The sequence below is a fragment of the Neltuma alba genome, unplaced genomic scaffold (assembly GCF_004799145.2).
Source record: "Neltuma alba isolate B1F8T4 unplaced genomic scaffold, ASM479914v2 tig00010369_pilon, whole genome shotgun sequence".
NCBI lineage: Eukaryota > Viridiplantae > Streptophyta > Magnoliopsida > Fabales > Fabaceae > Neltuma > Neltuma alba.
The window spans coordinates 439999-492065 of record NW_021635274.1 but is presented as its reverse complement, the minus strand read 5'-3'; the positions used below and the strand labels follow the sequence as shown (position 1 = coordinate 492065).

Genomic DNA, 52067 nt, shown 5'->3' with positions numbered 1-52067 from the left:
GTTATCTCGTGCCAAAACAATAGAAAGGATTACCACAATGTCAATCCTTTGATCAACCAATAATTAATCTACACAATTGATATAACCACATATTAATATAAGCTAATTAATTAATTAATTAAGCTTCTATATATTCAAAATTTTAATTTAATTTAATTTTTATTCTAAATTTCCGCAACTCTTATAACCCAAAATTAAGTATTTCAAAATCAACTTATAATTTTCTAACAAGCCAAAATATTTATTTACATCCTCCAAATTATTTACTCTAACAAAAAGAATTTTCCAAAATTTCAAAATATAGAATTATTATATTTTAAATTCTAAAAAAAAACTCATTTTAAGTTTAAACCTCAAAACCAACCTATCAAAAATTTAATAATACTTCAAATATTTATAAATAAATAATCTAATCAAAACTTTAATGGTATAACTACCATATATATATATATATATCCATAAATAATAAATCTTTTAGCTAAAATAATTATTTCAAAACCTCTAGTCAACCAATAAATAAAATTAAATTGATTAAAATCTTAATAGTATGTTAAACAACCTAAATAAATTATTTAACTTAAATTTAATTGGTAAAACTATGATATATGTCATATATAACAGATTTTTCAACTAAACAAATTAATTTAAATACTAAAAACTAACAAATGAGCAAATCTAAACCAATTAAAAAGTAACTACTCATTTATCTCTGAATTTCTATAGTCATCTATTATCAAAACTCAAAACTTATCTTATATATAAGTATCAAGATTTACTCTAATTACTATAGTAATACTACTATTAAGAAGCATAAAATATATAGGACATATTCATGAAAAAGTTTGGTAAAAAAAATAATTTTATATACTTAAAATATCTTCAAAACTTGCCATTTCCTTCACAATAACTGTTGATATGCTCTCTACTCTCTTTCTTGCACTATATCTCTCCTCCTCACTTTCCCTCTTGCGCCTAATGGGAAGAATTGGATTGTGGACAATATATTTAACACCCCCACACATTTATTAAGGGGAGCTCCCCCCTAATAAATCCTCCCCCAACTCCCAACTTTCCAATGAATTTTCAGTGGGAAGTTGACTCGTGCCTTTTTTTTTTGTTGGTTAATTAAAATATTATTATTTTATTATAATAATAAAATATTTTTCTCTATATTTTTTTTATTTTTTTCTAGCATTTTTTTCCATAAATCCTATAATAAAATTTAGGATATTACAACTTTTCCTCCCTAATTAGAATTTTGTCCTCAAAATTCAAACAACCACATACAAAAATTAAAAACAAAAGCAACTCAAGGTGCTTACTAAGAAAACAAGTAAGGGTACCCACAACACATTTGTTCCTTAGTCTCCCGAGTAGCATCACCAAGACTCATGCCCTTCCAAAAGACCTTCACAGGGTGGAGAGTCTTGTTCCTTAATTGTTTGTCCTAAACATCCAAAATTCACTCTGGTTCAACCAGATAGGTCAAATTTTCTCACAATTCAATCTCTTCGAGCTCAATAACATGAGACGGATCCGGATAATATTTCTTCAACTGTGATATGTGGAACACATCGTGTAAACTGGAGAGATGTGGTGGCAATGCAATCTTGTATGCAACATGTCCAATCTACTCTATAATCTTATAAGGGCCTATAAATCAGGGTGTAAGCTTCTTAGCCTTAATGGATTTGCCAACACCTGTGATAGGTGAAACCTTCAGGAATACATGATCACCCGCTTCAAATTCTAAAGGTCTCCTCCGACGATCAGCATAACTTTTCTGTCAACTTTGGGCCATCAATAACTTCTGCTTGATCAGCTCAATCTTTTTGGTTGTGATGTCCACTAAATCTGGGCCAATAATTGTTCTTTTACTTCATTTTGTCCAACAAAGTGGAGATCTGCACTTCCTTCATATAAAGGCTCATATGGTGTCATCTGAATACTAGAGTGATAGCTATTGTTATAGGCAAACTTAGCTAATGACAAGTGAGTGTCCCAACTGCCTTTTAGCTCTATAGCACAAGCCCTCAATATGTCCTTGAGAGTCTAAATAGTCCTTTTGGTCTATCTATCAGTCTGAGGATGATAAGCAGTACTAAACTTGAGTTTAGTGCCCATGGCTTCATGTAATAACCGCCAGAAGTTTGATGTAAACCTCGGGTCCCCATCTGAAATGATAGACTCCGGCACTCCATGAAGTTGAACAATCTCATCTATATAAAGCTTTGTCAATTGTTCCAAGAAGTAAGTACTCTTGATAGGTAGGAAGTATGCTGAATTAGTCAATCTGTCCACAATTACCATATCGCATCATAGCCAGCCGGGGTTCTTGGCATACCAATAATGAAGTCCATGAAAATACTATTCTATTTCCATTAGGGAATATCGAGATTCTTTAATAGTCCTGAAGGTCTCTAATGTTTTATCTTGACCTTTTGACATGTCAGACACTTTAATACAAAATCCATGACATTCCTTTTCATTTTTAGCTACCGGTAGTTCTTTTTCAAGTCTTGGTACATCTTGGTTATCCCTAGGTGTATTGTGTAATTACTTCAATGCGCCTCTTCAAGAATAGTCTTTTTGATTTCTTATTATCAGGGATGCAAATCCTTTTCTTGTATCTCAGGATTCCTTCTTCACTAATTTCATAACTAGACACATCACGGGTCTCTACTTCCTCTCGAATGCTCAATAACTAGTCATCTTCCATCTATGCGGCCTTCAAGTCTTGAAAGAACTTATAATCACCCAAAATTGATTGTAGAATGGCTGGAGCCTTATGCACCACTATGAGGTCTCTTATTCTCTCGAAGGCGTTCCTCCAAACTAATGTGAAACACATGCACTGTTTTCCTACTCAAAGCGTCTGCAACCACGTTGGCTTTACCTGGATGATACTTAAGCTCAAAATCATAATCCTTGACACCAGTGTTGTCTATTATTTAGCTCCTTCTAATCTACTAAATACTTCAGGCTCTTGTGATCGCTGAAAATTTCAAACTGTGATCCATATAAGTAGTGCCTCCAGATCTTCAATGCAAAAACTACCGCAGCTAATTTCAAGTCATGTGTAGGATAAATCTCCTCATATGGTCTTAATTACCTAGATGCATAGGCAACCACCTTATCTTCCTATATCAAGACATACACTAAACCTTTAAGTGAAGCATCTATTGTATATGTCATATATAACATATTTTTCAACTAAACAAATTAATTTAAATACTAAAAACTAACAAATGAGCAAATATAAATCGATTAAAATTAACTACTCATTTATTTCTAAATTTCTATAGTCATCTATTAGCAAGACTCAAAACTTATCCTATATATAAGTCTTAAAATTTTCTCTAATTACTATAGTAATACTACTATTAAAAAGCGTAAAACATATAGAAAATATTCATGAAAAAGTTTGATGAAAAGAAGTAATTTTTATGTACTTAAAATATTTTCAAAGCTTACCCTCTCCTTCACAATAACAGTAGATATGCTCTCCGCTCTCTTTCTCGCACTCTATCTCTCTTTCTCTCTTCCCCTCTTATGCTTGACGGGAAGAATTGAACTATAGGGGGTGTATTTAATACCCCCACACATTTATTAGGGGGAGCTTCCCTCTAATAAATCCTACCACAACTCCCAACTTTCCACCAAATTGAGAGTTGACTCTTTTCCTTTTTTTGGTTAATTTTCAGTGGAAAGTTGACTCTTTTCCTTTTCTTTTTTGGTTAATTAAAATATTATTATTTTATTATAATAATAAATATTATTTTTTTCATTTTTTTCATTTTCATTTTTTTGCTAACATCTTTTTTAATAAATCCTATGGTAAAATTTAGGATATTACAATAAACAATAAACATCAAACACATAAGATAGGTAAGTTTACTACCTTGTATTATAAGCTTTCCTCTTGCTTTTCCTTTGATTCCTTTGGCTTCCCAACCATGAGGGCTTTCCGTCAACATTATTAAAACATCCTCATAGATGTTCCAAGGTCCTAAACATAGCCCCAAGGTTCACATAACTCACTAGGATCAAGAAATCACACAAAAGTCAAGACTTGCTTTCTTGAATTTCAACCCTTTTTTGTGATTTTAGGGTTTTCTTTCTAGCTTTTTGATATTATTTTTTTAGACCAATCCTAAATAATTTTTCATATAGAATCCAAATATGAGCTTGGATTTATGAAAGAAAAAATTCCTTCCTTTTAAAATTGTTTTGGCCGAGACGTAGGATTAAAAATCCTAACTTTCCAACTTCGATTCCAATGCCTTCAAACCTTGTCCCTTAGGTTTACTCTACACAATTTTTTTATTTTAAACCTAATGGAAGCATCAAAACTCACAAAATCATATCCTAGGGTGCTGTTCTAGATTTGGCCGAACAGTCCCCTCAAACTCCACATTATGCAATTTTTCCAATTTTAATGCAACACCACTTAAATGAAGCTATAACCAATGACTTTAATCTAGGTTTAACGTCAAAACCATCCTTCCTTATTCATGACTAAATTCAACCAGCACCTCCCCTTAGAGTAACCAACATTTTCCAACCATAAAACTCAAAAAGCATAGCACAAGAAAAGGTTGAACCTCAAACTAACCTTGTATCTAAGCTTGTGCTCCAAAGTAGCTAGCTTTTCCTTGGTTGAACTTCAAGAAAATATTTTGCAAGAATTTCCCCCTCCTTGACCAAAGACATGTGTGAGTGTGTGTGGGAGGAAGATGGCTATTTATAAGCCATGCCTTAAACGCTTGCCCTCAAAGTTCACACTAATTACCATGCTTAGGTGTCAAGTTCCTAGAACTTCTTCTACTAATTATCATGATTTATTCAATTCCAAACTAAATTGAATTACACAGTCAAAATCCTCTATCTTTGTATATTGACAAGTGGCACCAAAATCCTCTCCATTTCTAACTTGACAAGTGACACAATACTAGCTAAGTAAAAGAGAAGAGTGTACTTTGTGCTTCATCAGTATACTTTATATTGAAATAAATTCATATTCCACAATTATAGTATCCTGGGCACCTTAATTATTTTTAGTCAGATCTATAATACATTCTTATCATTTTTCTTTTCCCAAAAGTTCTCCTTTGTTACCATCATAAATTTTTCTTAATGGTAAAGAAGAAAATCAATTTAATTACCATAATAACTTTTTTACTCGAAAAGACATTTCTAGAGTTTCTGAACTCATAGAAGACTTTTGTCTGCTTCATAATCTTTCATTAATTCTAAAGAAACCTTATAAAATGTAATGACCCAGAAATTTGAAAATTCTTAAGATCTTCAGTACTCATTAATTGATCAAGTAAATTTTTTAAAAAAAGGTATGATTTAAATTTTATAACAATGGGCATAGTTGAAAGTAAGCCCATCTTCAAACAAAGAAAAAAAACTCAAAAAAAATAGAGATAAGAAAAAAAATAATTGTAATAATCTTGATAATGTAATCATAAGTTAATCAATTCTTTTATTATTTATTGTGGTCTAGTGATCAAGAAAAGTCGGGGGGCTAGGGGAATTTTATTATTGTTTTTCAAATTAAATTACAACATTTCCCTTTTAAAAAAAATCTGAAGATTTAAGTTTAAATGAGATTTTTTTTCCTGCTACTGGCTATTAGTGCATCGCGTGGGGTGAAAAAGAAAAAGGGAGAGAAAGCTCTTGGAGTGTCAACCTCAAATCCCTAACCCCATCTTGTGATTCCATCGCTCCTTCCACCGTCCTCCCCTATCCGTGCGTTCGTTGGCGGCGTGTGTGCTGTGGGTGTGCCGATAATGCTGAGCTCTGTGTTGCTTCCTTCAAAGCTTTGTCATTCTATTTTCTTCTTTGCTCTGATCGGTGCCTTGGTAGCTTAGAAAGGATTGAGCTTCATTCCCGTTTTCCCCTTCCATCTTAGTCGCTACTATTAGGGATTTAGGTAAGCTCAAATCCCTTTTTTTTGTTTTAATCTTGAGTAGCAGTGTATTTGAGAGAGGTTGTTCCCTATTCTTCTCTCCCCTGTTTTTGCTGCTACTGTTGTGGGGAGTGGATTGGAGATAATTTACTTCTGTTGTATTTAGTCTTTTACTCTGATGAATGGGAGTGTGTGGAATTGTATTGAGATTATATATATATTTTCAGTTTGGCGTTGATGTATGGTTTGGTTGGGGGGTATTACATTTAACTTTGATGAATTTTGGTTTAATGGATTTGACGAGTTTATTTGAATGTGGATGCTGAATCATGTGTGTGTGTTAATTAGCAATTAGCAATGCTTCACCATTGCCAACTTGTGGATTAAGAGGTTTGGTTGTTGAGTTATGTTGAATGCCTATAAGGTGTGTGACGAACTGTGTGAATGAAGAATGAGACTTGGAGATTTTGCTTGGTTTAGACCTGAGGGAAAGAAGTATTTGGATATGTTTATACTAATATTGTGATGATTGCAAAGGTAGAACTATGGAATCTAATTACTTGTGATGTTAATAACGTTGAGAAATTAACTTTTATAGTTTCGTGTTGTACTTAGGGTGTTTGTAGTTGCTTGGCTAGTAGTAGAACATGATAATGAAGATGTTGTAACTAGTTATTGGGTGCCCAAGAGCTATATGGTTGTTGATTTTTATAGCCTGACATTTATTATGTGAGTTGAGCTAAGATGTGCTTGGAATAGCTGTGCAATCTTGTAGAAGAATTTAATTAAACTAAGATTAATGGATATTTACAAATTGATTTATGGAATGGTGTAACAAAGGAGCTGGATTATTGTGCAGTATTATTGAGCTGAATTAGAAAATGTTTTTGGAAGGTTGGTATAATATCCATATATGAAACTCTACAAAAATTTAAATAAAATCCCTTGAATGTTGGCATTGAGTGAGATATTTATATACATAAGCTCATATTTTTATTTATTGAGACTTACTAAAGAAGAATAATTGACTAAAAATTTCATTGAATAAATTATGATGAAAAATTCTTTTGTTTCTGTGACACCAGGAGATTTAGGAGTAAGCACATTGCAGAATTGTATAAATGAAAGTAAGTAGTATGATTGAGATAAGTAGCTGTATAGTGAATAGTTCTTCATGATAATTTTTATAAATGATATGTTTTTCAATGTTATATTTGTTTATGTTATCAATGTTTTTGTTTTAAATATTATTTGATTGAAAACAGATTTGTTGGAACTATAACATTTGTTTATTGATATTTGAATGCCCAGACGATATAATGATTTTGAATAATGATTTGTATATTTTAAAAATGTCTCTGTATGAACTCATATTGTTTGAGAAGAATCCTTCTTCAATGACTAATGGAATTTGAAAGAAAGTTTTGGAAATGTTATTTGAAAACTTTCATGCTGGGACCATTTGTTATAAAATATTCTTTCTTTGTAAGATTTCATTATGGGATACAGATATCTTTCGTTCAATGGTATATTGATCTCATGCATGCTTGAAATATGTTTTTTTTTTTTTAAGGACTGAATACAGAATGCTGGTTGCTAACAGCAGTATTGTTAGCTCTTGGTGCACCATGGGTAATATCGAGCTCGCTTATTATTCGTGGCTTCAGCCACACTTATTATTTGTGGGCATTGTTCTCACGCTTGTAATTCGTGGCTCCAGCTGCACTTGTCATTCGTGGCTCTTGTTGCGCTTGTGATGGTGCGCCATGGTTAACATTGAGCTTGCTTGATATTCATGGGTGTCGTTCTCGCGCTTGAATTCGTGGCTTCAACCACGCTTGTTGGTTACTTACTTTCGTGAACTATGTGTCTATGCTTGTTACTCGTTCTGTTGAAGTCCTCAATTGAAAAGAATTTTGACACTTTCGTGATTTGAGTTTATAAGTAAAGTTTTTTTATATCAAAACCTCTTTATATATTTTCTTTTATGTTTTCATGGCTTATTAAGAATTTAAAAGCAATGGTAAAGTATTTATTTTACATGATAATATTGCATAATTTATTTTTGTAGCATTTCTTTTACCTTATTTTTATTAATGGGAACTATTTAGTCCTTGTATCTCCAATTGAACAGCAAAGACACTCATTGCTAATCAAAGCTTGCACATACGTTTCGGAATATCTTTTAATGACGTAAATCTAAGTTTACATTTAAAAACAAGAAAAAAAAACTTACTATTTTGGCAATAAGAAATAAATAAATATATATATATATATTTGAACAAGAAATAATGGATGAACCCTTAAGATTTTTGTAATTTTTATGGCAAGCATTTGTTTGTATGTCTTAAAGGTTTTAGGAATGTGAGTTCTCATATTCCGTGCTGGTCACCCTTTAATTTTTTCGGGGCGTGACATAAAATTTTTTGGGATTTTAATTATCCTCAAAAGCATTTATTTGGAATTTTTCAAATAAAAACCCCAATTAGCATAACTAATCTTTAAATTCCTTTATAATTTTATTGGGAGTAATTTGGGAATTAAACACACTTGTACAGTGTCATATGATTTCCAAAGCACATTATCCCTATTGTTTTGCAATTTTTTGAGGCTCTAAAATATTTCCAATAATTAATTTTGGACCAATTTTTCTCAATTAGTCAACCCTCCATAATTACTGAAAAGTCCATTAAAGCTACTGTAGGGATATTTTAATCATTTGTCTTCATCAAAAGGCCTCTATAAATCATTTTTTTGAAATTTTTCTTGAATTTTTTGTATACTTTTTATAATTACCCATATTGGTTTGTAACTTTCTGAAATTACGACTTTGTCTCTGCTTGGGTTCAACATCATGAATCATTATTTTGAGGCCTGCACCTCAACCTTAGGTCTACACCTAACCTTTTTTTTTTTTTCCTGAGCCCTTGAGACTCTTCTAGAGCCTCTAATTTTATTTACACTTTTGCCTCTAGAAATTTTCTCACTTTGCATTTTAATCCCTATTCCAGTTCTAGTTTCCTTTCGTGTCTTTAGGACTTCTGCTCAAAGGAGCTTAGTAGCCTACTTTCTTTAGGCTACTTTCTAGGTTTTTAGGCCTAAAATTTAGGATGTGATATGAAGCATTGCTAACTGCATGTCATATATTAAATAGAATTCCTAATAAAAGGAACAATATAACCTTATATGAGTTATGGAAGAAAAGAAAACCCAATCTCAAATATTTTAGAGTTTGGAGATGCAGGATAAAAGTTAAGGTTCTAAAACCCAAAAAGAAGAAATTAGGTAAAAGAGGAGTTGAATGTATCTTATTAGAATATGTTGAAAATTGTAACGCATATCGGTTATTGGTTATTAAACCAAATGTTTCATACCATGTTAGTAAATCATTGAATCAAGGGATGCAATGTTTCAAGAAGAAAGGTTTAACTAAATCCTTAAACCCAATGGTCTTTCTCATTCCAATGAGAAAACAAATTAAAAGGAGAAGATATCTAGTGGTGATGACTTGGAAGAAATAAAACTTAGAAGAAGTAAAAGGGTTAAAAAAACAAAAACTTACAGTTTAGATTTCTTTATGTTTCTTGTTAAGAAATTAAGGGAAGAAATTAAAATTATTCATATGTTTGTTTTAATTTAGAAAATGATCCTAAAGCATTTGAGGAGGCTATGAAGTCTCAAAATGTGGTTTTTTTTGGAAAGAGGCTATACAAAATGAAATGGATTCAATACTGGGAAATAAACTTGAAAATGAGTAAGCGTCTTGCCTGGTTTTAAACCTATTGGTTGTAAATGGATTTTCAAAAAGAAATTAAAAGTAGATAGATCTATAGATAAGTTTAAAGCTAGGTTGGTTGATGAGGGCTTCACACAAAAGGAAAGAATAGACTATTTTGATACATATGTACCGGTTGCAAGGATTTTCACAATCAGAGTGCAAATAGCACTTGCTTCCATATACAATCTTGTTATCCATCAAATTGATGTTAAGACAGCTTTTCTTAATGGAGAGTTCGAAGAAGAGGTGTATATGACACAACCGGAAGGATTTATGGCTCCTAGTCAAGAACACAAGGTGTGTAAGTTAATTAAGTTTCTTTATGGACTTAAGCAAGCCCCTAAGCAATGGCATAAAAAGTTTGATGAGGTAGTTCTAGAAAATAAATATAAAATCAATGAATCTGACAAATGTGTTTATAGTAAGTTTCATAATAGAAAAAGTGTTATGATTTGTTTATATGTAGATGACATGTTAATTTTTGGTACTGATTTGAATGAAGTAAATAAAATAAAGAAATTATTGTCTGAAAATTTTGACATGAAAGATATGGGAGAAACAGACGTCATACTAGGAATCAAGATTATTATAGATAATAATTGTCTTAGTCTTTCCCAATCTCATTACATTGAGAAATTATTAAAGAAGTTTAATTATCTTGATTGTTGTCTTGTTTCTACTCCATTTGATTCTAGTATAAAAATAGTACCAAGCAAAGGTTGTCGGTGAGATACCATGATTATTCAAAGGTAATTGGATGTTTGGTGTATGCTAAGACATATACAAGACCAGATATAGCATATACTGTAGGAAATTTAAGTATATATATGAGCAATCCAAGTTAGAATCATTGGTATGCCGTGGATAGAGTGTTAAGGTACCTGAAATGAACATTTGACTATAATTTGACCTGTAGTGGTAATGCTTTAATTTTGCAAGGATATACAAATCCAATTAGATAAGTTACTTAGAGGATCATGTTTCCACAAGTGGATGGGTCTTTACTTTAGATGGGGATGCTATTTTTTAAGGATTTAAGAAACAAACCTGCATTATAGACTCTATCATAGATTCAAAGTTTATAGCATTGGCTACAAGTAACAAGGAAGCAGAATGGCTCAGAAATTTATTACTTGGAATTCTTATATGGCCCAAGTTAATGGTACTAATATTTATCTATTGTAATAGTCAGTCTACTCTTTCAAAGGCTTATAACCAAGTTTATAATGAGAAATCATGACATATTGGATTGAGATATAATTCTGCGAAGGATCTGATTATGAGTAAAGTTATATCCATAAGTTATATGAGATCTAAATTAAACCTTGCAGATCCTTAGGATGTGTTTGGTATGAGGGATTTGGGAGGGAGGGGAGGGAAGGGGAGGGATTTTAATTATTTCCTCTTGTTTGGCAAAACACAAATTTTAGGAGGTGAGGGAAAATTTTTTAAAATTTTTCCTCTCCTCACCCCACCTCCTAAACCTCCCCTCCAAAATTGGGAGGATTTGGAGGGAAAGGACAATATTTTGCCATGTTGTGACTATTATGCCCATATTTTGCCATGTTGTGACTATTATGTCTATATTTTGTCATGTTGTGATCATTATACCCATATCTTAAATAAAATAAGAGTAAAATTGTCCATATTAAAATATTTTTCCCTTCCCTTCCTCTTTTTTTTTTTTTTATAAATCTAAACAAGATAATATTAAAATCCTTTTGCTCTCCTTCCCTCCATTAAAATCTCTCTCCTCCCCTTCCTCTCATTGAGCCAAACATACCCTTAATGAAAGGTCTAGCAAGGGAAATGCTGTTGAAAACATCAAAGAGGATGGGATTAAAACCCTATAAACACTGACTACTGATAATAAAAACCCAACTTATACTTGACCATTATATCAAATCTTGAGTTTAATGGTGAAAGTACACTATTAGAGTGATTGCAATTACTTGACATGTTTATACATCATAAAGTTAAAAAGTACTTGGTAACTATGAGATTTAAAAGGGAAAGGTTGAGCTTTAATTTGACTCTTAATGGACCTGTAAGCATATATTTGCTAGAGCATTAATCATAGTGGTACTCTTGACAAAGTCTAACTATATGAGAGTGAAGTGGTGCGACTTCTAGGAGCTTATGGGCTTGGCTTCGAAAACTCTACATGAAAAGGATATGGATACAAGCCATAAATGTGTTATTTTAAGTGGCGTACAGTGGTCTGAGATCCCACGTGTGAGTCATGCACTCCTGTTTATATGAGATAATTGGTTCAAAGTTTAATCTATCATATTGCTTAGATAAAGGTTCAAATCTTTGAGATACTTTTACTAAAAATATGATATTTACAAAATGATAAGAGTATAGGTTCGTTTTAAAAATGATGGTGGGTTGTAGGAATATTTTTAAAATGAAGAGATCTATTTTTGAAATGTTGTCTTTATGTAAATTTATTAAATTATTAAATTTATATGAGGGATTATGTCTTCATATAAATTAATAAATTTATTTGAAGAGTTGTGTTCTTGTATAAATTAATATATTTATATGAGGGGTTGTGTCTTCATATAAATTAATATATTTATATAAAGGGTTATGTAAGAAGTTATAATACTAAAAGACCCTACATATTAAATACATTTTATTTATTTAAATTATGTTGGTTCATGAACGAACATATGGTTGTGATTTTTTATTTAATAAGGTATTATTTCAAAAGGTATCTTTTCAAGACATCATTCTATGATCTATATAAACCCCTCACCATCACTTCATTTGGACATGACACAATATAAACACAAAGATCAAACTCATTGCCTTTATGTTTGGTATACATAGAGAGTCAAATCATCACTTTGTAAAGGTCATTATTGTCTTCGCTTGAATCTTGAAAGTGCAATCTATGTTTAAGAGTCTTCATTCTATCCTGAAAGAAATTTGCTAATCAACTCAACTTGCACCCTATAAGATAAGAATAGGTGAGGGCGAATTAAACCTAAAGAAAAGTACTGCCCGCGTTTTAAAGACATCGTGCATCACCTTCTTCTTCATCTCTTGTTGTATTTTTCAAAGAACTATTCCCACCAAGTGCTCCAACAATGTAAAAAAATTTATCGAGAACTTCTGGGCCTCCACTTAGGTAGACTCGCCTCATTCTCCGCTTTGGTTCAGATCCGCCTTGCCTCCGTTGGACCGCCAAAAGGTGCCGGAGAATGTCCCTCTAGTGAAGTCCCTTGCATCGATGATGATGGTTAGTAGGATCCATGAGGGAAGAGTCTCCGCCATCTGTGATGAAGGTCGGCCTCGCTAGCGGTAGGGCGTGCTGGAGATGGTGTCGTACAGTGATTGGAGAGTCCAATCAGAGTGGGTGAAGGTGAAATATGAAAGAATAAAGATCTAATTGCAGGGGCAACCTTGAAAGAGCAATGGCTTTTTTTGAGATTTTCTTTTTCCCCCATTCGGATGCTTAGTTGGATCCCCTTATATATGTGTCTGCCAACTCATTGCTATTCAACAAATTCTTTACACTGTTAACATTTATTAAATGGTTTTAAACATAAAGGACTAATCAAGTTAACTGCTTAAAGGATATGATAAAAAGAAAAAAAAAATATAGGGATCTAATTCAAAATCAAGAAAAACTAAAAAGACTAGGAAATTAGTTTTTCATTTGATGAATTAACTATCATTTTTTGATATTGAAGAATTGGTTAAAATGACTTATACATATTGTAGACCGGAGGGAATATATATATCAATTTTTGTTTGACACACACACTGGAAGCTCCACTACTAGGTCTTTTCGGTTTTACTCATTATTTTTATTACGTAGAGGCTTGTATTTATTAGATAAAGGAGACAATCTTAACTCCTATTAATGTTGAAAACGCTATCCTTCTTTTGTTAGTAATCAATTTTTTTTTTTCCTTGCATGAATTTTTGAATTTTTTTTTTGGTATTAGATTAAATTAATTAACCTCACCAAGTCCAAGTGTTCATTAACCAGGTCTAGCACCAAACCAAACCCAACCTATGAACTCTAACAGATACCTGCAATTGCAAGAAGCTTAGGGCAGAGGGTTCAAATTTGATGGTTAATAGTAATAACTATGCATTATTAATTTATTATTCATTTTCTCAATTCAACTGTAAATCTACACAAATTTCAATGCAATTACTGATGATTGAGAGGGGAGCAATTTATTACTAATTATTTAAAAATCATGTTTTTCTTTAATAATTGAAGTGGTTAGAAATTTTGAGGAAAAAAAGTTCAGAACGGGTTAAAAGTAAATGAGCAAACTAATACTAGGAGTTTTTGTTCTCATCCTTGTACTTTCAATGAATTTTGATTTTAGTAGCATTAAATAAAGTTAGCGTCATTAACCTCAAACTAAATTCTTATGAAACTATAGAGGATCAAAAACCACATTTTAAAACTGAAGAGAGCAAAATCGAAATTCGATATCAAACTATATGTAAGGATCCACAAAAGTATCAATTACACCTTTTAAAATTTATCCATCTAGTTCTCACCAGTTACATATATCATATTTCTCATCCATATATAGCTGTAATTTATCAGAAGCCATTGTTCTTCCTCTTCACACAAAGCTTGAGCCAGAACATTCCCCAAGTTGCAATATGCTAAAATGCAAATAGCTCGGAATCGAAATATAGTTCAAATTCCTTAAGAAAAAAAAAAGAAATTGCTTTTAGTGTTAGAACGAATAAAATCTGCTTTGCTTTGATTCATTATTTTTCTTGTGGTCCAGTCCAAAATAAGATATACTACCTTCGGTTCTAATTATAAGACTTTATTTGTAATCTACAAATGATATCTTATAAACAGGACCGGAGGCAGTATTTGACTAAATAAAATCGAGCCTTTCTTCCCCTTTATGGTGTGAGGTGATGTCAAACTCCCAATCGAGAAAAGAGAGTTCTACAAATCAGCAATGAAACGAAACGAAAGATAAAGATGGACATCTACAAATTATTCATCATTTAATGCACATCTAGAAATTATTTATTATTTAATGTATTATAAAAATAATTAAGAAAATTACAAGAGATTTTGATGAGAAAGATGGAGAGGATAAGAGAAGATGGAAGGAGAAATAGAGAGTAATTCTTATTTAGCTCATTCATTGTTTCAAATATGTGTACATCATCATCTATTTATGAGACCTCAACATTAAAGACTAATCTAAAACATTACAAGTACGTGAGTAAATACCAGTGACCCTTCAATATGATTTGGGAGTTATAAAATATAACGAAATTCAATATAAGATGGAAGCTTAAGAGCCCCATTCTTAAATGTTATGGACATCCATGGCTAAAAAAAATATTATGAACATCACATAGTTATAATATTAACAAGGAAAAATTAATGTGACGACCTTTGATCATCCTCGGCCTTCGCCTGCAACATTGCGATTGGTGATATTGCAAGAATGAACAGTATGATTAGCTCATCCAATTAAATGGGGGACAGTTTCCTGAAAGAGTACAAGAAAGATAGGTAAAGCACGCAAGCGGACTAGCATTGTCTTTGATTAAATAAATATTATCAATAGAGGGCGTTATATGAAAGTTCGAGAGTACAAGCGTACGTTAGCTATGGAACATGTGACTTATAAGGATATAATGTGTGTATATACTACCTCCATTACTTAATATAAAAACTTGTTTGATTTTTATTTTAGTCCTAAATATAAAATCCTAATTTACTTTGTCTTTCATATTTATCTCATTTTTTCCAAGACAACCATTGCAATAATAATAGTTTTAACCAATACACTTGATTAGTAAGAATATTTTAGGACAAGCACCACATTCTTATTACATATAAATAACTAATTTTGTCAATATACTTAAATTAATCAATTAACTTTTATATTAAGGACCAGAAAGAATATGTACATATGAAGATGGAGGCAGATCGTCCACGTAGGTATCATAAGCGCGGGTTTTATTATAAAAACAATCTTAGGCCTCAAGCACAAATTTGGCCAGAAGCTCATGTATCTCTTTACATTGCCTCTCCATTGATTCCTATGGATGGCCTTCTCCATCGAGATAGTCGTAAGAGCGCAGCCCCCATACGGTAAGTTTAAGAAACTCGTGCTTCTGCAAACCCAATTTTTCATCTTCTACGTGAGATGAGCACTTCTATTAATTAATAGAATACTCTATTTGGCTCTATTTCCAACACAAAAAATAAAACCTCCTTTAAAAACGAGCACTGAGTGCATAACTAACTCTGGCTCAGAACTTCAATGACAACCCTACAGTTCTCACTTAAAGGTGATTAGTATGTTTGTGTGTATAAATACAGACCGAGAGGGAGAAAGAGCATCATTGTCAATACTGGAGAGCATAGGTTGAAGAGGTTACACATGACTTTGCGACTAAGGGAAGGGAAGGCAGTATAGAGAGATGAGAAAGAACCGTGAGCCACTTACCCTACTTCAGGAGAATAGTGGGGATCATTAGCAATGGTTAAAGACAGGAGAGCTTCAAAGTAGTTAACGAAAATTTCTAACACTGTTAGTTTACATTTTACAAGAGGGATTAATAGATGTAAGGATGAAAAGTCCAAAAGACTCGATAAAAAAGGAAAAAAAATTTGAAGGACCTGATTCAAAATTAAAGAAAACTATAAGGACATTCAAATTAATTTTTCCTTTTAATTATATATTTCAATCTCATAGAAAGGAAGCTTTTCACCACCAGGGGTTGGGTTTCTTAGAATGGACTAATCTCTCACAACATGATAAATCAAAATTCTAATACCCACTAGAAGTGCTTACATTTACTGTCCAATAATATTTCAAATAAGATTGCCTACAATAAAAAAGACACCTATGGCAGCAAGAAAAAAAAAAAGAGAAAGCAATCCTTTCCTCGAGCATTTCATTACACCAACACAAAGCAAAAATGAAATTACAAGTCAACATTGCAACGAAACATTCAGGCAAAAAAAAAACCTTGTAATAAAACCCGGTGCCTAACCAAAAGAATGAAAACAAATATGAGATGTCGTACTGAGGGGGGCAAAAATAAACAAAGAAAAGGGAAGAAAAGGGCGAAATGAAAGGGCGAAAGTAAAAGATGAAAATATGCAGCAAAGTAATGTCCAAGATCAAGGGATGAATGCAATAAAATACATTTTATACACCCATTTCAGATCCATATAAATCAAGCCATTCCACAGTCCCTACAAAGCTACAGGCAAAAGGAACCGGGGGGGGGGGGGAATAGAAGATTAAAGGGGAATATGTAATTTAACCCAATAAAGAAAGGAGAAAAGGTAAAATGTATATTACACCAGACATATGACTCAAAAGAAACTTACAAAACCAAGGCTAAGTTCAGTGCAATCTTGTCAGTTCTTCTACTCTCTTGCACAGCTCTTCTACTGAAACCCCCATTGCCTTGGAAATCTCATCCATCTTATTTCGGTTGAGATCAAGAAAAGACTCAATCAGATCTCCATCAAGGAAGTTTCTGGCATCTACTTGTCTTTTCTCACTGTTGAATGATCTCCATTGCTCATGACTCAGTCCTCCAACACCTTTAATCACTTTTCGCAAGTTTGACTGAAGCTTCTCCAGGAAGACATACTGCTCATGAGGAAGTGAAGCAATAACACCAATCACGCCATTGATGGTGCCAAAAATAACAGTTGGGATTTGGCCCACCTCAGAATCTGGCAACCGCATAACAAGAGAACCATGCCGGAACCGGTTGACAAATTCCCCAAGGTGATACTCACCAACGACTTCAAGGCGACCTCGTTCTTCATCAGTGGCCCCTTCACTGTTTTTCCGAACAGTGAATAGATTGTAATTATTTTCCGCTCCAAGGTATATGTCATCATCAAGGATCTCAACAGCTGACATCCAATTCGCATTGTAGTCACGAGCTCTCTCCTCAATAGCGCCTTCTTCATGCTAACAATAGAAGGATAGCAATCAGAAAAATAAGTACTCATACAAACTGAGAAACACTACAGATAAATGAAATATTCATTCCTTAAAACTTGTCAAGGAAGAGTAAGACAGCCAAATCAGTTCTAAGTATCGAAAGGTTTTTGGCTTTATAAGCATTGATCCCATATGAGAAAGGAGATAAAGCTTCGAGTAGATACTCAATTGCAAAACCAAAAAAATTTATCCTACTCGTTAAAGAAACTGACAAATATTGATTAAACACATGCCAACCATGCTCATGCACACTCGTAAATATATTTTACATTCTAATTCGAAGAATTGCATGACAAATTTATTAGCTCATGCATAGAAGCTTACCTTGTAAATTAGTAAGGAAATTGACTTCATCAAATCACCAACTATAATGAAATCTCCCCTAGTTTGCACATAAAGTGCTAGGATGTGTCCATGATGTCCACATTCAGACTGCAACTCACGGGTACCATCATCCCGAAGCATCCACTTGTACAGCTGAATCTTTTGATTAATAGCAGCAAGCAATTTACCATTAAATGCATTCAAAGAGTATACAGCTCCTTTTGTTTCCTTCTCAGCAATAAGTTGTAGCTTTCCGTCTTCGACAATAAAAACCAGAATTCTTCCCTACAGTTATTTGTGATGATATGCAAAGAAATCATGCTAGTGTCATTATAGGAACAGTGGTGGAAGTAACAAATATTCTACAACTTAGTAACTTACCTTTGTTGGTTCACTTTCCTCTGGCAATACATATGCAGTTCCAACACAGTAATACACATTATTGTCATCTGAGAAGGAGCAGCTGATAATCGAGCAAGCATGCTCAAAGGCATCCAGTTGGCAAGTTGATACACATTCAAAAGTCTGATCATCCAGCAAGCGCACAAAGTGCACTTCAGATTCTTCAGTACTTGTTTGGTTGTATTTCAGACAAATAATACCAAAAGTCCTGGACTGCTCTTGATGGCAAATACGCCGTGCATGCTCTCCCAATGGGATAGAGCGAATATGGAGTTTCTGAATGTCATCAATGGTGCCAATTGTAAGTTCACCCTCTTTTGCAATTGCAAGACTGTTGATCAAAATATGAACACAAGTTCAGCACAATTGACTGTAAGGACTTTGCATTAAAATAGAAAATGCCAGAACCAGAATGGTTCAGCATTCTGATTTTGGACAAAACATGTTTCACGCACGTAGGATCCATATACCTGTCTGGAAATGCAGCAGAGTTGAAAGGGCACATGTGACTAACTTCTTTAAGATTTACGTTACTATATAGTAACTTTTTGTTACTGCTATAAATCACAGTTGGCCGATCAGATGCAGCAAAAACATGAGTAGCATTCTTGGATGAAAAAGTGCGCAAGGTGATGGGCTGCGTTCCAAGAGATACCTTTTTCCTATCTGCCAACTCACCAGTACTTGTATTCAACAGAAAATTTATAAGATGGCCATCACCAAGAGCACATAGCAAATAAGATATCTGAAAAATGAAATGAAGAAGCATTAAAAAAATGTTTTTAGAACTTGGAAAAGATTATTAAACAGGCTGAAACCAACACTAAAGGATTATTAAACAGGTTGAAACCAATACTAAAGATAGATAGATAGATCTAGGAAACTTCTATCAAACTGGGGGAAACCAACACTAGAGAGAGTCAGAGAGAGAGAGAGAGAGAGTCCAATCAAATGCAAAGGAATGGATCAGAATTCGGCAACAACAGGAGATCAGACAGAAGAAAGAGAAGCAGCTAACAAAAGGAAACTACTGGGAGGCTGGACAACTCCGCTCAAAACAAGCCAATTCAATCTATAGAAACGGTAGGCAACATAACCAATTGAAGATTGGGAGATGGCATAACAATTTCAATTTCTTTATCAATTTTGTCAGGCCCCTTATAGATTAGGTTCTATTCAGTTAATGACTGCTCAAAAAAACCATGCTTTCTTGCTTCGATGCAGTGCATAATTATGACTTCATTATCATAATCACCCACTCATTATCCCCTTTCAACAATAAAAAGAAACCAAAATAGCACGTTCCTTCTCCCACACAATGATTGTTCAGATGCTAAATGCTAGCTCTCTCCATGCTCGTGCACAAAACTGCCACCGGTAATGGAAGGGCAACCACCTCACCCCCCAAGACATATATATACATTTATAATTATAATTTAAACATTAATGTTGCTAATTTAGTATATCTCCTGCAGTAACTCACTTGCATAAAGATTATAATTTCCAAAAATCCCTTAATTATCAAATTTAAACGCAGAAGAAAAGCATTTTGAATTATAACATCTCAGGACTTGAAAAACTAAAACAGATGCAACAAAAAAACCAGTCTGGAAATTAGCTCAATGAGCCTAACCCTTAAAGCAACAAAAAAAAAAACCAGTCTGGAAATTAGCCCAATGAGCCTAACCCTTAAAGATGCAAAGAAGCATAGAGCCAAATATCTCAAAATTTACAAAATCAAAGCAGAAGCAGGACTAACAAGCATAGAAGCTAGCTTAAGGTATGTTAACCCCTTCAAATGTGGGAAATAAAATCAAACAATCTCAAAATGTCAATAACTAAAGCAGAAATACAAGCAGCAGAATTGAAGGGAAACCAACCCTTCAACGCTGGAAAAATGTAGTTAAATATCTCGAAGTGAATAAAAAAAGCGGAACAGGGCCAAAAATCTAAAAACGTGAATAAATAAAACAGAAGCAGGAAAAAATCAGCATAGAAGCAAGCTGAAGAAAGCCTACCCCTTCAAAGGTGCAAAGGAGTACGGATCGGGGTATTATCTCTCCTCCTAAATGCTCCTGTGTGATGAGGTTGAGGTCAGGGAGAGAAAAGATTCTGACACTTATGTCAGTCCACATTCCAACCACTGCTAGATGACTGTAATTGGGGTTCTCCCCAATAGGATTTATGTCAAGGCATGATATCTCATTATCCAGCTGGGCATGCTTTACTTCTGTCAATATGCCATCTCCAATTTCCAGATATACTAAATGCCCACCTCCTGTGGCCAACAAAACCTGCATGCAGGTAAAACTATTTAGTAACTATCAGCAGTACAACAGGCTTATCATGTGGACATCACCACAGTTATATCCAACAATGAAAGGATAGATGCAGGAAATGAAACACATAAATACAATGACACATAGACACATCCAGTTCATCATAATAGAATGAAATAAATCAAAATTGATTGCCAATTCATCATTAAGGTGCTATTGAGTTCACCTGCATATCAACTCATCATCAAATCACTCACATCTTGACCAAGTCTGTACCCATGAACCCAGTTTGACATTCATCAATCCATGCTGGAAATGATTTAACAAAGCTTGAAGTGTGAAACCTCAAAATTAACTCCTATTGAATCACCAACTATAATGTTTATTTCTTTTTTTTTTTTTTAAAGAAAAATCAGTAATTATGGAAATTATTATTTCCTTCTTTCAACTAGAAATTAATTAGATTTACAAAACCTCAGCCGATAATATTGGGTCCTTTATCTTCTTTTAATTAGCTTTAATCTTTTTCTCTTTGTATCCCAGATTCTGTGGGACTCAATAAATTGAAATAGCCATATCTTCTTTATTTGCATTTATTTTTTACTAGTTTGGTGGCCACATAAACACTACCAAATCCTCTATTTGTTGTAATCTTTTCCCATCTTGAAGATAAATGAAAAGCTCCAAGTTCCATCATGAACTCAAGGCACCAAAATCTATGACTTGGAGAGCAGTTAATTTTGGCATGTTCATGCCTATTGCAGTGGCTCAGAGAATGATGGCTCCAAGTTAGCTGAAGAGGCATCACAGGAACCAATTAACCAAAAACTTGGCCATGGAAAAATGATTGTTTCCAATTATTTGAAGAGCAATATACAAGAGATGGTAAACAGAAAAATAAGGACTAATAAATGCTATACAATCAGTGCTTAGTCCCTAATCCTATCCAAGAGAAATTTACAATATAGGGTAAGAAATCAAAGATATTTCCACCCTTCCTCTGGAGTTGCATCATAGATGTTAATCATGTCTATTCTGCCTATAAAATCTTCAAAACTAAGTCCTCTAAGCCCACTAGAGAATATATCATCCGTTTAATCTTTTGTTGGGAATACATAAGACGCATGATCCCTTCTTCTATCTTCTCTTTAGTGAAATGCCAAACCATATCAATCTGTTTTTTGTCCTGTTCAACTAGATTGTGAGATATATTTACAGCAGCTTTCGTACCAATATAGAGTTTTATAGGTGACTCCATCTCAACTTGCAGCTCTTGAAACAATCTCCTTTGGGGTTATTAGTCCTTCAAAATTTCCCTACACAACTGGTCCATATTCTGCCTCTGCACCACTCCTTACAACTACACTTTGCTTCTTACTCCTCCAAGTGACAAGATTACCTTACACAAAGGTGCAGTACCCAGAGGTTGATCTTCTATCATCTACAAATCCAGCCCAATCAGCATCAATATATACTTCAGTATTGGCTTGAGTTCCCTTTTAATCAAAAGGCCTCTTCCTGGAGAGCTCTTTAGATGCCTCGGAAACTTATAAACTTCTTTTTCAGTGTTTCTCTTTGGAGGATGCATACCTTGACTTTCAGTACTCACAACAAAAGCTGCGTGAGGTCTACGGTGAGAAAGATATGTCAACCTTCCCAACAGCCTTTGATGTCTCTCCTTGTCAACAAGTTTACCATCATCTTCACCTTTCCAACATCTTCCCTTTTTTAACTTTTACCTTTCCCCCAATTCTATAAGATCAGGCATATATTTTCTCTAAGATAAAAGTTTCTCAACTCCTTGGAAATACTTTATCTATCCTAGGTCATTACAAACTCTTGCTAATGGCTTTTTAAGTCACCCCATCTCATCTTCATAATATCCCGTAAGAACTATATCATAACACAAACAATCCGTATGGGTTTTTCTACTTCCCCTGTGTCTTAAGAGCATAGCATGGTCTAACTGTCATTGCTTCAAGCCTAAGGCCTTGAGCAAATCTTCAAGCCATATCCAAAGAGATTGTTTCAACCCATACAAGGATCTTTTCAACTTCAAAATTCAAGAGTTCCTTCCTTCTTAATCACAGCCCAGGGAAAATGTCATCTAAACTTTTAGCGTGGCGGTCTCATAAGTTTCAAGGATTTTATTTTGCCTTTAATATTATTCCCTTTCCTCTTATAGCAGATTTATTGTATCTTGTAATTATGATAAAATCTCCTTAATCCTAAGCTAGAATAATGGGATATTATAGCTGTTAGAATCCCACATATACTATTTATTTAATGGGCCTTACCCATGAAGAATACACATAAGTTTCCAGTCTTTCTCTGTTCATGGTATCAGAGCAAGAACAAAGCAAATAGGGATGATTTCCTTTGGTTTGGTGGGAGCATTCCATGTTGAGTCAAAACACAAAACTGACTCAGGTTCGAATAATGGAGGGCCAAAAATGCCAAACCCCTTAGATAATTTTGTTTCGCAGACCCTGGAGAATCCCTTCCCCATAGCCAACCACCGGCTAAACAGACACAGCTACTTGCAGTGGTCTCATGCCATGGTAGTGTTCCTTAAGAGGAAAGGGACGGGAACACTACTTGATGAATGCTGCTGTGAAGCCCGAGTCCACAGATCAGAAATTCCAGACCTAGGTCACTGAGACCAATCAAGTCATGGGCTGGCTAATCGACTCCATGACGTCCGAGATTAGTTAGCAATTCGTTCGGGCAGGGAGAATGCTCGAGTTACCTATACTACTATTGAGAACACAGCTGTCACATTTAAAAGATTCTCCGTGAGACAACTCAGGGAAGTAATTCTGTCACTCAATATCATACAATTGTTGTGATACTCTAGCAACAATTGGACTTATACGACCCTCAATAGTGGCACTGCAACGCTAATTTGGCTTGTTGTAGGAAACTCATAGAACACCAATGTGTCTATGAATTTTTGCCAGGTCTCAATCAAGCATATGAAGCTATTTGAGCCCAAATCTTGGCCACACATCCAGTGCCCTTTGTTGCAAAAAAAAGTCAACCTTGCCAAATGTGAGGAGTGCCCCGGTTGCTATTGCAGATTCATCAGTCTTGATGACCAAGGAGGTGTGGGACAAAAACTAGACATTAAAAAAGGGAAAGGGTGGTGTGACCATTGTCAAAGGAACGGCCTCACACGTGACACTTGTTGGAAGTTAGTTGTGTGGAAAGCCTCCAACTCTAAAGTCAAGGCAAAGAACTGAAGGTAGAGGCAATACTGCAACTAGTGCACCTAAAGAAGACAATTCTAAAGGTCGCTTGCTATCTTCCACTGAACTAGATTTGCTTAAGAAAATTCCCAGCCAACAACCAGATAAGAATATAAATGCTAGTGATCTAGCACGATCAGGTATTATACATACTTTTTTTACAACTACTAACCTCCCTAATGATACTGGGATAGTGGATTCAAGTGCCACTGATCATATGAGTGGAGATTATACTGTTTTCTCTACTCTACAAAAATATTTAGGGAATCAAGGGATTAAAGTAGCAAATGGAGATAGAACCAAAATTCAAGGAAGCAGTACGTTGATCTTACAGAGAAGATCAAACTTAGTGATGTTCTATTTCCACTGGATCTTGATTGTAATGTAATAGCTATTAGCAAGATTACAAAAATACTTCACTACATTGCTATTTTTGATGCTGATTGCCATATTTTCCAAGACATGAGGTCTGAGGAGATGATTGGACAAGCTAGGAAACTTGGCGGATTATACTACCTAGTCATGGATCACGAGAAGAAGTTTACTGTTGCTGTCTCCAAGAATAATAATATTGAATTGCTACATTATAGACTTGGACACCCTAGTCTTTCATATATAAAGTTCTTGTATCCAAGTTTATTTAATAAAGCTGATGTTTCACTAGGTGAGCATTGCCAATTCTCTAAGCACACTAAGAACACATGTCCTGCACGACATTATGAACCTACCAAACCCTTTTCCATTATTCACAACAATATTTGGGGACCTTCTAGCACTCACACTATCAGCCATCACCCTTGGTTTTGTTACTTTCATTGATGACCACGCAAGAAGTACTTGGGTTTACCTTTTGAAAGAAAAATCCCAAGTCTCTAACATTTTTAAAACTTTTCATCAACTGGTTCAAAATCAGTTCAAGGCTGAAATTCAAATTTCTAGAAGTGATAATGCAAAAGAGTACCCAAACCAATCCCTTAGTAAATATCTTGATTCTTATGGCATTATTCATCAAATTTCTCATGTCCACACACCCCAACAAAATGGGGTCATTGAAAGAAAAAGCAGACACCTCTTAGAAGTTACTAGAGCCATCATGTTCACTAGACATGTTCCAAATCATTTTTAGGGAGATGCTGCCCTTACTGCTGCTTTTCTCATCAACAGGATGCCTTCAAAAACCCTCAAATTTAAAATCCCATTGCAAATGTTGCTTGAAATCTATCCCTTCATGCCCTTAACAAAAAGGAGGGGTGAGTTTAGAGTTTGTTAACAAGTTATAATTGGGCTTGTGAATAGTAACAAGTGATCAAAGAGAATTTCCCTTCTTTCTCATCTCCCTCTGTCTCCCTGTTTTCCCCTCTTCTCTATTTTCCTCTCTCTCTCTCTCTCTCTCTCTCTCGTTTTCCCTCTCTCTCCCTTTTCCCTATCTCTCTTGTCCATATTATTCTTCCATACGATAAAGATTTGTGAATCTATGAGACAAGAATTCCGTCCTGGCAAATTTACTTGAACATTTGTGATTGGCACTAGAAAGCATACATCCAACTATCATGAACCCACAATTCTAAAGCTTTATAAAACCCACAACCGCTGCTCCTCATAGCGTTAGTTTCAAATAGAATAGTAGAACAAGGGACTACCCATATCATGAAAAATAAGGATAACGAAGTGCTCATGGATGGGAAGCTTAAAAATCCTAACAGTTCAACCATATCCAAACCCTCTGAAATGAAAGATGGATCAAAGGAAGCTGGAAGCAGGGACATTCTGCCCCATCTTAACAATGCAACATTAACTAGGAACTAGAATAACAGAACATCATACAAAATGTCACTGACAATTAAAAACAGTGGGCGTTCATAAACCAGCAGAATCATACCTGGGTGGCATTTGCAGTGGCCACATTAACTGAATAGCCTGATGGAGCATGCCATTCATGCCGAAGCTCTCTAGTTGTGGAACTGACAAGCCTCACGGTGCTTGAGGTAACCTGTTCGGCCAAAACAGGAGATCTCTATTATTAGAGAAGGAGAACGCAGTAAGATAAGATTCAGATGTGTCAATGAAAATTTCACCATTTCTCCGTGCTATCAAAGACATTGATATCAATATCTGATTAAATTTCCATTCTCTTTCATGATTAATATTCTCACCCTCCATATTCATTTCAAAATTATTAAAAAAATACTAAGAAACAACTAGCAATAAAAAATAAAAAAAAGGACATACCTGAACAAGTTGATTGTGAATAGCATCATGACAAAATAACGTTTGAACTTGAGAACAGAAGCCTTCTATTTCTGTTTCTTCAAGCTCATCTTCAAGATTCATAGCTAGAATTCTTGTCTCACTGATAAAACTTACAACCAGGAAGGTATCAAAAGGATCATCAGTTGAAGATCTTAATGACCACATTCCCTTGATACCTTGAAGTTCTACAGATGCCTGCATCACACAAATGAATGAGATATTAGTATTTTGATATGAGAGCTTTTTATTTCATTTAGTTAAAAATCCTTTTTTACTTTAGCTCTTTTAGAAAAGGGGAAAAGAAAGTCAAACTAGAACTCACCTGTTCATTTATGCCTATTCCATTCCGAACAATACGAAGAGAACCATCCTTGAAAGCTCCAGAGCAGGTTACAACCTGCCCTTGGCCTTGCCTTTCCAAGTCTACCACACAAAGATCAACAATTGGCCCTAAATTCACATACCTTTCTGAAACTTCCACATATGAACCTCTTGCATCTGGCTGTAGATTTAGCTTTATCAGCTGTATTCAACAGGTAACAACGTTAGCACACTATGTTTCCAAATGTGAAAGAAAGAAAACACAGACTTGCTCTAACACTCAATTATTAAAGCAGTGTGAACCAGTCGAAGAGAGAGATTGAATAAAATAATCCTATACAGCAAAATGTACTTGGTACAGGCCAGTTTTCTACATCTAATCCATATATAGAAATCAACATGTTCAACTTTTAACGATAATTCACACTCAATTTCACAAGTATAACTTTCATCTTCTTGCCTGGCATGAACCTAAGATCCCTTGCAACCTTTTTATGTCAAAGATGGTGGATTATTTCTTCCATCCATAAGGTGGGGATTTATATTCTTCTACCTAATACATGTCCCATTTTTGCTAATATTCATTACAAGATTTTTGGCTCAAAACGTCACTTGCATGTGATCAATTTGAGGAGCTTCTATATGAGCATATAATAGTTCTTCTCACAAATCAGAATCGAGGTTTTCTTCTCATTTTGGAATCATTCCAATAGGTGCTTTGTAGGATGGAATGCATTAGTTTTGACTTGGTCTCATTTTATGCTATGGTTTTGACAAAGGCACGTTGTTCCCTATCGTTGCCCTATATCAATTTGGTAACAGATTCTTGACTATCGATTAAGTGAGGGGCATATTGAAATGCTTCAATAATGATTAGCACGATATTAAAAACAAAGTTAGCAAAAAGAACAAAATCAAGAGTCAAGAAAATTCATATGGTAGCCACTCCAGAAACAAAGGCCACATGGATGTGAGAAAGTAATGTGATGTTAGACAATCTTTCTTTGAAGATTACAACCAAATGAATTTCTAGATCAGCGGCATATTGGTGAGCAAGCACTTGACTTTATATGAACTTCCTGATGACAAAAAGGCGCCGGAGCTATGGATCTTAAGTCCACAAATATGCATATAAGTTAATTCTTGGCGAACTCAGATTCTGTATATATCAATATATGAAGTCACAACATTCAAAGTTAATCTTTAGGATTCACATACCTGTGAATCTCCAACACTTGACCCAACATATACAAATGCATTATCAAGATATGATATAGTAGAGGGAATGGATGTTTCACCCAGTGTCTCAATTTTGAGACCAGTAACCCTGCACAAGTGTACATGAGAAAACATAAGATTAAGATGTGATGACATTAACAAATCATTACCGTAATTAACTTTGTAGGTAATGTCAGAATGATAAATTTGATAGCCCAAAATAGAAAGAGGAGAATGAACCATCACATACTTCTCTCTCTCATGTGTGATTACAAGTAGACTGAGCACACCAGTAATGTCACCAAGCAAGTATCGGGAACCATCAGGATCAATTCTCCCATAGGCTCTGGTATTTGACTGTAATGTACAGCATGTAAAGTGATCAACAAAAGTCCAAAAAAAATGCATCATTAAGAAATAATTTCCGATAGTTAAGAAATCCACTGTCAAAGATATTATGGTATTTGACTATAATGTACGTCATGTAAAGTGATAACAAATTCAACAGCGTACTTGTTTGATTGGGATAGCTTTGAAAGCATTTGCGCTACAGTATACTATGGTTTCTTCTCCAACAATAAGAACGCCACAAAGAGGTGGAGGGACTGGTATCAATATTTCAGCCCCATTATCAAGGTTGTTTTGGGACCACGGACCCTCAACAAAATCTTTATCCTTCAGTGCCACCTCATATGTTTTCACATGACGTGCATCTTTGTTATCCTGTAGTTTTGAAGACATTATATCAAAGCCATAAAAAATTACATGCTACTGGAAAACATACAAATTACAGCAGATTGACACAAAAATTATGTAAGCTTAAATATAGGATATATTAAAAAATAAGAATACAAATATATACATCCAACCATACAAACTTGAATACACAACATCACATCCCAGATAATGTGTGTGTGGGTGTACGTACATCCAACCATACAAACTTGAATACACAACATCACATTCCTGATAACATGTGGGTGGGTGTACGTACGTATGTATGTAACAGCACAAATATACAAACCACCAAGTGCCAACAATGATTTTAACAGTCCAAAAATCCATGTAATGAAGGCCGTTGTCTTGCACCATTGGAGGACAGGTTACATATGAAACTAAAACAAACTTTTTCCATGCACAAATGTATTTCAACTTTATGGTATAACTATATCGTGAATGGGGCAAATTCATAGTAAGATACAAGTAATGGACACAACTTTATTATAAAAAAAGATCTGCACAGGAAGGGAAGTAGAAAAGTCCATATTGTAGCAAAATTGTGAAGCACTTTGAACACAATAGCTAGACTTTCGATTTCCCCAACAAAAACCAAGATAAAGTAAAATAAAGAACAAAAACAGTTGAACAAGATTATAACGTAATTATATGATCAAAATAGTTGAGTCAAAACCTGATAAAGAACCACGATAGTAGGTTTTGGACAGCCATAAAGAAATTTGATATCCAAAACTTGCAGCTCCTCAAGGCTGAAAATAAACAAACCAAACTGAATAGACATTAAAGAGGAAAAATAAAATAAAATGCCATATAATTAAGCTTCAAGTATTTTTTCCCACAAATTTTCCATCTAACTGTATTGAATGCCCAGCCTAATTCAACTGCTTTGAATTCAACTAACATTTTGAAGAATCATAAGAAATTCTTGCCAGCATTTCCATGATTATCTCAGATCACATGACATTTTATATGGGATAATCAGAGAGAATAGCAAGAGCTAAGGCTATGGAAGAGTCCCCAAAATTGGAGCCATATATAAAGCACGTCTACTATTATTCTAAATAATGTACATACAGAGGACATTTATAGACATAGAGGAGCCAAGTAGAGAATAACGTCCCCTTGATACATGGTCACACAAGAAAAGGAAAATTTTGAAATATAATCATTTTACAACTTGTACAAAATAACTCCCAAAAAAATGATCCATTGGAAATTAAAAAATACACATGCCAGATGAATATATCTCGAGTTGACTAGTCAGTTAGACAGAGGAATAAATGATCCAATACATGTGGAATAAAATCCCTGATTCCACATTAAAATATGACTCCTCATCACAGTAAGAACATAATTCGAACACAGCCACCTATCAAATGAGATGAAATACTAGAAACTATGAATGGGGAAATACTTGAAACTATGAAGGGCAATCAAGCTTTCGTATACTACAGTTTCAGTGTCAATGTCAAGACCTTTCAAGTGAGGGCTACATATACCAGTGACAAGCATGTCAGAAAAGAACTGATCCAAGTTAAGGAACCAGGGAGGAAATGAAGAGCTATAAAGAAATTTAGAGGCCCTTTGATCCGCATAACAGAATGAAATGAAAAAAGAAATTTAGGAAGTGATTTCAGTCAAGGAGAATTTTGACCCATGGCTACGCCTAGAGTCTTGTAATAAAGGCCATAGTCACATTTTGACATCCAAAAACATTTTACCGAATATTGAACGCTTCCTTGAGCTGTCCTCTACTGTCAAAAGGGATAACCTGGTAGACCAATAAACAATGAATGATTGTAATACTTCAGTAAAAATGACAGTGAATGCAAACACTCATGGGTCACAATAGTATACTGATACTTCTATGTAAAGGGCAGCGTTTAAATGGCATACTTTAAACAATCCATCATACAAGTGAAGTCCGATCAGTCTGCAATCAGGATCAATAATGCCAATCTGCAGGAAGAGAACCAGATCTAAAGTAAATTGCAATTTGCAAAACTTTTCACCATTCAGACTTCAATAAAACTGTTTAAGCATCTTTCAGACACAGATGATAGTACTGCATACAAACAATAAATAACCCCCAGCCGAAATAAGTAGATAGAAGTGCATATACACACCTGTCCATTATCAGAAGGACGCCCTATACGATCTGAAACATCACCCATTGCTCTGATGACAACAACAAATTAAGTTAGCGGATAAAAAACAAGATATGTTATGAAAGTCCTAAATTTAATATTATCATTTTCTTGAAAGTTTGAACTGAATATTGTCAGCGGCTGAACCTACTAGGCCGTGGGCCTAAGCCTAGTCTGCAGTAGTTTGAATTCATGTTCCTAATTTAGCCTAGTAACTAGGAATATCTATCTGTTTTATTAAATTTTTTTTATCTGATAATCTTTTTCAAATTCTTAGTATTTCAGCCAAATCACTAGGATCTCAGCCTAACATCCTCATTGGATTGAGGCTTTCGTATCTATTTATTCGCATCACCCTATCCGAATAAACACAGCTCATAATCATAAAATTCTTCATGGTATCAGAGCATAATGATTAGATTTGGCATGAACCTACCTAATGAGAGCCAAAACAACCCTAAAGCGCTGCCAGTCAACCCTACTGGTTTGATGGCAAAAACTAGTTCTATCGGTCATCACAACTTGACCAAGACCGATCCTTCGTCCATCACCATCCATAGACTCAATGGAAAAAATTATCTCCAATGGTCATCTAGTGTGCAACTTTATATCATAGGGAAGGGTAAGTACAGATATTTGATTGGCGTTATGGAGAAACCAAAGACTAATGATGAGAAATATGCCAACTGGAAAGCTGAAAACTCAATGGTATAGGACAAAAATCACCACCCATCTTTGCTTCTTCTTAACAGCAAAAGAAGTCTGGCAGGCTGCTAAAGACATGTTCACTACTATAACAAAGCAACAGTTCTAGAGACCGAATGTTTCCTCCTTGATTTCAAAAAAGAGAATCATTTAGCGACTCAATAATACACTGATCTGGTTGTTCAATGGTAGCAGCTTGATGTGTATGAGGCGCATGCATGAAGTGCACTGGAGCTGCAGCCCTTTATGCAAAACTCAAAGAAGAAAAACAAACTTTTAAATTTCTCCTTGGATTGGACGCCTCATATGAAGTCTGAGGAAGAATAAGGGGTCGAGACCTTACCTCCTCTATGAGAGATTTCTTTACTGTAAGGAGTGAAGAAAGCTGAAAGAAGCTGGCCAGCAATGGTACAACCAACCCCAATGAGTCAAACCAACCTAGTGTCCTAGCTTTCAAAGGAGCATTGTATGATGACAACAAGAAGCAAAATAGGTGATGTGATCACTGCAAGAAAAAAGAGCCACGCGAGGGAGATTTGCGCAGAAAGCCATGGCTACTCTGGAACTGTTAAAGGGAAAAGTGACTCAGAGATTTAGCAAAGGAGTTAGATTTGCGCAGAAGGTATCTAAAGAAGCATGATTTTCAGGAGACTACTGTTGCAACAGGGTATATTGTCCACACAGGTAAAACCATACTAGCTTTAAAGGCTAATGTACACTGTCAAAGATTGTTGATAGTAGATCCTCGTGCTACTAAACATATGACTGGCAATCTAGATATGTCAACAAATACAAGGCCATGTCCTTTGAATATATTTGGGAAGGTAGCGGATGGTAAAGCCTTGAGAGTTGAAGGCCTAGGCACTACTTACTGAGAGTTTAAAGTGTAGCCTCCTATCAGTAAAAACTATGACCCAAAGTCAACAATGTGATGTTCAATTTACTTCTGTTGAATGTATTTTTCAATATCTAGAAAGAATGACAACTGGCACTGCCAAGATCCTAGAAGATCTCTACTGTTTGGAATTTCAAGGCAGACAAAAGTCTTGTGGGTCCTGCTCAAATGCTGTGAAGTTTTCTTCAGCTTTGTTTACTAGTTATCAAAATAAAGAGGCATTGTTGTGGCATTATACGTTAGGCTACCCAACTTTCATTATATGTTAAAATTGTTTTCTCATCTTATGAATAAAAATGATTTTTCTTTCACTTGTGAAATTTGTCAATGTGCCAAACAAAACAAAGCAACCTATAAACAAAACTCACATAAATTTTCAAAACCTTTTCACTAATTCACAATGATATTTGGGGACATTCCCATATACTTTCTCTTTCTCATGCTAAATCGTTGATTACCTTTATTGATGACCATACATGCCCAGCTTGGGTGCTTCTTATGAAAGAAAAATTTGACTTGCCTTCCACATTCATCACTTTTCACAAAATGATTACAACATGGACCCTAGTACTTCGCAGTGACAAGGGACGAGAATACAAGGACCATTCCCTACAACAATACCTTAGGAAAAATGGAATAATTCATCAAACTAGCCGTGTTAACATTCTCCAACAAAATGAGACTGCTGAGCACAAAAATAAACACATTCTAGAGGTAACCCGAGCCTTCATGTTTAATCATAATGTTCCCAAACAATAATGGGGAGAAGAAACGCTAAGAGCTCTTGATAAGAATATGACGTGGCACATAGAAAAAATTCCACAAGGAAAGCTAAACACATTCTAGAAGTTGAAAGGTTTTTTCACAATCAAATATAACTGTAATGGGTCCATAAATAAATTCGAGGCCCATTTGGTAACAAAAGGTTTTTCTCGAACTCAAGGAATTGACTACCAAGAAACATTTGCACCAACAACAAAGCTAAACACAAATGGGTCACAATCCAGTCCATCATGACAAGACTAGGCATGTTGATATTAACATTCATTTTATAAAGGAGAAGATTGAGTCCAAAGTCATTGATCACTCACACACATAACTTCCTCCTCTCACGTAGCTGATGTACTCACAAAACAAGACCAACTTCGACAATTTCAAAGACAAGATAGGCATGCTAGACATCTACTAGTCAGCTTGAGAGGGAGTGTTAGTGGCCAAAGCTATTGGGCCATGGGCCTAGAAACACTAATTTACCTTGGTTCAAATTCAAGTTTCTACTTTCGCCAAGTATTTAAGAATATCTATTTGTTTTATTAATATTTTTATTTGGTTCTGTATCTCTTTCAGATTCATAGTATTTCGGCCAAATCACTAGGATGTCAGCCTGACATTCTCATATGCTTAAGGCTTATCTATTTATTCTCATCACCCTATTCCAATAAAAACAGTTCAAAATCATAGAATTCTTCAGATAGGATTATATATTGAGGGTTAGAAAGATAGAAGAAAGTAAATAGGATCGCTAAAAGTTGATTACTGCATGAAACTTGCAAAGGAATAAATATGGATTTAAGCCATAAAACCAGCACATAGTCCATTACAGAAACGGCTGACCGTTGGGCATAAAAGGAAAGAAAATATGTACATAAGAGTCAATAAAAAGAAATAATAAAATATAACATAAATTGGCAAAGGATCAGCAAATAGCCGTGGAGACCATGCGCATCCTCAAAGTACGTCTGCCACTTATGTGCACCTAACTTTTCAAGCTTAACATTACTTAGCCCATGCAACCCCTTCGCTCTCCTTTGAGACACAACCATACTTCTTAACTTGCAAAAATACAACAGCTAGCAATGGACAAGAACAGCAGCAACAAAACAAAGACAACTGCTAACAGAGAACCATTCGCACCACCTTCCCCGCAACTCAAGCAAACAAAGTGCCTTCGCTGTTCTTGGAGTTCACAACAAGTCATGCAGCTTTAGATGAATTATTATAAGCCCACTGACTAGAAGTAGGGAACCTAGTAACAACAAAGGAAGAGAACCTATTGGCAACGTCAAACGCACATCTCTATTTCTTTCTATCCTAAGTAACACACCTTGAAAACATCTGAGAGAGTTGAAGTTTGAAGATGCACCAACCTCGGTTTCAATTTTCACACAAATTCTATGCAGTACAGAGTCAACCTTTGAAGAAATAAGAGGAAACAAACCCATACTTGACACATAATCCCTAGGATTGACTGAAAATACACTTTTAACCCTGATTGACTAGGACCCACTTTCTCCACATGCAAAACTAACGTTTTTCCCACAACCCAGAATAGCAAAACTCATTGATAAGTCCACATGTGGCCAACTCGAAGCCACTTACAATTGTCTTAGCATCCTTATATCTCTCTGTCGGATGTGAGTGTTTCATTGTTGACTCTAAAATGCCTTAACGTGAGCTTCTTGTAGGTGCAGAACTTGTACCCAATGAAACAGATACTGTGTTCAAACCTCCAGATAGTTTTCTAATCCCCCATTCTGACAGTCACATCTTTTCTTCTTCATAACATTCACAACTCCCTGTGTGGGTCGAGGAAGACTCAAACCCATTGTTCCTGTTATGTTCCTTCCTTTGACTTGCCTTTATTTATGCATGTCACACGTCACGTAGGCAGGTGTTAAAGACCAACAATCTTCTTGATCAACAGAACTTTCTCGGGTTAACAAGAAAGAAGACCTTGCTTTCATAGGTTTATTCTGGCCCAACCTCTGCAACATGATTTCTTGCGTTCTTGCAAGACTTCTAACTTCATGCATAGTTCTTGTGTTAAGCATCCAAACCAGCCCAACGATTTCTTTCAACTCAGAGACATACACATCGACGAGGTATTCTAGTATATCATGTTTGACAAAAAGGGAGTCAACGCATTGTTGAACTCAAAGATCCTTGCTGGTGAAGGCACAACAAATCACCTTTTCACATGACTCCTGGTAGTCATGTAGACATGCCAAGAACCTCATCTTTAAATGTATCAAAGGATCCAACTTCTCTAATTTTTGTTGAATGTTCTAAAATAGCTCTTCCATCATCCTTGAATTTGTCTTCGATAAGTAACCATAAACTGTGGGATTGCATTCGGTGCTAAGGCTTAACGGCTCTAACACCATTGGTATACTAATTACTATTATAATTAGGAATGAACAAGAAAGACGAAGAAGGCAAGGAGAAAAGGAGTAACAAAGGGGTTGAAGAAAGATAGAGGGATTGAGATAGAAGAATCCAAGAAAGACGAACAATTAGAGGGATTCGAGGGAACTAGACGAAAGCATGAAAATTGCATTATTCATATGCAAATCTAGGAAATACAATTGATATAATTATTCTATTTAAAGGCCTACACATGTCAGGTATCTAATGGCTAAGCTATTTCCCAATTGCTTCCACCTAACTTTTTCATTTCCTTATGCTTAAAAAAAAAAAAAAAACTTTTACAATTCATTGTTATTATATAATAAGTTTCAAGGGTCTAGACCTATAGCTGTAGAAAACCAAACACGATTATGTGAGGCACTAAAATCAAAATTTCTAGGTTCTAACTAGAAATATCGAAGCCAAATAAAACATAAAGCCAGCATTCCAGTATAAAGAAAACATGTAATAGCAACTTTTAATCCTCCATCTAAGTTTTAATTCATAGCCCTTCCTTCCATTCTCAGAAAGAAATATTTCCTTCTTCGTAGCTATCCATAGGGATAACAAAACAAACTAGGCGAAGGCTATGACAGATCAACCCAAAAGCTAAGACAATGAAGTGAAGCTTATGATTGGTTTGATTAATATCCCTAACAAGCCACCTTGCTACGTATAAAGCACAACACATCACACCTTATGCTATGTTACCAAATGCATAGAGGCAGTAAAGAGGATAACAAAAAGAACATAAAGATGAGAGAAAGAATATTCGTTGAATTATTTCTCCAACGTAGCCATTGACTGTTTTGAGATTAAACAATTAGGAGTACCTACGGACGTATTCCCATAATACTCTTATAAGATCACCCCTTATAATCATTCAACTACATAAATTAACATTATATATTTTAGTAAAAATAATTTCCCAATTATATCTCAAATACAAACCAAATCTTCCTAATTGAGAAGCAAATATTAATGAAAATGCCCCTTTCACTTTTCCAACATGATGAAATAAATTTTATTCATGAGCCAGGACAACATGAAGTAAGCTCTTGACGCATTAGTCATACAGGCTGTAAGACCACGTCAAGAACCCTTTCAACCCAAAAGCTAAAACTATAAGGTAAAGGACCAAAATGGTGCCATTGATATAACAATATCTCTATCAATCACCATGCCCATCCCTCAGAAAGGACGAAAGGTTCCATTTGCTGCACCATTTAAATTCTCCAAAGCTACTACCAATCTATTGGAAATTACGATTATTATTTTGGCCTCTCCCTGATGTTCAATGCACCATCTACTTTAAAAAAAACCACAATAACAGAGATTCAAAGCAGTTAGAATTTCTCTTCATACTCATGCCTGAATCTGATTTTCTCTGTAGTTGACCAAAGAAGCATATCTTATCATCCTCTTTTTCCATAATTGTATGCTTCTACATGGCAATCTTTAATTGTTAATTCCAATATAAGTAAATACATCAGTACAATGCCAAATTAATACTTAATTCAGCCACATGACAGTAACAGCCGGTGAAACTTTGGAATATATGAAAAGTTAGTAAACATTCTTATCACGAGAACCTACATCAATCACTTGCTAAGATTGAAGAAGTTACTTTTACAACCTTTAACTCCGCTCTGAAGGAAAGAATTGCCATTTCCTAATCCATTACCTAGTGATGAGCTCAGATGCCTCAGGATCCCATTGGAGAACACAGAATTTGTATCTCTCAGTTGCAATAAAAAGAAAATCTTGTGCTTCACCCTGCCATAGACAAGGAGCAAAGAATTTAAAAAAAACAAAGAAAGAAAATGGAAAAAAAGAAAAAGAAAAAAAGAACTGACACTGCAAAATATAAAACTGAAAAATAGTAATAATTCAAGGGACAAGATGATTGTCTCTCACATGAGGGCGGAAAAGTTCAACTGTTGCAATTCTTCCATAGATTGGAACATCCAACATAGGCTGCAAATATAAAACAAAAATCTATATCATGCCATCACACATTCATCGATGAAAAGGGGAAATATCCAAAAAGAGGGATTAAAGTGGTTCCACAAATATTATTCAAAACAAAACCAATAAAAAGGATCAAATAAAAGGTAAATGTATTGACCTTTTCAAAGACAAGACCCAATGGGAATGTGGTTATATCTATTTTTTCTCAAAATAACAATTGAGAATGATTTAATAGAATGGACAACAAAGACATCAGACAAGCCAAAATCAATTCTCTTCTACGAAAAAATAAAGATTATGTGTGTGCACACACGCCTCCACATGTGTGCGTGTCATTGTATATCATAGCCTTTATCAAGTCATTTAAAAGGATCAATGTCATTTGGTCTTTATAAATTCATCATGTGTGCTTTAAATCCACTGTTCTAATAACATTATAACATGAATTATATCATGTGTGCTTTAATGCCAGCTGAGATTAGCACAAGTGGTAAGGTTGGGGTGTGGTGTGGATGGATGTCAAAGGGTCAAATCATCCTCAGTGATCAAAACACAATGAGATCCTTTAATCTCTTGCTCTACCACACTGGTCCATTTCATCCTTCTTCTTTTTTTGTTTTTTTTTTTTTTTAATGAAAGAAGAAATTATAATCAGACCGTTGGAACGTGACAGTAGTGCTAATGCAATTACTTTTAGCGACAAGTTAACACCTCCATACATATCAAATTTTACTAGAAATATGAATGTAAATTTCAGATTTGTATTTATATTGAAAAAAGAATATTAACACGTGACAGTAAACCAGAATCATATGAAACACCCGACATTAGAAGTGCCATATTGTTTTCCCAAATCTTAAAAATGGATGCAGATATGAGTATTCCATATTCGACTATTAAAGAAGAATTTGATTTCTGATGTATTATTGTAATTATTTTTAAATAGTAGTAGGAGCAACGGTCACTAGCCGTTAGGAGAGTTATTTAAGTAGGATTAGTTTTGTAATTAGACCTATAAACAGACATGACCAAGGTAACCCATTGTATAGTATTGATTTCCTCAATATACAGCACACTATTCAGCATGCTCTCTGTTTTTCTCTTTGTTTTCTCTCTTGGATCACCCCTCCTCTGATTCTCTTCTCCTAATTCCCATCTTCCTCAATCTTTCTCCTTCCCTGAACTCTCTTCTATCTCTCTTTTCTATTTCTATCCTATCAGTGGTATCAGAGCCAGGTTTCAGATGTGGACAGCAGTATTCCTGCCGGAATTTAAGGGGTCCTGGATGATTTCCAGGAAGTCTTTGGGGATCCTAAGGGGTTACCTCCTTTGAGAGAAGGCCATAACCACCCTATTGTTCTCAAAAAAGGGACAAATCCCATTAGTTTGAAACCTTATAGATACCTAGCAGCCCAAAAAGATGTTATTAAAAAGATTGTAAATGAATTGTTAGAGAATGGGGTAATTCAAGATAGTTGCTCACCCTTTTCAGCTCCTATAGTTTTAGTAAAGAAAAAGGATGGGAAATGGAGGATGTGTGTGGACTATAGAGAGCTTAATAAGTATACTGTCAAAAATCAGTACCCCATTCCTTTAGTAGAAGATCTTTTTGATGAATTAAGTAAAGCTAGGTGGTTTACTAAGCTGGATCTTAGGGCTGCCTACCACCAAATTCGTATGGAACCAAATGATACCCATAAAACAGCTTTTAAAACCCATTCTGGACACTATGAGTGGCTGGACATGCCCTTTGGCTTGACTAATGCACCAGCTACTTTTCAAGGAGCTATGAATGACATTGTTAGACCATTTCTTAGAAAATTTATTTTGGTTTTCTTTGATGATATATTGATTTATAGTTCCTCTCTTGCAGACCATCAAGAACACTTACAGATAGCATTCAAAATCTTGCAAGAGAATTGTTACTTTGTTAAGAGGAGTAAGTGTACCTTTGCTACAGCTGCTGTGGAATACTTGGGTCACATTATCAAGCATGGCACGGTTTCCACAAATCCACAAAAGATAGAAGCTGTGGTCAATTGGCCCACTCCTAGCAACATTAAACAACTTAGAGGATTCTTGGAGTTAGCTGGACATTACAGGAGGTTTATCAAGGGGTATGGTGACTTGGCTAGGCCTCTAACCTTATTACTACGAAAGAATGCCTTCCAATGGTCAGATTCAGCAACTCAAGCCTTCCAAACACTCAAGGGTGCTCTTACTTCAGCTCCTGTTCTTAGGCTTCCAGATTTCTCTAAAGAATTCATAGTGGAAACTGATGCATGTGGTACTGGAATTGGGGCTGTGTTGATACAAGAGGGACAGCCTATAGCCTTTTTCAGCAAGGGATTAGCTCCTAGGCACCAACAACTTTCAGTTTATGAAAAAGAACTTATGGCAGTAGTGCTGGCTGTGTTGCATTGGCGACAATATTTAGAGAGGCAGAAGTTTCTCATTAAAACAGACCAGCAAAGTATAAAGTACCTTTTGGGGCAGAACCTAAATACTTCTTTTCAACAGTTTTGGGTGACAAAGCTAGCTGGATTTGACTATGAAATTCAATATAAAAAGGGGAATGAAAATTCTGTAGTTGATTCTTTGTCTAGAATGCCTAAACATCAACTTATGCACATAACTTTTGATACATCCTCTCCTGAGTTACTGCAGAAAATAAAAACAAGTTGGGAGGACAATGATTTTGCCGCCACTCTTCTCAATAAGGTGCAGCAACATGATGGAACTTGGGGGCATTTCACTTGGGATGGTGAATTACTAAGAAGAAAGGGGAAGCTAGTCATTGGCAGGGACCAGTCCTTGAGGACACAAATCCTACAATGGCTCCATTCTAGTCCTCAAGGGGGTCATTCAGGTATACAAGCTACTTATAAACGCATCAAAGCTTTATTTTGGTGGAAAAAGTTGATTAATGATGTGACAGAATTTGTCAAAGCTTGTGATACTTGTGCTAGATGTAAATATGAAGCTATTGCACCCCCGGGTCTACCACAACCCCTCCCTATTCCAAGTAGAGTTTGGGAAAGTGTGACTATGGATTTTATTGAGGGACTTCCCAAATCACTTGGCAAGGACACCCTTTGGGTTGTTATTGATCGCTTGAGCAAATATGCTCATTTTATTCCTCTTTCTCACCCATTTTCTGCTGCCACATTAGCTCAGTTTTTTATGGATCAAATCTATAAATTACATGAAGCACCTACTGAAATCATAAGTGATTGTGACCCTTTGTTTGTGAGCAACTTCTGGAAAGAGTTTTTAAGGGTATTGGGGGTTGATCAAAAGCTTTCCTCTGCCTATCATCCCCAAACAAATGGCCAATCAGAGGTGCTGAATCGCTGTTTGGAAACATATCTAAGGTGCATGTGTTGGGAAAGACCCAAGGATTGGAGTAAATGGGTTGCACAAGCTGAATGGTGGTATAATACTTCATTTCATTCTGCTGCAGAGTCTACACCTTATGAATTGCTTTATGGGCAGAAGCCGTCAATCCATTCTCCCTATTTACCTCATAATTCAGTTTTAGATGCTGTGGACAGGAGTTTTACAGCAAGGGAGGAAATGATGGGTCTTTTAAAACATCATCTCCATAGGGCAGCAAATATAATGAAGCAAAGAGCTAATAATCACAAAACTGATTGGGAATTTGCTATTGGGCAATGGGTTTTCCTAAAGCTACAGCCTTACCGACAGATTTCTGCTGCTTCTAGGAGTTCTCAAAAATTGGCTCCTAGGTATTTTGGCCCCTACAAGGTGATTGGGAAGGTTGGAGCTGTTGCTTACAGATTAGACCTACCTCCTAACTCAAGAATTCATCCTACTTTTCATGTCTCTCTACTAAAATTGTGCCCAGACCCTTCTGTTAAACCTAGACATCCACCTCCTGATTTTCTTGAAGTGCCACCAGCACTAGTTCCAAAGAAGATTTTGGGAAAAAGAAATGCCAGAAAAAGAAGAAAGTTAATTACTGAAATACTTGTTTAGTGGCAAGGTTTACCGGATGAAGAAGCCTCCTGGATGCCCCTCTATAGTTTTCAGCAACAATTTCCAGATTTTGTTATTCCAAATCCTTGAGGGCAAGGATCTTTTGGGAGGGGGGTATTGATGTATTATTGTAATTATTATTAAATAGTAGTAGGAGCAACGGTCACTAGCCGTTAGGAGAGTTATTTAAGTAGGATTAGTTTTGTAATTAGGCCTATAAATAGATATGACCAGGGTACCCATTTTATAGTATTGATTTCCTGAATATACAGCGCACTATTCAGCATGCTCTCTGTTTTCTCTCTCGGATCACCCCTCCTCTGATTCTCTTCTCCTAATTCCCATCTTCCTCAATCTTTCTCCTTCCCTGAACTCTCTTCTATCTCTCTTCTATTTCTATCCTATCAATTTCTAATTCCAATATTCCATGACTATTGAAGAAAGTTAACACCACTAGTGTTATGTGACTACTGTAAATTCAAAACATCATTTTTTGTGATAAACTACATGAAAAAAAATCCCCTGAATTGGGAATACCATCCAACCGCAAGTGGATAAAACTAGAAAAAATAATATACAAAATACCTGCAGGCCCTGAGAAGTAAGCAAATGAATTTCAATCCTAGTGCATTTCCTGGGAGCAAATTAAACAGAAAATAATGTGAGAACTGGATACAAGTCTGTCGTTTCATGGCAGAATTTTCATTTCAAGTCTGCCAACACTCTAAATCAGTTAACTTATCACCAGATGTACCTTAAAACCGCATCACTCTTATTTTTACTTCAATAAATTTACAAATCATGAGTCCTAGCAATAAGGGAACCGTGCGCAAACTGTCAATAATAAGGAAACGAGAAATCCAGTCTGTCCTTTTATCTTCACTCTATTCAGGGAGGAGTTTGGAGTGCAAGGGTAATGCGTACCACAAACGAAAAGAGGATTAAAGCAAAACATTATATTAAAATGTTAACATCCATGCATGTATTATATTCATTTACTCTAGATAACCTGGGAAAGCTAAACTTCAGATCCATAGAAAACACACTAATAAATCTTACAAACAAAAATCGCATACTTGGCATCAGCTGCTCTCAATATTCTAAACGCAAGTACTAAACGCACGGAAAACCTACGTTTCACTCTAACAGGTGTTCAAAACGATGCATAAGACTGGAAATTCACGGAACGGTGCAGACGACAGAATCCAAAAGGGAAAAAATAACAAATACGAAAATGGAGATGAAACTGAGAGCCCTAGCAAACATATTGAACAATGGGTAGAAATGGGATTTACGCAATAATGAGATTGAGGTCTTGGGGACTAGTAAAATTGCCAACGCATGAGTGAAAGACGGCTGTAGGCTTGTGAGCCGTGACCACGTAGTTCCATATACTCATCTTCTTAAACCTTCTTCTCACTATCCTCGCTTCTCACTCTCTTGAAAACGGGTTCTCTGCAATGATAAGGGTGTGTCGCAGTGAAGCCAGGTTAGTTCCCTCTGTCCTCGTCTCTTACGAACACACGCTCACAAAGCCACTCTCTCTTTCGGGCTTCGGCTGCGCAGAACGAGTTCACGCTCTGAGAAGGTCAACACTCGACCCAGAACAGGACGCCCGTCTGCGCCTCTGCCCCCAGCGGCCCGGTATTTTTATTTTTTATTTTGTTTTCTCCCCTGCTTTCTAGAATGCCACGTAACAGGAATTAGCACAGCACAAAATATACTAAGAGGGTGTTTCGCAACCTCCAAACCATAGTTTTAGAAACACTTGTTCACAAAACGAGACAAATTTCTCTACATATTTAGTTTGTAAATCGTAAAAGCAGTTCTGGAACCATGGTTTGATTTCTATCCAAACACCCCTTAAGAAGTGCTCAGCAACCCTCAGAAGTGCTTCTAAAAAACACTTTTCTGCAAAACGAGACAAATCTCTTCACATATTTATTTCGTAAGCTAAAAAAGTACTTTTAAAATTATGATTTGATTTTCATCCAAACAGCCCCTAAAAAGATCACTACTATAATTAGATGGTAGGTTTAGGTCTCGTGGTTAGCGTTTTTCATCCTGTTCTTGGTTGGCAAACTCTAATCTCAAGTTTTCATTTACCTTGCTATTCGAAAAAAAGAAAAAAAGGTCATTACAATAACACAAATGAAAATGTAATTAAATAATAAACTGTTATGTTTTTTGGAAAAAAAATAAATTACTGTAACATAAATAAATGAAAATAATTGTATCCACGGATTTCATTCTTCAAGTTCTTTTTAATTTTTTTTAACTTTAGAATAATTTAATATAATGTTAGATTAATTTACATTTTATAAGTTTAGATGATGACAAATAATAGAAGAAAAAGTTTTCATGATTGTTTACATGATATATTGTAAGAAAGTTTTCAAGTTTTCAAGTTTTTATCATTTTTAGAAATTATTTTTAAAGGACAATACTTGTCACATCCCGAAAATTTCATCTGGATATACGAAGTTAAAAATTAGGACAAGGGCCAATATAAAAAGTAGGCAGAAGGGCGAAATAACTTTTGATGTGAAACTCTGATAGGACCCAGGCTAGCAACTTAGGAATTATCAGTCTAAGAAAGGCAAAACGAAAAAATTTAAAAAAATTCTAGAAAATTCTTAAAAAATAGTAAAAATATGAATTAGAGGTTTTAAAATCTCAATGGAGGTCCTAAAGATAAAAGTCATGTGAAAATGAATTATTACGAAATTTTCTAAATACAGAGATTTTCATAAAAATAGTGAAAAATCAGAGAAAATAATTATTTTAATTAGTTCAAGGTCTCAATAATTCTGAAAAAAATATGAATTAATTATCTAAATATTTGACTGAATTTATAAAATTATTTTTAGGCCTTGGAAGCATAGGAAGTAATTTTAGAGAATTTATCTTTTTGCAATTACACTAATAAAGGCCTAATCGGAGAAAATTCAAAATAAATAGTTAGAGGTGGAGAAAAATTCTAAAAAATTTTAGATCATATCCTTATATTAAAAAGGGATTTTTCATAAAGAAAAAAAAATTTAGAGATCTAGAAAAATTATGAAATGTTATTAGTGAATGGTAACCAATCAAATTTCAAAATGGGTTGGGATTATGATTTGGTTTGTGGGCCATCTTTAGGCCATCCTAAACCATAAGTGGGCCCCACATTAGGTCCAAAGAAGGCCCAATTTCGTGCTCGTTCTAGACCCTTCAAAAAATTAAAACAAAACCCAATTTTCATGGAAAAATCTTGGAATAATCTAGTAAATGGACACATGACTTGATCTGGAGGTATTCTACATTTGATAGCAGCCAAGTGCCCCTCTTAGGTGGCACTTTGGTCTTCCAAAATGGAGAAAAATGACAGATTATTTTGCATATGAATACCCCCTCAAAATACCTAAAAAATGGTGAAAAAATTGGAAAATTAAGGGGAGGTTTTGTCCACTTGAATTCTAGACCTGTAAACCAAAAATTGTGAGGTTGTTTAGGCAAGAAATCATCGAGCTTTGATCAAGGACTCATCAAGATATGTCTAAGCCTTGCTATGGTTAAGATTAAAGCTCGTTTTGGTTAGGTTTTAGTATAAAAATTTAAGGGAAAGTACTGCCTCAATTTGGTCTGAATCTTTATGCCTTAGAAAAGGATAGAAACCTTAAATATAATGTGAAATAGGCATGTTTAAGTGATGTATAGATTGATTTTTGTAAGAAAACCAACCTAGGGTTCAATATATGTCATTTCGGCCAAAGGGACTTCTTGGTGCAGGAGCTTGTTTTGCAATAATTTGGTGATTCCAATGGCTTTAAAATAGTAATTTGATTGTTTATCTTGCTTGTTAATGTGTTGTGTTAATTGCTTTGTATTAAGGAATCTATGTGGCAGAATGGCTAATTTGATGATACTTGATATGCTTTGGCCAAATACATGATGATATGTTAATGTGAAAGTGTGTTTGATTCCTCTCTTGGTTGAATGCTTGGCATGAAATTACCTGACTTCAGGATGTCTTGAAGTGCTATTGCATAACACATTATGTCATGCTTGATGAACATGAAAATTATCGTTCATTGCTACTAAGATTTCTATGAAATCTCATTCCTCCCATGTTAAATTATGTCTCAATTAGGAAGTGGCTCATCCTTGGACAAGGGTAAGGAATTGGTCTTGGGATGAAGGAGTAATGTGGATTTTGTAATGGCATATGAATATTTTGATAACTTTATGATAATGTTGTAATGGATTTTGGATCATATCATCTTGTATTCATGTGTACATAATGTGTTTTGATATTGGAAATATGGATGATGGAATGCTAAAGTGGAATGGCATATGGAAAAAGGAAATTAAATTCAAGAAATAATGAATTAGGGGATAAAATTGCCTAAAATAGAGGCAATTTTGTATTACATAAAATAATGAACGAATTTGGACTTGAAATTTGACAGACTTATAGATCTCATTTTCAGTTTTAAAACAAGTGGTAGATCACTAAATTTGGAGTTTTGTGCTAAGAGATATGTCTTTCCAAAGTTGGGCTAAAATACTGAAAATTCGAAAATTGACCAAACAAACAGTGCAACTTGTCGAATTTTCTAGCTCTGTTTCATATGGCTATGAGGCCAATGAGTATTTTTTCCTTATAGAAGGCATGACAAGCTTTAAACAGAAATTGAAACCACTTAGTTTTGATTTTTCTATATTTAGTTATGAATTTTTAAAGTTGGCCCAAAATTCTATGAACAATGTGCAAAAACCCGAAAATGGGAATCTTAAAGTTGAAAATTTTTCATCCCTAAGCTTTAGGAAATGACTTTAAATAGTTCCAATTGATATATAATGAGGCAAATAAGGAGGTGTGACAATACTTATATCAAGTTGCTCATATCTATTATGTTAAGTTATCCAATCACATATAGTCATTTGTCGTGTTTCTAAAATATTAGCATTTGATAGCATTTAATTATAAATTCAAATGAAATAAAAAAAGACACATGTCTATGTATGATTGGAGAACTTGACATAATAGATATAAGTAGCTTGGCTTAAGTTTTTTTCCATTTTTAAAATGAGCTTTTTGTTGAAAAAAATATTATTAACCAAATATTCCTACTTTTTTTAGTTTTTTTTTCCTAGCCAAATGTATCGCTAGCTCCTTTTTCCTTTGTTTCAAGCTTTTCAACAAGTCCTAACTTGTAATTTCCAGAGGCCTTTGGAATTAATTATGAATTTTTAAACTCAAACTATGTTCATTGTGCTTTTTTACCATTGCAAAAGGCCTAGAAACTAATATAAAATGTTGTTTTTAAATTAAAAACACATTAGAAAGGGTGGAAGTTTGCGGGAGACTTGGTTTGGCTCTGTTTGGGTTTGATCCTAAGGCCAAAGGATGAAGTCCTAACAACTCTAGACCTTCTAGTAAGTAAGATCAACAATTAATCATCTCTCTCTACTTCTTCTAATCTACTTTCCTTTTAAAATCTCTAAGATCTAAGTGGGAAGATTTGGTGTTTTCTACTAAGGTTATAAATAAATTATAATTGATGATTCTAATGATATAATCTACTAAATTAAAGATAATCTAAGCTAAAGAAACTAAGGAATTGAATTTAAATCATGGTATATTTGTTCTTACTCAAAACCTAAGAAAAGCTGTATGAGTCATTAAACCCAATTCTTCTATGTTATTTCATACCATTTTTAGGGTTTTTGCTTTGAGTTATTGGCTCTTTTGCATGGAATTGCTTATAATTTGAATTACGAGTGCTTGCATAGAGTTAAGTTTAATTTATGGCTAAAATTGTTATAATTAGTTATTAATTGTATAGTTGGTTTTCATTGCAGGACACTTGAAAATTAGAGCCAAGATCAAAGACCAAGAGATTATAAAACACAAAGAACCACAAAATTTCTCTCTGTGTCATTAGCCGTGGGTTTGTCATGGTGAACTGATAGCTATTCGCTGTAGGTTTACTATAACAAATGCGTCACTTTAGTAAAACCATATTTGAATCTAAAGTGCGAAATTAGAGCACCTACTCACTTGATCCAACCTAGTTTGACTCTATTCTATCACCATATACACCTCTATTCACTCCATCTCTTATCTCTCCATCTCCATCTTCTTCCTCCTCTATTTCCTTCACTTTTTCTCTATTTCTCTATTTCTCTCCACCTTCTACGGCGACGATTGCTGATTTCACTTTGATTAGAGCTATTTCAAAGGCTACGAAGAGCTAGGGTTCCACCCTCTTTAAGATGAAAAATTTTGCTTGAGTTCTAATGCTCATTAGGGGAGTTCCTCATTTTTATCCTTAGTTTGCTATAGATTTATGATTTTCTAGGTCTTAATAATAGTATTTTATAACTCTTTGATGATGATTGTAATCACTGTTGGATGTTTAATTTGTGTTTTGGATTAGTCAATAAAGATTTTGTGCTTTTCAATATATGTGATTACATATATGTTCAATAATTCCATCAATTTTTCTCTAATTGGCATGATCATATTGATTGTTTGATTGAAGTGGATTGTAATTAAACCTAATGCATTAACTAATCACAAGCACACACTAAGAGTACTTAACAATGTCTTAAGGATTAAATTCAAGACTTAAGATATTGGACTCAATAATTGATAGAACCCAATCTTTATATGGTTTTCTCATGTGTTTTCTGATATTTTGCAACACTTTTTCCCTCATTATGCATGCATTTATATCTTTTTGATCAATTCGATTCATGCACTGCATTCTACTTATTTAAGGGTAAAAATGGTCATTTTTCTCGTCTAAACTGTAATTACCTTAATCTTTAATCAGTTTAATCTTTATAAAGCTTTTTATTGTTGCTTTCAGACAATTGGAGGAGGATTTAAGACCTAAGATGGAGCATTGAAAGAGCCATAAATTCATAAGAGCCAAAACGTAAGACTAGAGAGTTTCTATGTCTCGAGATCGCAACATAGACTTCTGAGGTTGCGACCCGGATGCTTTTACAGTGAAGCTATGTGTTTTGGAGCTAGATCAAGACTAAGTGCCTCTGTGTTCCCAGGTCGCGACATAGCTTCATGAAGTCGTGACTTCACTTTTCCCGGTCATGACTTGAATGCGTTTAGTGGAGCTATACGTTTTAGGATAGGTTATTTTGTAACTAGACTTAAGGGAAGTAGCCCCCATGAATTAGGAAGCCTCTATTCCGCAGATTTGCAAGGATAAAAGCCTCAACCATTTTCTCTCAAGAGTCCATTGATTCTATGCCTCAAAGTTCCATTTTTCTTTACTTCTCCACCATTTTCTACTATTCTGAATCAATTAAATCACTTCCACCACCTTCTTCTCCATCTTTCCAACCCTCTTTTTAGCATTACTCATGGCTGAACACACTTGGAGTGATTGTGATAAGTTTGAGGATATAAGAGGCTAAGTCATTAGCCTCTTGGTGATAGAAGATGAAGCTTGAGCTCAAGGATGTAACAGGGGAGTTTTCTTAGTCTAAATCTGTGCTTAAATTTGTGTTGAACATTTATAAATTTAGGAATTTCTACACTTATGTAAGATTTGATTTCTGATTTATAAATCTTGTGTTTAGACTACTGCAATGTAATTAGATTGGATGCTGTTTAATGTTGCATTATCTATATAGATATATCAGTTTTGAATCCTTATGGTCAATTAATTGTCAATGATCATTGATAATCAATTTGTTTATTTGGCATTCTGTGGCTGTTGATTAACAATTTGAGGGCATTTGCATCATCCATTCATTTATACTTTAAGTGGCTTTTAACAATGTTTTAAGATGTGTTAATTAACTTTGATTAAAGAGAGTTTTCATTAATTAAAACATTGGACCCAAATGATTACTTGGAGTTTCTATCAGACTTGGAGATTTTCAAAACTCCCAATCAATTTAAGAGCAGTGATAGCTAAATCTCCATCATCAAGAGTCTATTTCATTAAACTTTCCCATTTAATCCAAATCATTCCTTCACTTACTTAAAAGACTAAAAATATTTACTATTTTACATTTTATCCATTTTGCATCACTGTTTTATAATTCAAACCCCCTTTTTTTACCTAGATTAACATGTTTTTGATAACCAATCTAGACTAGGGTTTCCAATAAAGTGCTCCTTGAGAAGAACAATTGGTTACACCCTGAACTATATTATCTAGTGTAATTACATTCTTGATGACCAGGGAGGTGACATTCCGATCCGATCAATGATATTTAAGGTTTGGTGTTTAAGAAGCTTAGGGAACATAAACTCTTATCATCTTTTATGAACAATGATTGGACTAATCCATTTTCAAGATGCTCACCATCATCCATTTTCATTCCATTACCATTTTATCAAAAAATACTAAAAATATAGTAGCGTAGGTTTGTTTTCATTGCATACATTTAGTCATAGTTTAAATTGACTTTGAAAATCCAAACCTTTTTTATTGCATTTCATGGTGTTTAGTCTAACTTAAGTAATCAATAAAGGCTCCTCAAAGTGAAAGGACTCAAGGTTGTACTATATTGCATTCCTTGATTGATTTATTGATTGAAAACTTCAAGGCATAGCACAACAAGGCTCTCATCAAATGGCGCTATTGTCGAGAAGCCAAATAATTGGTTCCCTAGACTAATTGAATGTCAACTTTGTAATTGATTATGATTTAAGAGTCTGCTAGGTTGCATTCTTATATTGTGTATAATGGGGCTTGCATCACATAAAAATTTTGAAGATGTAACAAAGATCTTGATTTTGGTTTCATTTTGCATATAGTTTGATCTATTTCATAGCATTTTTTGCATTCTTGATTTGTTTGCTCAACCTTTGAACTTGAAATTGTGCATATCTTGGTTAGAGAAGAGTTTGGAAGTTTGATTTGAAGTTTTGATAGCATTCTATAGTGTTTGCACCTTTAGATTTCATTTTGCTACTATTTCTACTTTTCTGTTTTTTCTCTAGTATTTTGGATTTTTTCTCGTGGCATACTTTACCTTTCATTGTGATGAACTCTCAATTTTCTACACTAATTTACTCTCTAAATTTTTTGCCGCAGCATACGCTGCTATTTACCTTGGCAAACATTCTTCTTCTGAGAAAATTTTCCTGTTGATTTTTGTGCTTATCTTTTTCTTTTTAGGTTTTTTTATACATTTTGAACTTTGAAGGCTTAAGAATTCTTTGGAATTTGATTGTTTTATATCTTTATGGCTTGGTATAATGATAATCATGATCCACCTTATCCCTCTTCTCTTGTAGGTAATAACAGTGGGATGGATACTGTTTTTCAAGGATTTGATGCCATACGACGACAATTAGATCTTCTTTTAGCCTGTGTAGATGCCCACATCCTAACCACAGCCATGGCTATGATTAAATGAATGATCGGTCATACCTACCTTACCACACCTCTTCCTCCTATCCATCGCCCATACCGTACTATGACCCATCACCTCCACCATATAATCTATGCTTTGAACCCTTCTTGCCATATCATCCATATCCTGAGCCAAACCTTCAACTATATGAACCCCTACCACCAACAGCCTTCTTTATCACACCAACTACTTGATGAACCATCACCATCATTCTATCCATATGCCCTACTACATCATGAATCTTCCCCTCCACCCTACCTTGACCTTTGACCTCAATCCTATAGCATAGACTCCTGCCTCACACTTTCAACCATGGATGACTAAACAAAGAAATTAAGAGGGATGCATGACACTCTAAGGATCTAATTCTTTAAGTTATCTAGAAGTAAGAAGCTATTTGGGATATCTAAAGAGGAAGAGGAAAGACTAGAGGACATCAATGATTAGATTAAGGTATTTTGCAATCATATGCATTGGAAAAAGATAGGAGGAGAAGAAGGAGCTCTATGGTTATATGACTCAAATGATTTTGATGAAGATCAGGAATAACAACCTGAAGAAGAAGAGCCAAATACCACACCAAGTATAGAAAGTTCCTAACCTCCCATGCTTATACTCAGTGGACTTACTCAAGTATAAGAAGCAAAGCAACAACTAAGGAGTAGTAAAGAGTCTTTATTACTATTTAGTAATGACCCTGTCCTTATAAGAATAGACTCTCCACTTGTTCTATCTAATGAAGTACATGATTTGAGTGATATTAAGGTAGATAAAGAATTTGTCTATGAATCCCCTCAACTGGTTGAAATTATAGATACTCAATCTGTAACTTGTAGTAATGCTTTGACTGAAAATCTTGATTATGATACTTCTGCTTCTTTGTATAATGATTTAGATGATAACATGCTCTTGTAAGGGTGATATTATTTATGCAGAGTGTTATGATAAAAAAACGCCATTTACTAGTTGAGTTATCAACTAAAGCGTTTGGTAAAACCACTCACTTTATACTTGCTAATGATTCATCCCCTAATACTGGAAGTACTGTTATTGATAAGTATGAGCATTTTGAAAGTGTTGAATCTTATTTGAGTATCATTGTGAAAGAGTTGAGTGAAAATGTCCATTGCCTAAAGAGTGAATTACATGGTAATCCCATTGAGTTAGTAACTTCTACCATTGTTAAAAGAGACTCTGAGGTTCTAACTAACAAAATCATGAATATAAATATGTCTTTCCAATAAGTTTTGTCTTGTGATTTGCCTCTTGATTTATCTACCACTATAAATAGTAGTGTTGCATTTTGTGATC

At 34.7% G+C, this 52067-nt stretch overlaps 1 protein-coding gene across 1 annotated transcript; it reads right to left on the bottom strand.

Annotated features, from left to right (window-relative positions):
- Nucleotides 1-16853: 16853 nt before the first annotated feature.
- LOC114756019 (DNA damage-binding protein 1a) lies at nucleotides 16854-42852 on the bottom strand. The gene is made up of 19 exons (XM_028944927.1): nucleotides 42668-42852; nucleotides 41958-42006; nucleotides 37320-37379; nucleotides 37087-37178; nucleotides 30596-30647; nucleotides 30366-30428; nucleotides 30191-30240; nucleotides 29143-29218; nucleotides 28245-28454; nucleotides 27982-28088; nucleotides 27732-27840; nucleotides 26515-26715; nucleotides 26172-26387; nucleotides 25822-25932; nucleotides 20434-20709; nucleotides 18886-19160; nucleotides 18395-18746; nucleotides 18014-18298; nucleotides 16854-17656 (listed from the first exon to the last, which is right to left on the bottom strand). Exons 1-19 carry the CDS (start codon nucleotides 42769-42771, stop codon nucleotides 17075-17077), a joined length of 3270 nt encoding a protein of 1089 aa, XP_028800760.1. The 5' UTR covers nucleotides 42772-42852; the 3' UTR covers nucleotides 16854-17074.
- Between the last annotated feature and the right edge of the window lie 9215 nt (nucleotides 42853-52067).

Bases quoted from the DNA above. Each gene is read 5' to 3' on its own strand.
- LOC114756019 (XM_028944927.1), bottom strand. From the start codon at position 42,771: ATGAGTATATGGAACTACGTGGTCACGGCTCACAAGCCTACAGCCGTC. The intron at 42,007-42,667 runs GTAAATCCCATT...ATTTGCTCCCAG, and splicing joins GACCTCAATCTCATTATTGC to GAAATGCACTAGGATTGAAA. The intron at 19,161-20,433 runs GTAGGCTTTCTT...TTCATTTTTCAG, and splicing joins TCCTTTGCACCTTTGAAGGG to ATATCTTATTTGCTATGTGC.